The 72,089-nt window shown below is 39.2% G+C and overlaps 4 protein-coding genes and 1 long non-coding RNA gene across 5 annotated transcripts; 4 read left to right on the top strand and 1 right to left on the bottom strand.

The window, feature by feature from the left end:
- The first annotated feature begins 3,430 nt into the window (after positions 1–3,430).
- On the top strand, positions 3,431–8,317 carry atp5f1b (ATP synthase F1 subunit beta). Its single transcript, XM_053635267.1, has 10 exons — positions 3,431–3,572; positions 4,305–4,478; positions 5,973–6,147; positions 6,233–6,354; positions 6,645–6,829; positions 6,930–7,088; positions 7,162–7,284; positions 7,378–7,590; positions 7,737–7,938; positions 8,049–8,317. The coding sequence occupies exons 1-10, from the start codon at positions 3,467–3,469 to the stop codon at positions 8,144–8,146; spliced, it is 1,557 nt and encodes a 518-aa protein (XP_053491242.1). The 5' UTR covers positions 3,431–3,466; the 3' UTR covers positions 8,147–8,317.
- An 8,233-nt stretch (positions 8,318–16,550) lies between these two features.
- On the bottom strand, positions 16,551–21,967 carry LOC128613974 (retinol dehydrogenase 7). The gene is made up of 5 exons (XM_053635186.1): positions 21,816–21,967; positions 19,752–20,066; positions 18,726–18,984; positions 18,416–18,579; positions 16,551–16,924 (listed from the first exon to the last, which is right to left on the bottom strand). The coding sequence occupies exons 2-5, from the start codon at positions 20,062–20,064 to the stop codon at positions 16,701–16,703; spliced, it is 960 nt and encodes a 319-aa protein (XP_053491161.1). The 5' UTR covers positions 20,065–20,066; positions 21,816–21,967; the 3' UTR covers positions 16,551–16,700.
- A 357-nt stretch (positions 21,968–22,324) lies between these two features.
- Positions 22,325–36,516, top strand: rsph3 (radial spoke head 3). The gene is made up of 8 exons (XM_053635185.1): positions 22,325–22,626; positions 22,813–22,900; positions 24,920–25,049; positions 27,301–27,446; positions 30,267–30,470; positions 34,723–34,885; positions 35,797–35,883; positions 36,362–36,516. Exons 1-8 carry the CDS (start codon positions 22,514–22,516, stop codon positions 36,415–36,417), a joined length of 987 nt encoding a protein of 328 aa, XP_053491160.1. The 5' UTR covers positions 22,325–22,513; the 3' UTR covers positions 36,418–36,516.
- Positions 36,517–41,980: 5,464 nt separating this feature from the next.
- On the top strand, positions 41,981–66,433 carry abcb11b (ATP-binding cassette, sub-family B (MDR/TAP), member 11b). Its single transcript, XM_053634871.1, has 28 exons — positions 41,981–42,964; positions 43,100–43,118; positions 44,093–44,122; positions 44,211–44,268; positions 45,291–45,535; positions 45,640–45,727; positions 46,086–46,219; positions 46,308–46,479; positions 51,687–51,811; positions 52,904–53,078; positions 53,172–53,285; positions 53,756–53,866; positions 55,343–55,468; positions 55,647–55,850; positions 56,836–57,006; positions 57,147–57,348; positions 57,455–57,533; positions 59,100–59,226; positions 59,459–59,626; positions 59,736–59,840; positions 60,481–60,642; positions 60,752–60,955; positions 61,972–62,213; positions 62,387–62,543; positions 62,676–62,873; positions 63,052–63,258; positions 65,700–65,846; positions 65,946–66,433. The coding sequence occupies exons 1-28, from the start codon at positions 42,889–42,891 to the stop codon at positions 66,144–66,146; spliced, it is 4,047 nt and encodes a 1,348-aa protein (XP_053490846.1). The 5' UTR covers positions 41,981–42,888; the 3' UTR covers positions 66,147–66,433.
- On the top strand, positions 63,269–65,675 carry LOC128613779 (uncharacterized). Its single transcript, XR_008386941.1, has 3 exons — positions 63,269–64,137; positions 64,387–64,424; positions 64,638–65,675. It is a non-coding gene; the product is annotated as an uncharacterized LOC128613779 (long non-coding RNA).
- Positions 66,434–72,089: the final 5,656 nt, after the last annotated feature.

Raw genomic sequence — 72,089 nt, 5'->3', positions numbered from 1 at the left:
TGTTTTTATCTACAAGCCCATTTAACTGAGAAACTGAGAATGTAGTGAGGATATAGATTAATTTAAAAGTCTACATTGATATAAATCTCTATGTAAACAGTCAGTCTTTTAAATAGCCCTTAAAGGGCACCTATTATGCTTTTTCAGATATTACCTTTCACGTAGTGTGTTATCGAGCTGTTTGTGAATGTAAAAAGTCTGGAAAGTTTCAAAAATCAAAGCGCACGACAAACGGAGTTATCGACTCCCAAAAGAAGGAATCGATTCTGAACAACTGAAATGAGTCGTTAGTGATTCCAGACTCACTTCCTGTACTGACCTACGTAGGTTTGTAAAAAAAAAAAGCCCCGCCTCTGGTCTTCATCGGCCGCTCGCTGACAGCGGTAGACCGATCACAACAAACTGGGGCATCTGACCAATCAGAGCAGAGTATGCACTCTGAAAGGAGGAGTTTAGAGTGAATCATTTAGAACGGATCATTTAACGAGTTGTTTTAGACACTGGGGCGATAAGGTAATGCTGCAGTTTAAATTATGAGCACATTAAAGTGTTTTTCTAACCTTGGATGCGTGTAAATCTATTGTATGATAGATTGATGACCTTTAAAACAAAATTAGGCACATTTCAAAACCATGATAGGTGCGCTTTAAAACAGTCAGCAACAGTATTCTATTCAATTCTGTTCTGGTTGCTTGTCCTGTCTAGTTCTGTGTGTTTATTGTCCTGTTTATTGCCATATCATGGCTGACCCTGCGCTCTGACCGCAACCTCCTAACATGCTAGGTATGCAAAGAAAGGGATTTCACTGTGCTGTAATGTATATTTGACCAATAAAGAGTCATTATCATTATTTATTGTGTATTTTTGTCTTCATGTCACACTATCATGTATTTACACTTCATGTATTTTTTGTGAACTGTGATACTGCATTATTATGTGTTGTACCATGGCTCTGAAGAAACATTTCATTCCAGTATACACAAGTTAATATAGAGGAATGACAATTAAAACCCACCTGACTTGAACTTGAAAATAGAACTCGAATAGTTAATACTTCTAGCTTAACAGGGACTTGCTGTTTATGTTCCCCTGGCTTGTCTGTAATAAAGTAAAGTGTTGGAATAACATACCAAGGGTCTAATGTGTTTTTTCATACTTCTGAAATCATTGTTCTCGATGAGACAATAAGGCACATGTCACTACAGGTGAATGGAGTCACTGACACATGTGCAAAGCCTATTTTAAAATATTTTTGATCTGGGTTCTGCATGTACTAGGCTTTAGATGTGCATTTCATCCAAGTCACCTGGACTTTAATCTTCAGCATATCAATGAAAAATCATGTAAGGGCTCAGACATCAGGTATAAAAACAAAAAAGCCAAACAAATCATTTATTCTTCTTTAGTAACCTCTTTATGTTGGTCAGGGTTGCAGTGGACCCAGAGCCTATCCCTGTAACCGTGGGCATGAGGGGAAATAAACTCCATACCCTAGGCCACTATGAACACACATTCATACACTCGTTAACACCTAGGAGAAAATCAGAGTAGACTATTCACTGGCATGTTTTGGGAGGTAGGAGGAAACCAGAGATCGTGGAGGAAATCCACATGGACACGTGGAGCCATACGAAGGTGTAATTCAGAATAAGTTAACTCTAACTGATGAAGCAATGGTACAACCCTACTGACAAGTTAGATACAGCTGGTTATAGAACTAATTGATACAGTACAAGTCACTTAACTTGGTTTACTTCTCAACTATGCTATAAATGTATTATGATCATGTTATTATTATGCAATTTTGTCCAGTGCAAAATCAGTGCAACTTTTAAGGGTCAAACTTTACTACAGCATTAGTATTTACATGATAAACTTTAGAAACATTTATTTCCATTTGTACAGATTGTAGACAACTCCAAGTCAGATGTGTGTTCTAGTGGGTTAGATAATTACACACTTTAAAAAAAAATTTTTTTTAAACAATTCTCTTATTGTCTTGGGAGTAGATTCATATTTTAAGAACCACAGAAGTAGGGGTGGCAATTAGGGTGACAAATGCTATTCTCTGCCACCTGGTAAATTACAACAAGTTACATCCACAGAGAAATCACAAACCAGAACAATGTTGTTAACCAGGCAGTAGTCACAGTACTAGTATCATGTCAGAGGAGAATCTGAGCCTTGTTAACACAGGGAACTTACATAGAGCCCTAACCAATCAGGGAAATAAGAAACACATGAGTATGGATACACAGAAAATAAAGGGAGACAACAGAGGAAGAAGTTCTACACAGGGAACATTGGTGCCCTCTAGTGGTCTAAGATGCAACTACCCCTGGGAGGCCATGACGAGTAGACGTTCTCTAAAGATTTCATTTAACAGAGTAACCTTTCTGGCCCATTAAAGAACTATTGATTGCTCAACATCACAAAACATTTACTTATATGGTTAAAAGTACAGCAGTGAGCAGGCAAATAAGCCACAAGTACATTAAAAGAAATAAAAACGTCAGAACAAAGTCAGATAAAAACATTACAAATACTGAACATGAAATTAAAAAGTTATTCATGTTATTTTTGACCTCCTAGCATACAGCTTATAGACGGTTATATTACGGTCACAAACATATACTGGCTTAATTTATTGTCAATTAGTAGATGTAGATGCCTAGGATCTGTGCTGTATCCGCTTACATTAGTATCATTTTTTTCCACAAAGTCTTGTTATGTAGGGATGAATGGATGTATGGATGGACTGATTAATTGATGAATAATGAATCGATCAATACATGGTTGAAACGTTCCTTACTGTTGTATTATTATCTTTAAAATAACTTGTCTATTATGGATCATTCATCTTCAGTAACCGCTTTATCCTGGTCGCAGTGGATCAAGTCAAGGCCTTTACCCGGGAACAATCAGTGACACGTAGGGGCAATTTAGCATAGACAGTGCATCTACAAGCATGTTTTTGGAGGTAGGAGAAACTGGAAAACCGTGAGAAAATCCACACAAACATGGAAGAACATGCGTATCAGACTGATGGACAATTGCCATTCATATTTTCATACTTCCCTAACTATCATCCCCATGCTTTATGACATCTCTGTTCAAGGGAATCAGAGTATTAGGAGATACGTCTTCTTTCCATATTGTTTATACAGATAGAGAGTCTAAAAATCGGTGAGGATTACACTCTGTATCTCTAGTTAAATGTTTCCCGGTGATATGCCAGACTAATTGTACATGAAGCCACAAAGAAGTCAAGAGCACTGAGATTAAAATAGACACCAAGAATACATGTTCCCCCATCGACTCTTGTCTGCCATTGCTGTCCTTCAGAAAAGGACGCATGCGCATTGGGGACGCCGCCATGCTCCGCGCATGCGCAGTCTGGACACACCCCAGTTGTATATAAGCTGATCCGAGGCGCCGTCCCGTTCCACCTTCAGCCATTTTGAAGATGTTGGGAGCTGTGGGACGCTGCTGTACCGGGGCTTTGCAGGCTCTGAAGCCCGGGGTTACCCCCCTGAAGGCTTTCACCGGAGCTCCAGCGGCGCTGTTTTCTCGTAAGCTATGCGTTCATTTGACATCTTTTGAGAATTTTGTGTTGCTTTGCTTTTTTTATTTTTGTTTGCACGGTCTTCTTAAATCAATGACGCCGCCATAACGAGGCCGGCCAGACGGCAGCATGCGGGCAGGCCGCAAACTCTTACCGCCGACGTTTTATATTAGAATTGTTTAATATAAACGATATAGTAGTTCATTGGGCAAAAATGACGCGGCGTCTTATCACGAAACAAACTGGAGAAGTAGCAGTAATGGTGGTTGACTTGAAACCGTAATGACCTTTGTGTGTCATGGTGGAAGTGACATGAAGGCTAAGTCGGCTTAGCTAGTTCACGCGCTAGATGCTAATGTGGCAAGTTAAGCGTCGTGCACTAAAGAACGATGTGTTTTTATTTATTATTGGTTGTTTTTGTGTAGTTTAAGGCTTGTCTGCGTGTTTATTTGACCTCAACGGTAGTCGTTCACAATCTGTAAACTAACCTGTGTAATGTGCTAACCAGCACCAGAAGCTAACTAGCTCCGGTAGCTAATGTTTTGACCTCGAGCCGCAGACAACGCAGGACGGAAGTCGTGTCATAAACGTTTTAAGAAGAATAAAACGTCTAATTCTTTGTATGTCGAGAAATATTAAGTCGTTACCTTTTTCTGCTTTTATACCTGCTGCAGGAAGTGGTGATGAATGTATTTTCATTGACGTTGTGTATGTTTTGTTTCCTCTCTGTGTACCACAGGCAGGGATTATGTGGCCCCCGCTGCTGCAGCCGCCCCCGCCAGCGGTCGTATCGTGGCGGTCATCGGCGCCGTCGTGGACGTGCAGTTCGACGAAGGTCTGCCCCCCATCCTGAACGCCCTGGAGGTGGCTGGTCGTGATAGCAGGCTCGTCTTGGAGGTGGCACAGCACCTGGGTAAATGTTCCAGAGAGTCTCCTTAACCAGCAGTTTTTGTTCGGAGGTGGTATTTGATTAGCATCTAAATGGAGACAAATGATGCCGGGTGAAGTTGAACATCAGTCAGTACGTCTACATGGACAACAATAATCCGATATTAACCTGATTAAGAAACTAGCATGTAAACAGATTATTAATGACCATAATCTGACTAAAGTCATACTTGAAGTAAACACAAATCGTATTAAGACGTGTGGAGTATTCCTGTTTTAGTCGCATTGCAGACATGTACACACCTTAATCACACTATTAACGTCATGTGGGAGTTTTCACTGCATTGTCTGACAGGACGCGTACGTACACACACACACGGCAGTGCTCAACCGTTTGACGGCAAACGAGCATGGCTGCATCCGAACCACATACTTAATACACGTATCTCGGCTACTATACAGTAGGTAAGTATGTGGACGCAGCCCATGGTTTCGATCAGTTGTCTATTTGCACGTACAGCATGACAAATAACTAACTGCGCTTGAAACTCCCAAAATTGTATACGGTACCATAACAAAGACCAACTGTATGTAGATATGGGAAATTCTGGCAGAACGGCGTGGCGTGGGGACGTAATGACGTGTGCCGTTAATCGATCCATGTTCTCTAACATGTAAAACATGAAAGGAGTATTCTAAAAGTGACTCATGTAAATGCCTTAATCAGAATATTGTCTTATTCAGAATAATTTCAATATTTAGATTATTGCTGTCCATGTAAACATAGTCAGTGACTGAGATTCAATGAATGGAGTTTGTGTGAAGACAGAATCTGCAGATGAATGCTTCTTATAGTAGGGTTGTTTGACCAGATTAGTGATGTTGAAGCAAACATGATTTTGTGCCTGTACATCCCACAAAGAAATGCTTGCATGTGTTTGTTGCACAACTGAACAAATTGAGGTTATTTGGAGTATTTAGACAGGACCTTGGTTACGTTGGACTGTCCAGAAAATGTTCTGTTCATCTTAGTGTTCAACACGTACAGTAAATCTAGTTAGAGATGTAGTTGTGAGATGGTCTGAACCCATTGGTGAGTCCAGGGGTTGAGTAGTTAAGCCCTACCAATAGGTGGGCAAAATGCTTGACCGATATTTACAGTTGGTAAAATGTAATGCCCAAGTAGTTAATCATCCCAATTAGTTCACTGTCCACTCGAATGCCTTAAAGTAAAAGTTTACTGTTGTAAGAGTAAAGTACTCGCTGTTAACACAACTCTTAACAAATAGAATTGAAGTTATGCATGCTTTAGTATACTAAAATCCTTATGCCAGTAGTTGTATAGATGGGTGAAGGAGACAAATTGGTCATAATCACGTCATTCACTAGAAATGAAGTGGCTGTACTGTGCCTTGGGGAGACAGGGTTGGGTGTTTGTCAATGTCAAAGTTGGGGATTTGGTTTAGTATTGTTTGTATGTTTAAAAAAAAAATAATAATTTTTTTTCTTTCCCCAACAGGGGAGAGCACTGTACGCACCATCGCTATGGACGGTACTGAGGGTCTGGTGCGTGGTCAGAAGGTTTTGGATACTGGTGCCCCTATCAGAATCCCTGTGGGACCCGAGACACTGGGCAGGATCATGAATGTCATTGGCGAGCCCATTGACGAGCGAGGACCAATCACCACAAAAGCGTAAGACAGCTTGTTTATAGCGCAGCATTTCATGAAGTTTTGTCCCACAGTGTTATTGGTAGACATTAAAGTGTTTTGTCTTTAGGACTGCTCCCATCCATGCTGAGGCCCCAGAGTTTACAGACATGAGTGTGGAACAGGAGATTCTGGTCACAGGAATCAAGGTGGTCGACCTTCTGGCCCCCTATGCCAAGGGTGGAAAGATCGGTATGATTCAGACTTTTCCAGAACTTGATCTTTACATGTTGGTTGATCTTCCAGCTCCTGCAGTGCATTCACATGTTTTTCCTGCAACTAGTTCCTTTTGGGAGGAGTGTCTTAAGAGATGTACAGCTCAGTAGTTTATTAAAATGAAGCCATTATTCCATGTTTGTATAAACTGAGTTTCACATTTGTAAGTTGAGATTGTGGCTTTGATCATAAATTTTGACTTCAAATCTGAATCTACAAATGCATTTATTTTCTTCTTCTCCCCCCTCTATTCAACACTTGTGTAGGTTTGTTTGGTGGCGCTGGTGTCGGAAAGACTGTGTTAATTATGGAGCTGATCAACAATGTGGCTAAAGCCCATGGTGGTTATTCGGTGTTTGCTGGTGTCGGGGAGAGGACCCGTGAAGGAAACGATCTGTACCATGAGATGATTGAGTCTGGTGTCATCAACTTGAAGGATACCACCTCCAAGGTAATTCAGGATTATTCCGTCTTTGTCCGAGTTTATTTCAGGGCAGCTGTTGCCTTGGAGTAGAAATTGACCTGACACGAATGTGTTTTCTGCCCTGCAGGTCGCGCTGGTGTACGGACAGATGAACGAGCCCCCAGGCGCCCGTGCCCGTGTGGCTCTGACTGGTCTTACCGTTGCTGAATATTTCCGTGATCAGGAGGGACAGGACGTGCTGCTTTTCATTGACAACATTTTCCGCTTCACCCAGGCTGGATCAGAGGTCATTACTGATGGATGTCTGACTCTTCATAATGCATAATGTTAGCAGCCAGATTCACATTGTTCTTTTTCAGGTGTCTGCCCTGCTGGGTCGTATCCCCTCTGCTGTGGGGTATCAGCCAACCCTGGCTACTGACATGGGTACCATGCAAGAGAGAATCACCACCACAAAGAAAGGCTCAATCACATCTGTACAGGTTTGTACTTTGATTTAAAAATGACTTATTTAATTTTGAATACTTTCTTTTTTTTAATTGGATTTTAAAACTTTACTTTTTGATGTTCTTCAGGCCATCTATGTGCCTGCTGATGACTTGACTGACCCTGCCCCTGCCACCACCTTTGCTCACTTGGACGCCACCACTGTGTTGTCCCGTGCCATTGCTGAGTTGGGTATCTACCCTGCTGTGGACCCTCTGGATTCCACCTCCCGTATCATGGACCCCAACATTGTGGGAGCTGAGCACTACGATGTGGCCCGTGGTGTACAGAAGATCCTTCAGGTATGTGGCATGTAGTACAACTCCAGGCAGCTTGAATGTTCGTGCTAGTTAACTCTTCAGTGTTTTTTAGATGGAATCCATTTCACATTAGACTCCTAATAATGTAATGGTTAATGTTACATTCGTGATTATGTACGTCTCTGCAGGACTACAAGTCTCTGCAGGATATTATTGCTATCCTGGGTATGGATGAATTGTCTGAGGAGGATAAGCTGACTGTAGCTCGTGCCCGTAAGATCCAGAGATTCCTGTCCCAGCCCTTCCAGGTGGCTGAGGTCTTCACTGGCCACTTGGGCAAGTTGGTGCCCCTTAAGGAAACCATCAAAGGATTCCAGAGCATTCTTGCAGGTATGCATCTTCCCCTCTAGTTCCATTTAATTTTAACAGGTAATCTGAGCCCGTTGAAATATACAGGGCCTCTAGTGCAATCTTACTGAAGCACCTTTTATCTTGAACAGGAGAGTATGATGCATTGCCTGAGCAGGCATTCTACATGGTGGGTCCCATCGAGGAGGTTGTCCAGAAGGCAGAGAAACTGGCCGAAGAACATTCGTAAAAAAAAAAAAAATATATATTTGGGTGGGATTTAAAGAAAAATTGCAGTGGATGAGAGGAGCACTTGGTTTGTAAAGTCACATTCAACAATTGTACTTGTACTGTCAGTCATTCTGAAGTTATATTTAATGTTTCCAATAACAAAGATGGAAATAAATCTGTCTTACCATGATCTGTCCAGTTTCTTTTGTACCTGGAAATGTGCTTTGGTTAACTAAAAGCTTAGTGTTCTTGTTGGGTCACTGTCTGCAGTGATTTACAAGTAGCACTGATCTTGCTAGTGCTGAATGATATTGACTAAAATGCAATGTGATTGTTGGACATTATGATGCGGAATCCAATAAATTAAGAAAATATGCCTTGACTGGATGGAAAGGAAAAATGCAGAACAGTGTTTTTTTTTTCAGTTTATTGGATGGAATGGTTGCTTTTCTCTCCCAAACAATTTAATATAAATATTCATACTCAGACTTGAACAATAAGTGTAGAGCTGCAACAACTAATCGATAATAGATTATGAAAATCGTTGTCGACGAATCTCATTATCGATTAGTTCTGCGCGCGGTACATTTGCTCATTACGTTACTTCTATTCCGAAAACACGCTTCGGAGAGTAAGTTGTCCCGAATGACGTACAATACACTTCTACTATGCACTCCGCAGTGTTTCTGCGGACCCCTAGTGGTCAGTGGTGTAATTGCAGGCGGTCCGTTGGAAAGTTTTAAAATGTTTAAATTATATAAGTATGTACATGTTAAATGTATCAAACTATAATCAAATGAGCTGTTTTAAAATTAACCAATTTGATTATTTGCATGCAATCACAATCATTCATTGATGGATTTATTTTAAATTTATTTACAAATGAAATAATTTGCAAAAACCTATGAGTGGTGGACAAGTTCAAGTGTCGCAGTGATGGATAAACAAAAGATCATTCAGAGAATCAAATGTCACACCAACAATAAAATGTAATTTACTCTGGTATTTGAGCCAATGCTTGGGGAGTGACAGGTTCTACCAATCAACCAGGGATTGCTAGGACTGTAGAATTCAGTGCTTTTTGTGCATCCATAAAAAGTAATGCATAAACACATGTTACTTTTTATAGATGCAAACAAAAGTACAGAATTAAACTACAGTCCTAAATGAATAATATATATATATTGTGTGTATTTGGTTTTTTCCAGTCTTATATAATTGGACAAATAGTTGTATAAAGTTTTAGTCTTAAGTTAATATTTGTAACACTCAGTGTGTGGATTTTATTTTAAATAAAAAAATGGTACTGGAAGTTTGCCCCGCCCATCTGATTAATCGGAAAAAAAAAATCAGCCAACTAATCAATTATGAAAATAAGGGTTAGTTGCAGCCCTAAATATAAGTGATTAACCTTACACTAAATTTGCACTGTGTTAGTATTGAGGTGTTCATTCTGCTACGAGGCAGTTAGTACTTGGTAATATGAACACTTAAATATTAATGCACATCAGTTTTGTATTGCAAAGTTAATCCATTTATTGTTCACGTCTGAACATGAACTATAAACGTTGTATTTAATCTGGTTTCTCAAACATATTAGGCCCAGGAGACTGTATTTTGAAGATAATTTTGTAAAATCCAAAGAAGCTTTACAGATCTTTATTGGAAAGAGTTTAAACGATGTTTTTCATGCTTGTTCAGTGAACTATAAACAATTATTGCAAATGCACCTGTCAAACAGACCTTAAGACAATAACAGTTTACAGGTGCTAGGCAATTATGGTCAGTTACAATAACTTAGGACACTAAAGAGACCTTTCTACTGACTCTGAAAAACACCAGAAGAAGGAAGTCTAGGGTTCTTGCTCACCTGCGTGAACATGCAATAGACCTGCTGCAGGGAGGCATGAGGACTGCAGATGTGGCCAGAGCAATAAACTGTAATGTCTGTAATGTAAGACGCCTAAGACGGTGCTACAGGGAGACAGGAAGGACAGCTGATTGTCCTTGCAGTGGAAAATTACATGTAACCGTGTGTCCCCCCAAGACATGATTGAGAACTTGTAAATGCCTTGGTGGAAGAGTGGAGGAACATCTCACAGCAAGAACTGACCAATCTGGTGCAGTCCATGAGGATGAGATGCACTGTAGTACTTAAAGCAGCTGGAGGAGAGACCACATACTGATTGTTACTTTTAATATCGACCCCCCCTTTGTTCAAGGACTCATTATTCCATTTCTGTTCCTCAAACGTCTGTGAAAATTGTCCAGTTTATGTCTCAGTTGTTGAATGTTTTTATGTTAATACAAATATTTACACATGTTAAGAAATGTGCTGGAAATAAAAGCAGTGGAATGTGAGAGGAAGTTTCTTTTTTCGCTGAGTATATTAGTAATCAAGTGAACAGCTAGTTCACGAAGTTGATGCAAGAAAAATTGGCAAGTGTAAGAATCTGAGTAACTTTGATATGGACCAAATTATGATTGCTAGATGACTGGGTCTTGTGGGGAGCTACAGTATCTCACAAAAGTGAGTACACCCCTCACATTTTTGTAAATATTTGATTATATCTTTTCATGTGACAACACTGAAGAAATTACATTTAGCTACAATGTAAAGTAGTGAGTGTACAGCTTGTGTAACAGTGTAAATTTGCTGTCCCCTCAAAATAACTCAACACACAGCCATTAATGTCTAAACCGCTGGCAACAAAAGTGAGTACACCCCTAAGTGAAAATGTGCAAATTGGGCCCAATTAGCCATTTTCCCTCCCCGGTGTCATGTGACTTGTTAGTGTTACAAGGTCTCAGGTGTGAATGGGGAGCAGGTGTGTTAAATTTGGTGTCATCGCTCTCACACTCCCTCATACTGGTCACTGGAAGTTCAACATGGCACCTCATGGCAAAGAACTCTCTGAGGATCTGAAAAAAAGAATTGTTGCTCTACATAAAGATGGCCTAGGCTATAAGAAGATTGCCAAGACCCTGACCCTGAGCTGCAGAACGGTGGCCAAGACCATACAGCGGTTTAACAGGACAGGTTTCACTCAGAACAGGCCTCACCATGGTCGACCAAAGAAGTTGAGTGCACGTGCTCAGCGTCATATCCAGAGGTTGTCTTTGGGAAATAGATGTATGAGTGCTGCCAGCATTGCTGCAGAGGTTGAAGGGGTGGGGGGGTCAGCCCGTCAGTGCTCAGACCATACGCCGCACACTGCATCAAATTGGTCTGCATGGCTGTCGTCCCAGAAGGAAGCCTCTTCTAAAGATGAAGCACAAGAAAGCCCGCAAACAGTTTGCTGAAGACAAGCAGACTAAGGACATGGATTACTGGAACCATGTCCTGTGGTCTGATGAGACCAAGATAAACTTATTTGGTTCAGATGGTGTCAAGCGTGTGTGGTGACAACCAGGTGAGGAGTACAAAGACAAGTGTGTCTTGCCTACAGTCAAGCATGGTGGTGGGAGTGTCATGGTCTGGGGCTGCATGAGTGCTGCCGGCACTGGGGAGCTACAGTTCATTGAGGGAACCATGAATGCCAACATGTACTGTGACATACTGTAGCAGAGCATGGCCGCAGGGCAGTATTCCAGCATGATAACGACCTCAAACACACCTCCAAGACGACCACTGCCTTGCTAAAGAATCTGAGGGTGAAGGTGATGGACTGGCCAAGCATGTCTCCAGACCTAAACCCTATTGAGCATCTGTGGGGCATCCTCACACGGAAGGTGGAGGACCACAAGGTCTCTAATATCCACCAGCTCCGTGATGTCGTCATGGAGGAGTGGAAGAGGACTCCACTGGCAACCTGTGAAGCTCTGGTGAACTCCATGCCCAAGAGGGTTAAGGCAGCGCTGGAAAATAATGGTGGTCACACAAAATATTGACACTTTGGGCCCAATTTGGACATTTTCACTTAGGGGTGTACTCACTTTTGTTGCCAGTGGTTTAGACATTAATGGCTGTGTGTTGAGTTATTTTGAGGGGACAGCAGATTTACACTGTTACACAAGCTGTACACTCACTACTTTACATTGTAGCAAAGTGTCATTTCTTCAGTGTTGTCACATGAAAATATATAATCAAATATTTACAAAAATGTGAGGGGTGTACTCACTTTTGTGAGATACTGTACTGGCATGCAGTGGTTAGTTCCTACCATAAGTGGTCCAAGGAAGGACAACCTGTGACGGGGTCTTGGGTGCTCAAGGTTCATTGATGCGTGTAACTGTACCACATATGTTGCCTTAGTTATATAATTTACAGTAATGATGTAGATTGTTGTTTTAATTGAGAATCAAACAACAAATTATCATTTTACAATGAACATTTTAATAGGCCTTTAAAAATACATGGACAATGGTGAATTTTCCATTGTTTCTTGAGACCTCGTAATAATTCCACTCTGGTGATGACATGAGTGCTAAAGTTTAACGTCAACATGTGTTTTATGTCCTCACATGTTTTACGCCATCAAATTTTGATCGATTCATGAGATCTGCCAAATTTAGAGACTACCGATCGGGTCATAGAATGTGATTATTGGCCGATGCACATTGGCAGCATCCCTATTTTGTCACATTACAACCTGGAACTGAAAAGGAATTATACAGCCCATAATATTGAAGTGTGTGGGGAAACAAGCACTTAAGTTGTAATGGTATACATATTCACTCCTGTTGCAGTGAAAGCCCTAAATTAGTTGTGATGCAAACAGTTGACATCAGACGTAACATAATTAGTTGAATGGCAATCTCAATATAAATACACCTGTTCCTGTAAAGCCCAAGAGATTGGCGGAGAACATCATAATGATAATGAGTCTTTATTGATCACATATACAATATAGCACAATGAAATTCTTTTCTTTGCATACCCCAGCATGTCAGGAAGTTGGAGTCAGCCATGATACAGCGCCCCTGGAGCAGAGAGGGTTAAGGGCCTTGCTCAAGGGCCCAACAGTGGCAGCTTGACAGTGCTGGGGCTTGACCCAGTAACCCAGAACTTTAACCAAGCCAAGCCACCACTGCCCCTTACATACCTGAATAAACATCATGTAGTTTAGGCCCTACTCCTGACAAGTTCTAGAAAATTTCAGTCAGGGTTTGGCTGTAAATACATCTCAAACTTTGGACATCCTGTGGAGAAAACATAAACAACCACAAGCCTGTGTAAAGGAAGCCATCCAGCAAAACTCAGTGGCAGGGTAAGTGATTGATTAATCTGATTATGAATCTGTGGCACGATCTTAAAATCACTGTTCACCAGTGGTCTTTAGCCAATCTGACAGAACATGAGCAATTATGCCAAATTGGGCAAAAATATCAGGATTACAGATATGCAATGCTGATCGAGACACATCCAGAAGACCTGCAGCTAAATGTGGCTGTAGCAGGTGTTGGCGGGGGGTGAATGCTTATCCAACTAGCAAATGTCTGCTTGTTGTTTAATTAACCTTTTTTTTCACCTTCAAACCTTAAGCTATTGTTTAAATCAAATGGTAATCAAGTCCAGGTTGTAATGCTACAAAATGTGGAAATATTTAAGGGGTGAATATTTATGCAAACATGTTATGTTTGTCCACGAAGTGGCGCTCTTCTCTCGAGAATCTATGGTAGGCATGTTGATGACCTGGTTCCTCTCCTCTGCCTGTATAGCAATACCTGGTTAGTTTATGCAATATATATTTTGGTAGGATGCCAGCAGTAGAGATTTCAAAATGCTCTGTAGAACACAATGTTAGATGCTGGGTGATTTATTTTTTTATTTATTACAGAACATTCTGAGAGCAGAACCTGCTTTATTTATTTATTTATTTATTTATTTATTTTTGTGGTATTCCAGTGGAGAGAAACTTTGGGTCTTATAATATAGTAGGGCTGTATTTATAAACCCCTCATAACAAAGACGAATGCATTTAAGCATTTGAGATCAGACGAATTCATACAATGACAGTATTCTGACCGTTCACCTTTATCCTATGATGAAACTTTTCTGTCGTGATGGGAGGGGCCTCTTCCTGGATAACATTAAAAGGACACAAGGGTTCACTGAATGTTTTGATGAATGTGAAAATTATAAATTGCATGTTATGGCGTTCACAGTTGATAGATTTAATTGAACACATGGAAGGTTCTGGACCAATTGAGGGAATATCTTTTGGAAGAATGGTGTTTCATTTCTCCGATACAGTTCTAGAGACATTTAGAATCTGTGAAACCGTTTTGGATGCACGTTAGCCCAACACTTCACATAACACTTGTTTTTTTTTCCACATATGGATATTATATACATCTACCATTGTTATTGGTTTTCTGACTGTATTCTTCATATAGAGTCAAGAGTTTCTGGGGAAACTACCACATTCTCCTTTACATTCTTGACTCAAGACTGTAAAGGAGAATGTGGTAGTTTCCCCAGATTCAGAAAGCATTTAAATGGTCATAAATTGTGCATAAATTTTTTTTATCTGTGCCTACATTGCTGTAGATCTTAGTTCCAAAGTCAAAGGGAGCAATATTACACAATCTGTTAAAAAAAAAAAATACCAGTAAAACTACATTCCAACAATCCCTAATAAACGTCCTTCTCTTTTAGATAAGGGTTAAAAATGCTGTGCCTTACAAGAACTTTCATATCAACACGTCAAGGCCATTCGTGACTGAAACGTGATCTTGCTGGATAATCCAACCCATGCTGTTTTGACTGACTAAACTAAATGTAACCAAAAACATAGCTTATGGGACAGTATTATTATGCTGAAAGGATGTTCGATTATATTTCTACTCTTGTGCGATTATGGAATATACTTAATAGATTTGAAATGCAATCCACTAGTAGGCTTCATGACCGGAAACACCAAATGCATGTAAAAGGAATGTTAAGTTCTGTGAAAAAGGCTTATAGGCAGATGAAATCTAGAGAGCATGTACTAGATCAAAATCCCAGCACCCAACCTCCTCTGTGAAACATGGTCACGTGGGCAGTCCTGCCAGGTCCAGGGGCCAGATTCATGAACATTATTTAAGATAAATTCTTAAAAAGTTCACAAATATTTTCTTAGAAACATCTCATTTTTTTTTCTTCTTAAAATAAAATGACTAGTATAATAGCTACAACAAATTCAATGCTGCCAAATGTTAAATGTATCAATTCATTATCCTGGTTTAAAATAAATAAATAAAAAAATAAATAAAAATCACCTCCCGATCGTTTATTAAAATTTAAAGGGCATGAGATGTTTTTGTTTAACAACATTAACCCACATTAACCATCATAGGAGATTTACTTGCTGGAAAGTGGAAACCAGTAAATCAAGTATATGTTAGATTATGTACGTAAAATATTGTAGTAGCTATACAGTATTTATTATATGTTGCAAGTTTTATATTTGCAATGTTTAATATTTGAAACTCCTCAATAAATTCATTAAAAATCTTACCCTTTGCACATCTATTACAAGTTGACAGTTATCCTAACATTAAGACGTTATTTACGATGATTTTTAAGAGCATTTCATTTGAATTTTTCTTTTTTTCCCTTTTCATTTTGACTTAGGAATAATCTTAAGGGGGAAAAAAGAACACTAGTTTTCATTTCAAGAATTATTAGGCATAAAAAAATATTCTTAACTTTTTTTCTTAAAAGTTAGAAAATGTCAGTTAAGAATTTGATTCTTAAGAATGTTTAATGAATCCGGCCCTGAACACGAATGCTTGTGTTTATTGATGATATAACTGCAAACAGCACAAATGATAATTTCTGTAATATATACACAAGCATATCATTTAGTATAAAGTGGAATATATATCAGGGAGGACATCAAACACTGTGCAGGCTGTAGTTTGCTTAAGAAAGCAGTCAGTCAATCATAACTATAGAAATCTATCAGTTTTATTTATGATGTTCATGTGTGATATATTATGTCCATGTTCCCTGAAATAGTGGAACTATATATAAAATATCTGATTCCTACAGGTAGGGGTGGATAAATAATTTCATACCCAGAAACCAGACTAGGTATAAACATAACATAAAACATATGGTGAGCTAGCTAGCAACTGTAGCACATTAATAGAAGTGTGTATTTTTTATATATATATATATATATATATATACACACACACACACACACACACACACTATTATTTTTATGCTCCCCTAACAAAGTTAATAGTCTACCTAGCATCTTTATTTCCTCTCAATGTTTAACTGTGTGAAGAGAGGTTGTGGTGGCCGGAGAGATACAGAGATACCTGGTGAACCCTGCTCAGGTTCACCAGGGTTGCAGTCACCTAGTGAAAATCAGATCATTGGTCATGTTGTGCAACAGGCCATAAGATTCAGTACTGAGGTATGTTGCATTGCATCACTGCAAACATATCTACAGATCAAATGAAAACTCAATAGGAAGAAGGAATTATGTTTTCAACAGGAAGTATGTTTATTTATCTTTTTCTGGTTGTTAGACACACTTTCCCCCCAGATAATGACAAATAAAAAAAAACTAATAGTGATAAAGAAATATAGATTTTTCCAAACATCAGACTTTACAGTTCACTGCATCTGTTTAATCCACCATTTTGGCAGGTTTGATGATGTCTTTAAGTAGCAAGTAGTCAGAAATACAGGTTGGGGCATAAGAAAGTGGCAGCCAGAAAAATTTTGCATCCCAGCCAGGGGAGTAACGGGTGCGAGGGTGCACGGCTGAGACGGCATGCTCCATACAGCTCACAACCTTCATCAAGTCACCGTCGGACATCTTGCTCAACTTCTTATTCAACATTGTTTCCACTGGACAGCACAGAAAAACAAAACATACAGTTACACACACATGGTTTAAAATGGTCTCCTAGCAACAGAGGATATAAAAAGTCTACATATCCCTGCTAAAATGGCAGGTTTTTGTAATGTAATCTTTTTTTTTTTTACCTAAATCATAGCAGAACTTTTGCCACCTTCAATGTGAAGTTACAATGTATAAAATTAAGTGAAAAACATAAAAAAATAAGAAAAAGAGTTACAATAACCTGGTTGCATGAATGTGCACACCCTTTTATAATTGGAGATGTGGCTGTGTTCAGAATGAACACATCACATTCAATCTCATGTTCAACCGTAATTATCATACAGCTATCAGCAATGAAATTATTCTGATTAACCCCAAATAAAGACCAGCCCATCTGTTTCTGTAGGATTTTCTTTACATCTTCTTGGTTTCATCTGACCGCTGAAGCCATGGTCCACAAAGAGCTTACAAATCATGAATTATCTCGCTTGTTGAAAAGTATCAATCAGGAGAAGGGTATAAAAGAATTACCAAAACATTAGATGCACCATGGAACACCATAAAGGTAAATCAACCAGTGGAGAAAATTGGACAAGAAAAAAAAAAAAAAAAAAAAAAAAAAAAAAAAAAAACCCCCACCACACACAAAACAACCCAGGGAGGCTGCCAAGAGATCTACATGCATCTACAATGGGGTAGGGTGTCTCATCAGAAGCACTTTCTCACACCAAAATAAAAATTTTTTAAAAATATCCAAGCCCAACTAAACCACCCCAAACCACCAAAAAAATGTTATGGTCTGAGGAGATCAATTCCAAAAGTTTTGTTTGGTACAAAAAAGAAAAAAAAAAAAAAAAAAAAAAAAGGACATCACTAAAAGAACACCATACCCATGGTGAAGAACTTGGGCTTTTACCAAGGTGGAGGGAATCCCACAGCTACAAATCCCAGCTGTTTTTTAGTGCAAAACATTCAGGTGTCTGCTAATAAGCTGAAGATGAAAAGGAATTTCACCTTTCAACATGACAATGACCCAAAGCATACATCCAAATCAGAAGAATGAGTTTTCCAAAAGAAGATCAAAGTTTCAGAATGATCTAGCCAGAGCACAGACCTGAATCCAACTGTGGATCTGTGGAGTGTCCTGAAGAGGGCTGTACACAGGACATACCCTTACAATTTGAGGGAGGAATGTTTTTGCAAGAAAGAGTGGGAAAATATTGCCAAGTCAAGATAGACCCAAAAAGACTGAGTGGTGTAATAAAATCAAAAGGTGCTTTTTTTACCCCTAAAAAAAAAAAAAAAAAAAAAGTTAGTTTCCCCCTTAATTTTTAATACGTTGTAATAACGAAATTACGAGGTGGAAAAAGTTCTGAAGATTTATCTTTGTTGAATTTTTTTTACATCACAAAAACCTGCCATTTTAACAGGGGTGTATAGATTTTTTTTTTAATATCCATCGTATTTAATACTGAACTGGTCATATCCAAATATACCTTTGCTTAAGTAATCGTCTCCATAGTCGTCTTTTGTCTCCTTCGGCAATCTTTCCCAAAGCATTTTAACATTTCGGAGTATCAAATCGGCGTCCGTCACACTGGTCTTAAAGAAACCTGGCTCGATACACAGGACTTTTACACCGAATGGGTGCATAGATATCCTGAATCACAGAAAAATGATTTGCTTTCAGGAAAGAGGTCAGGGTATCTCTTTATAATAAATGTTATTCAAAGCTTGTTGTAACAAGAACTATTTTTCATACATTTGAAAAGGCTGAGAAAATTACCAATGTCACACTGTCACTACCTGAGGCTGTCATTAAATGATTCCACACCATGTTTGGACACACAATAGGGTCCTCCAACTGGACTGATCCTGCCAAACACACTGGCGACGTTAACCACACGTCCCCTGGCTTTCTTAATGAGCGGAATGACACTCAGGGTCACACCGATGACTCCATCCAGGTTGACAGTCAGCACGGACTTGTAGTCTTCCAGGGACAACCAGTCACAGGGAGCCGAGGGAAGGGAGACCCCCGCGTTATTGACCACAGCCCATAGACCTGCCAAACATGGGAAAGTTTTAGTATAGGCTTGCTGCGATAGTAGGTGAGTATGAAAAGAATAAAGTACGTGTCATAGCACTCACATGCAACAAACCATTCACGGGCAATGTTCACATCTGACTTCAAAACGGGGTGAAAAACAAAACTTTTTTTTTTTAAACTATTCGTGTAAACTCTAGTGTGTGAAAATCAGAAGTTTCTGAAATACTTAAACCAGCCCATCTGGCACCTACAACCATTTTATAGCTAAAGTCACAGATGAAACTTTCTTCATTCTGATGTTTGATGTGTACATAAACTGAAGCTCTTGACCAATATCTGCATGATTTTATGCATCATGCTGCTGCCACATGATTGGCTGATTGGATAACTGCATAAATGCACAGGTGTTCCCATTAAAGTGGACATAGAGTGTACACTGCGTGACAAAAGCTTTTTTGGTTCGAGTTAAATAGGTATAAGTGAACTGAGGAAAATGTAGGTCTTACTGGAAAACTGGAATAAATAAATTTAAACCCCCCCCCCCACACACACACACAAAAAAAAAAAAAAAAAAAAAAAAAAAATTATATATTATATATTATATATATATATATATATATATATATATATATATATATATATATATATATATATATATATATATATATATATATATATATATCTCTCTCTCTCTCTCTCACACATATCACTTAAGCACATAAAAATAGTACACAGTTTTATGCAAAGATAACTTCTCCATAGGTTGTGTGTTGTTTCCCCACCTTTCTGCCCCACTAGCTCCTTGATAAAGGCTGTAGCCTTGTCAATGCTTTCCTGCTTTCTGACATCCAGATGGATTGTAGACATTCTGCTTGAGCAGGATTTTCTCAGCTCCTCTTCCCCCTTCTCTGAAAAACATGCTGCCACCACACAGAATCCACACTTGTCCAGATGGCGCGCTAGAAGGTTCCCGAAGCCGGAGTCGCAGCCAGTGATGTACACGTACTTACTCCCTCTGTCTTGAACCCTCTCCAGCTCACGAAACCAGCGCACCACATAGTACAGGACCACCAAAGCCAATACGTACATCCACATGGCTGCACAGAACAGAGCAGTTAACACAGTTGTGTTATAAGAGATCACATAACATCCTGATAAGAGTTTCATAACACTGTGTGCAACTCTGTATGACCGTTACCTCCCAGCATTGCCTACAGATTCTCAAACACACCGTGTTCACAAGATTTGTATGCGACTTATCACAAATAAGTCTGTCATGATTATGAAATTTTGGCTTACGACCAATTCGGAATTGAATTTGTCCTCACATACACAGCCAATAGTGAACATGAAACAGATACAGGTATGTTATTACATTTCTCTTCGCATTTTTGACTGTACAAACACCAACCTGGGCATTACAGAAATCTACACAGAGATTACAAAACAATAATATGCTACATGTATCTAACGTAATGAATAGTAAAACCAGGCCAGAGCACTGTCCTCTACAAGTTTAATCAATTGCGCTTAAGTTTCAACTAAATATAACCGTCACCTGATAAAATATACTTCAAATTGTAAATGTATTTGACTGACACTAGTCACTGAAATATATAGTCATAGCGGTAATTAAATTTCATCATGATGTTGAACTTACCGAGAGTGCAGTGTGTATTAAGATAAGATAAGACTTCATTAAATCACCAGATGGAGATGGAAAATAAGGGAAAGTGTTGGCCAAAGTGTTCTGCTTGACTACATATTTTATGACTGTGAAATCAAACTAGTTAATCATAAATCAACACAAAATCACAAATTAGAACAATACGTAGTCAGCATAATCACTAAATGCATATGAGATTGTAAATGTTTCGCTCATTACAAGCAAATTATGTGGAAAATGATTTGTTTTGCCAGTTCATATCAGTCTGAATGATAATTGACTGAACTACATTAGATCAAGTTGAGTACACACACAAAAAAGCCCAGGGCCCAAAGCTCAACAGATGTGAACTCTTGAACCTTGGTTTAGAAACAAAAAACAAACAAAGAACCCCAACCCCCGGCACCACCAAAAGGTACATTTCAAACCAGTGCCAGAGGGACCACATAACTTGGCTAGATGTCAAATGTAAACTTATTTTCATCTGCTGTTGTTTATCCTGAAGGTGTATTTCATTGAGATGCTTGTTCTGTGCTGCACTTTTCAACATTATTAAAAAGGAACATCCAGATTGATTGAGTTTGTTAGTTTTAACAGCAGGTCAGCAACCAGGCTAGTCACAAGGCAAACAAATATCAAGAGATAAATAAATAAATAAGGAACATCCAGAAACAGATGTAAGCTGACACAATGGGGTCCTCTTAAAAAGCAGAAAACTCCAGCAGGTAAAGGCCAATATACAGGAACTTATCTAGGTGTGGACATTACAGGGCACAGTACAAAGCCTCTTGCTTTAGAAACTACAGAGAGCACTTTCAGGGAAGAAGAAAAAAAGAAAAAAAAGGAAGAAAAAAAAGGAAGAAAAAAAAAGCGTTTTACACTGAAACCCTGGTTCATGCATCTTGATTATGGGGATTATATGGATGGAGATGATCCACACAAAAACTAAGGGGTGAAGAAATACACCCATGACGCATTCCAACCTCATGCTGAACCAGTATAAATGCATCTTTCTATCATGGCACAAAACAACAACAACAACAGATCATTACAGAAACAGCCAACTTTTCTGTGCGTGACTTTAGTCACGTTCCGACTCACACAGTGCTGATTAAAATAATAATAATAATAATAATAATAATAATAATAATAATAATAATAATACAACTCAACCACGTACCTGCTTTATCTTCAGACACACAAGTGAAACCTTTCCTTTCACAGTGGGATATACATTCAAGTAGAGGAGCACTAAAGAGTTTGTCTGAACAGTAGGCGGAGTCGAATATCACACAGCCAATCAGCGTGGAGCTACTTGACACGTGATAGGGTGGTCGGCTAGTTTATATCAGCTGATTTATATTACCGATCAAATAAGCTATGGATGAGAGCTAAAGATATTTGTATAAATTAGTATGGGTCTCTCATTGAGTTCCTTCAACAAGACAGCTGTAATAGTTTAATAAAAACATTACACTTGTCTCTCTCTCTCTCTCTCTCTATATATATGCTTACGTAAGACTAATGGATTGGAATGTAAACTTAAAGAATAAGGATAAAGCTGGTTTGCAATGTGAAACCTTTTGTTTATGAATAAAAATGTAGCATATAAATAATAAAAAAAACAACATATTCTAGGCGCTGATTGACATCATTATTATAATATTAGAGTATATCTTTGAGATGGAAGGGTTAGTTAAGTCGCGCGAGCCGTGAACACGCGGAAACGTCATAGTTACGTCATACGTCATGCTTAGTTACTGTTGCTAGGGCAACGTTCATAAACAGTAACAGAGGTTACTCACGTTTTAGCACGCGGCAGCTTCTCGGTTTTACAGCATAGTTTTTTTTTTTTTAATTTTTTTTTATAAAATTATAATGTCTTCGGCGTTACAGTCTAAAAGAGGGCCTTCGAATGGATCTTATACATTTTCCAGTCGTCCACATGTCGCTTCCAACCGCCTCAGATACACGGATCCTGAGATGATGGAGTAAGCCCACCTGAGTTATCTATAGCTACATGTACTAAGTGTTTGTTTATGTCATTTGGCGCATCTGTATAGAGCTGTATAGCAGAACTGAGTTCGAATGCACATTTCTAAGTGATAGAGCATATTGTCTAATTGATGTATGTTTGTTTAAACTCATGGCTAGTGTTTATTTTTCACGTGATACAGAAACGATGGACGACCGGTCTATGGAAACATTATGTATGATCGACGTGTCGTTAGAGGAAACACCTATGCACAACACATCCTGCCAGTCGTGAGTATTTATACACACAGCAAGCTTACATAACACAAGTGCAAGAAATGTTTACTATAGAACCACATTACTACCATGCAAGAAAATAAATCCCCATCAGCATCTCCTTATCATGAGAAAAGCATCTTGTTACTCAGTGTTGTGGACTTGAGTCACATGACTTGGACTTGTGTTACATGACTTGGATTTGGGTCACATGTCATGGACTTGAGTTGGATTTGGGACACATGACATGGACTCGACTTGAATTTGGTTCACATGACTTGGATTTGGGTCACATGACTTGGACATGGGTCACATAACATGGACTCAACTTGAATTTTGGTCACATGACCCATCTTGTTACTCATTGTTGTGGACTTGAGTCACATGACTTGGACTCGACTTGGACTTGGGTTACATGACTTGGATTTGGGTCACATGAATTGGACTCTGCTTGGGTTTGGGTCACATGACATGGACTCGACTTGGATTTGGGTCACATGACTTGGATTTGGTCACATGACATGGACTCGACTTGGACTTGGGTTACATGACTTGGATTTGGGTCACATGACATGGACTTGATTTTGATTTGGGTCACATGACTTGTAATCGGCTTGAACTTGGGTCACAAATTTGCTGACTTTCGACTCGACTTGACATAATCCAAGAAGACTTTGACTTTGACATCAGTGACTTGTGACTTCACCCAGACTCGGGCCCTTTGATTGGAAGGACTTGATACAGTACATTATTAAAACCAAAGATTAAAAAATCAACTGTTCTTTTCCCCCAACAAACAATTCATTTTCAACCAATCAGCTTCAATATTCATTTCCAAGGTCAACATTCAACCAGTCAGACAGCCAATCACCTTGCACTAGACAATGACAAAGTTCAAAGAGCGCTCATTCCCAGACAGCAGATGCACTTTGCGGTAGCCATGCTCACAAAGATAGTAGCCTTCACCTACAAAGATTGTGTTGTTTTGCAACAACAATAGTGCTGAAACATGTCGGACCTCTTGTTCAAGAATATCAGTCGCAAAAGCAACAACTTCAAATTTTGTTCGGCATTTGAAGTTACATGAAGCAAATCCCAAAGCAAAGCCAAAGTGAACTGAGATAGGATACTAAGGGTATCCTAGTAAAAACAGTCCACACCTCATCTCATGTGAAACTGAACTGAAATATTCAGTATTTATAGTCAAAGTTGGGGGCGTGGTGGCTTAACGTGTTTGCCTCACACAAGTATTTCTCTTTCCCCCCTACCCTACTAAGTTTAAATGTTATAATTGTATTGTGGCAGTCATATACAGTGTTTTACTATAGCTTCAGTTGTGCTGTCTATTTATTTTTGCACCCATGTTATTGTGGAGAGGTGTGAATTGTTTGCCCCTAGCAGGGGGCTCACACCCCTCCCCCTTTCCCATCGCCCTGCTCACTAGCAGCTAAACCCACGATACGCTACACACAGAAACCCACAAGTGTCCTGAAAAATCTTATAACAGACTTAAATGAATTCATTTGTTTACACTGATTGAAAATGTCCACCGGTGGAATGGGACGACAGTGTACTGTGAGAAAGGGTTAAATGACTTCAGTCTGGGTATGTTGTTCTGAAAAATACTGTCAGGCTTTTATTTTAAAATGTTGGACTCGTGAAGTTGAGATAGAGGAATCACTCTTAACACAGGATGTACTTTATTACATATGTGGCTCTAGCAATCATAATCAACAAAAAAGGTGTCTGACCTTTTTTTAGCATTTGTATGAATGCTGGGATTTAGGAATACATCCTTTATTTATGTTGTTTTTTTATATCATATTTATCTCAAAATAAGGACATTTTCTAATAAAGATAAATATAGATAAATAAAGGTGTTTTCTTGTAGCAACAAGATGTTTCTCATAATAATGCAATGCTGATGGGTTTTTTGTTCTTGCATGGTAGCAATATGCTTCTGTAGTTTCCAGTCCGATGACAGCAGTTAACATGGTACTTACTATAATGTATTGTGCTGTATGTGATTAACAGACATCTCAGCCTGACCCAGTCGAGATCCAACAGCAGGAACAAGCAATGCGACGAGCCACAGCAAGAAAGAGGGCAAAAGACAGAAGTCCAAGGACACTTGAGAACAGAAAGCACGTAGATGTTCAGACAGGTAGCTATTCATGAATAATTTTAGAAACCTTTCCAATGGTTTTATGCTTGTAAATATTAATTTTAAGCAAAGTATGTCAATCTAACACAGTGATAGTACGTTAATTCTGCTTTATAATCATTCAGTCTCTTCATCACCACTGTCTCTTGTCTTCTCCTTTGCACTAGTTCCTTTCTGGATGCTTTCTTTATCACTGCACACTACATTCCCTGTTTGGCATTGTAAGCAATGATGGAAACAAACTTCTGGTTCATTGGAAGCCCTCTCTGCCATTGCTTCCACGAGCTAAAGCAATAAATCCACTGTAGTCTTAAGAGTTTCTCTTATTCCTTCAAGCTAGTACTCAATGGTCTCAAACATTTTGCACTACCATGACCAGTCAATTAAGCTAATAGCTATAAAAACCTCACTAAAAATATCAACTTAATATAATAGTGGGGTGTGGTTTCCACCAGTGTAACAAAATTAAAACATGCAGAACGCCTAGCTATCCTTTATGAACCCCACACCGTGTGCTTCTGTGTGTGATTCTGTAAAACATAATATGTTTATGTCAGACATGCTTGTATTGTGCATCCAATTAGGAATGACACCTACTGTATTCACAAGACATATCTGTTTACACAGTGATTCATGCAGTTTTTAATTCTGTTCATCTACTGTGTACTTGGAGTTTAAATTTGGCAGCCTCATATGTTTGCCCCTAGGGTGTTGGACATGGATATAAGTGTAATTTGAGATGCAAATAATAATATGAAGTCTTTATTTGAATGAAAATGACAGAATGTTAAAATGGCAGTGTTTTGTAATTTAGCGTGACTGGGAGCCATTGTCTGAAGGATGTAGTTGTATTGTAGCGTGCGCTGTAGTTTTTCATCTATAGATTCTGTTCATTATATTCTTGTCACTTGTGTCAAGTAGTGAGAGTAAATTCAGGGACGGTTTTACGATATACAGGAAAGTCTTAACAGAATCGTCCCGATCGTTTTCAGTAGCAGGCTTATCTTATGCAGGAAGTGACAGCATTAGTGAAAGCTATTTTATTGTGAAGTTGATTGAAACTTTTACACTGGCCAAAGTATAAATAGTGTATTATGCATGTGACGTCTAGAGAGAAATACTATACATTACAACATTCATGCTAAATTGTGCAGTGTAGGTCAATAAACTAAACAGTACACACTTGCAGCGATACACATTCACACATTGTTAAAACCATGGATCGTGGCAGTGAAAATCTTGTTAGATTAACAAACTTTATTGACTCATGTTCAGTGGTAACGTACAGTCCTCATTCAAGGAATTCAGGCCACCAAATATGGCAGAATGATAACATCTGGACCAAGTGCTTAACAGTGTCTATTCTGACTTTATTCTGGATTTTTGTTTTTCAAAGATTCACTGCAAAAACTAATATTTTACTATTATTAAAAAAACAAGTTTTTTCAATAACATTTCAATAGCAATAATTTTGTTTAGGTCCACAGGCAACTCAAAAACAAACTAATATACAACAAACAATATATGCAGCTCTTTCACTTTGAGTTTTCACCTGATACAGCATGAAACCTCTTCAACATCCAAGATTCAAGTAGCTTTATTGGCATGGTAAAAGGCTTTACATTGCCAAAGCATTGGTAACATTAAATTACAGACATACATGTTTACGCACATTCACGTGCACTTGGCGAGCCACATGCTTTTTGTCAAAGAGCCAATGTATAGCTGATCCAGATTACACTCCATGGTTTGTAGCGCATATGTGGGTTCGCATGGAGTTAGGGCTGAACAAAATAAACCTCTAATATGTGTTGGTCAAAAATCAGAAAAAGTTGATTTGTTGAGCGGACATGGGGTCACATGGGGTCACATGGGGTGACCTTTAAGGTATGTTTGTCAAAATGTAGAGAAATTCTGAAATAAAGCAAACATTTCTGAAGATTCTGAATTCTAGAAGCTGCCATAAATGTCTCATTTTAGGCTGCTTATACAACAATACAGCAGAAGCTAATCAATCCTCTGGACAGTATTTTGAAACTGTAGGGAGAACTACTCTTACTCTACTCTGTTTCTGTGCAAATATTGAAAATATATTAAGTTTGACATGGCTAAGTTCCAGCCACATTTGTCAATCAGTAGGCATAAATTGTAGGTTAGCATTCTCAGGGATCAAACCAGTTTCTTAGATCAGGTGTTTTTCAATAAGCATATGCTAATCCATGCACAAGGCTAAGTATGTTTTGTATGCTAGAGTTATACTTGGAGGAGCTGAGTGATCATATTGAGGATTCCAGTGTGGAATGCCAGACAGATGCATTTCTGGACAAGCCAGCCACACCTCTCTTTATCCCTGCCAAATCTGGCAAAGATGCAACAACACAGATAGAAGAAGGAGAGGTAACTTTTTTTATTCATCAGCATGGTTTATGGTTTTCAGCTTAATAGGTATGGCAACTTTTAAACAGTTTTGTGTATCGCCACATTCATTCTAAGAAGAGAATTAAAAGCTGTGCTGTTATCTACAAAGACTCATTACCAGGGTCTGATTATGAGCGGGTGGATGTGGATATGGTAGTCAAGCGGACCTAAAATTCTGAATAAAACAGCATATACAGTGTGGAAGTATTTTACAGTAGTTACAGTGGTGCTTGAAATTTTGTGAACCCTTCAGAAGTTTCTATATTCCTGCATAAATATGACTTAAGACATCATCAGATTTTCGCAAGTCCTAAAAGAAGTCCTAAAAGTAGTTAAAGAGAAGCCAATTAAACAAGCGAGACAAAAATATTACACTTGGCCATTTATTTATTGAGGAAAATAATCCAATATTACACATGTGTGAGTGGCAAAAGTATGTGAATGTTTGCTTTCAGTATCTGGTGTGACCCCCTTCTGTAGTAATAACTGCAAATAAACGTTTGGGGTAACTGTTGATCAGTCCTGCACATCAGCTTGGAGGAATTTTAGCCCATTCCTCGGTGCAGAACAGCTTCAACTCTGGGATGTTAGTGGGTTTCCTCACATGAACTGCTTGCTTCAGGTCCTTCCACAACATTTCTATTGGAGTAAGGTCAGGACTTTGGCTTGGCCATTCCAAAACATTGGACAAGGATATGAACAAGGATATGAACTACAGTGAGGGAAAGAAGTATTTGATCCCCTGCTGATTTTGTACGTTTGCCCACTGACAAAGAAATGATCAGTCTATAATTTTAATGGTAGGTTTATTTGAACAGTGAGAGACAGAATAACAACAAGAAAATCCAGAAAAACGCATGTCAAAAATGTTATAAATTGATTTGCATTTTAATGAGGGAAATAAGTATTTGACCCCCTCTCAATCAGAAAGATTTCTGGCTCCCAGGTGTCTTTTATACAGGTAACGTGCTCAGATTAGGAGCACTCTCTTAAAGGGAGTGCTCCTAATCTCAGCTTGTTACCTGTATAAAAGACATCTGTCCACAGAAGCAATCAATCAATCAGATTCCAAATTCTCCACCATGGCCAAGACCAAAGAGCTCTCCAAGGATGTCAGGGACAAGATTGTAAACCTACACAAGTCTGGAATGGGCTACAAGACCATTGCCAAGCAGCTTGGTGAGAAGGTGACAACAGTTGGTGCGATTATTCGCAAATGGAAGAAACACAAAAGAACTGTCAATCTCCCTCAGCCTGGGGCTCCATGCAAGATCTCACCTCGTGGAGTTGCAATGATCATGAGAACAGTGAGGAATCAGCCCAGAACTGCATGGGAGGATCTTGTCAATGATCTCAAGGCAGCTGGGACCATAGTCACCAAGTAAACAATTGGTAACACACTACGCCGTGAAGGACTGAAATCCTGCAGCGCCCGCAAGGTCCCCCTGCTCAAGAAAGCACATATACATGCCCGTCTGAAGTTTGCCAATGAACATCTGAATGATTCAGAGGACAACTGGGTGAAAGTGTTGTGGTCAGATGAGACCAAAATGGAGCTCTTTGGCATCAACTCAACTCGCCGTGTTTGGAGGAGGAGGAATGCTGCCTATGACCCCAAGAACACCATCCCCACCGTCAAACATGGAGGTGGAAACATTATGCTTTCGGGGTGTTTTTCTGCTAAGGGGACAGGACAACTTCACCGCATCAAAGGGACAATGGATGGGGCCATGTACCGTCAAATCTTGGGTGAGAACCTCCTTCCCTCAGCCAGGGCATTGAAAATGGGTCGTGGATGGGTATTCCAGCATGACAATGACCCAAAACACACGGCCAAGGCAACAAAGGAGTGGCTCAAGAAGAAGCACATTAAGGTCCTGGAGTGGCCTAGCCAGTCTCCAGACCTTAATCCCATGCAAAATCTGTGGAGGGAGCTGAAGGTTCGAGTTGCCAAACATCAGCCTCGAAACCTTAATGACTTGGAGATCTGCAAAGAGGAGTGGGACAAAATCCCTCCTGAGATGTGTGCAAACCTGGTGGCCAACTACAAGAAACGTCTGACCTCTGTGATTGCCAACAAGGGTTTTGCCACCGAGTACTAAATCATGTTTTGCAGAGGGGTCAAATACATATTTCCCTCATTAAAATGCAAATCAATTTATAACATTTTTGACTTGCGTTTTTCTGGATTTTTTTGTTGTTATTCTGTCTCTCACTGTTCAGATAAATCTACCATTAAAATTATAGACTGATCATTTCTTTGTCAGTGGGCAAACGTACAAAATCAGCAGGGGATCAAATACTATTTTCCCTCACTGTATATATACACAAAACAATTAACATTATAATTAATACATTCTTAGTTGTGTATGTCTAAATGTGACACACCTAATACTGGACAAGGCTTTGAGTGCAACATGAGTGAAAAACAAATAAAAAGTGCAGGGTAACTTACAAAAATGCTTCAGAAATGCGTATGGTTTGAATTGTCCTTAACACTCATAGGAAAATCTGTTCCTAGTCATTTGTCCACCACAGGGAAGTCTTCAGGACAGACGACTTTGTACTTTGTGATTTCTTAGATAGATACTCAATAGATACAATTAAATAATAATAAAAAAACAACACCACAAAATACAGTCATTACAAGTGTCCCTGCAACATGTAGGTATTTGCATTCAAATTGTGAGAATATCAGTCTAATTATGGACTGTTTTAAGCCCATTTTTGTAGTGATTCACAACAAATTCAACTTAATTATTGTTAGTCTAATAAAGTTGTTGTCTTTTTTGGTTACAGCTGTTTAACTTTGATCTGGAGGTGCAGCCAGTGTTGCAGGTGTTGGTGGGAAAGACCATGGAGCAAGCTTTGCTAGAAGTACTGGAGGAGGAAGAGCTGGCTGGGTTGATGGCTCAACAATGTGCTTTCCAGGAGTTGCGTAATGCTGAATTGGTGGAAGTTCAACGACTGGAGGAGGAGGAGAGGCGCCACCGTGAGGAGAAGGTATTGCGTCATGTTCAGCTACAATTCTCATTTTGTCCATTTCCTGTTCCTAGAAATTATACGATTGATCTTCAGTAGTTTTAGATAGATAATAATTAACAATCTGAATTTACATCAATTAATTTATCTAGTACCCTCCATTGGCTCATACACTCCATTGGATCAAAACCTTGTAATGGTGGAAGGGCTTGTGTGATCCTGTGAACCTTCTAAAGGTTCTGTGAATCATCCTGTGAATGATCCACCTAAAGACCCCCATGATCTTCACTATTAAGACCAAGAGAACCTCGCTTGTAACAGGGATACCCAGACCCACCCCTGGAGCCAGACCTGGGGGTGGTGTTTGTCGGCAAGCACCTGGTGGCCAGGTAACCTATGTAATCCGGTCGGGCTCAGCCTGAAATGGCTGCATAGAGCCGCCTTGTGGGCCCAAGGTGAAGGGTGTGGGTCGAGTGCGATGCCAGATTGGCAGCAGAAGGGATAGAACTAGACGGACTGGACCTTGGCGATGGAGACCGGCTTGTGGGACGTGGAATGTTGCATCACTGGTGGAGAAAGAGTCGGAGCTTGTGGAGGAGGTGGAAAGGTACCGACTAGATATAGTCGGTCTCACCTCCACTCATAGCATTGGCTCTGGAACCAAACTTCTCGATCAGGAGTGGTCTCTCTCCTACTCCAGAGTGGAACTATGTGAGTGGCCCCAGGCAAGTATGGGGATACTCACAAGTCCCAAGCTGGGTGCCGCACAGTTGGAGTTTGTCCCTGTAGACAAGAGGGTCACCTCAATGAGGCTTCATGTCTCAGAGATTGTTATCTGTGCGTATGTGCTGAACAGCAGTTCAGAGTATCCGGCCTTCATGGAGAAGGTGGGTATGGTGCTCGATAGGGTGCAGCCTACTGACTCTGTAGTCTTATTAGGAGACTTCAACGTGCACGTAGGGAACGATGGAGATACTTGGAGGGGGTGATTGGGAGGAACAGCCTCTCTGATCTGAACCTGAGTGTTATTGGACTTCTGTGCTAGTCATGGATTGTCCATAATAAACACCATGTTCAAGCATAAGGATGCTCATAAGTGTACTTGGTTCCAGAGCACCTTGGGCCAAAGGTCGATGATTGACTTTGTAGCTGTATCATCGGACCTAAGGCCGTATGTTTTGGACACTCGAGTGAAGAGGGGGGCAGAGCTGTCAACTGATCACCACTTGTTGAGCTGGTGAGTTGGACCAGATGAATGGCACACCGGCCAGATAGACCTGGGAGACGCAAACGAGCATTGAAGGTCTGCTGGGAATGTCTAATGATGCTGAGAGGACTAACTCCCACCTCCGGACTAATTTATCCTGTATCCCGAGTGAGGCCAAGGACATTGAGTCTGACTGGACCTTGTTCAAGACCTCAATTGTGGAGGCAGCCTCAACAAGCTGTGGCATGAAGGTGGTTGGTGCCTGTCAAGGTGGCAACCCCAGGACCCACTGATGGACACCGGTGGTGAAGGAAGCTGTCAAGTCGAAGAAGGTGCCTTCCGGGCGATGCTCACGTATAGGTCTCTGGAGTCGATTGAAGGGTACTGGCTGGACAAGAGGGCTGCAGCATGGGAAGTCACCAAAGCAAAAGCTTGGGTATGGGAGGAGTTTAGAGAGGCCATGTAGAATTACTATTGGATGGCTTCCAATTTGTTCTGGCAAACCATTTGGTGCCTTAGGAGGGGACAGCAGGACGGCACTCAAGATGTTTTCAACAAGGGTGGGGAAACACTGTCCACTACTGGGGAGATTGTTAAGAGGTGGAAGGAACACTTTGAGGAACTCCTCAATCCAGTGGACACGCCCTCCGTGCAGGAGGCAGTGCTGGATAGCTCCGGCGAGATTGGATCTATAGCTGTAGCGTGTGCTGCGGGCACAGGAAATACAGGACCAGTAGGGGGCAGTCATGTTTCTTTTGAATAGACACGGCTTGCTAGAAGATACAATAGTTCTGCCTGGACATATACTGTATACACATACATTCTTTTACCAACCAAATGGTGCTGTTTCTTGTACTGAAGTCCATGATCTGCTTGTGCTTGGCCTGTGGATCTGTGAACCTCTCTCAGAACTGTTTTGAAACAAGCAGCAGAACACATTAAATGTTGTCGAGCCTCAAAAAAATGGAATGTGTGGTTGGTTAGGTTTAAGAAAAATTATTACGTGTGGTTACGTAGTATAGGTAAGTATATTAATGTATGTATTAAGGTATGTGTGTTTGTGTAGCGTAGTGCTAACATGCAGGTTTAGCATACCTGAGATTGGGGCTCGAGTCACAGCTCAGTGTTTTTAAATGAGTGGGGTGTTTTTCACTGTAGAAAGTTCCTGAAGGTAACGCTCAATGAATTCCATCTTCTCCTTTATAGTCAATGGAAACTTTTGTTCTTTTCTAGATGAAAAGTTATTTAAAAACTTGTTTAAAGTGAACACAGAAGTCCACACACTGGAAAAAAAAAGCTCATCGGTTCCACATGATTGAATTGAGCTAACTTGTACTGTACTGTGTGAAGACTTACAGATGTAGATCAAATGTTTTGAAATAAAAACATACTGGATTTTGCAAGTATATTTATTTTGCAAACTTATTTTTAAGTATGTATATTCAAATTTTGGCATGCATACTTAAAATTCTAGTATGCATACTTAAAAAAATAAGTATGCATACTAGAATTTAATATATTTAAATAAATATACGTCTCAGCAGCACTTCTCTGTGAGTAAAATGCTTTTGCCTCTACTGCGATGTCATAGACTGTAAATACGTACAAATTACTTGACCTGGATAGAATTTATATGACTCTCAAAGTTTTATGCTTCTGCTCATCCCCTTCAATTTGATGAGCAAAATATAACATGATGATTGCTTATTAATTGTCCAGTACATTAGCATGTGAAGCCAAAGCTATTGAAGCTACAGCATATGCATTTTACTCCCTGCATTGCCCAATTAAACAAACGGCATTCCTTTTCTTAAAAAAGATTTTAAAAAGTTAGTGGTACTTTCACAAACTTAAAAAAAAAAATTCTTGGTCACAACTGTAACTGGTGGGACAGTGAAACAGGTCAGTAAGAAATGATCAGGTGCTCAATAAGACTCATTATAAAATTGCAAACAATATAGAAACATATTTTTCCCCAAGCATGAACAATATTCATTCAAAAGCAGAATAGGCATTGTATTGTCATGTCATTGTAATGTATGTGTCATTGTAAAATAATGTTACAAAGCATACCTTTATTTTTTGATCTACAGTTAAAAAGAAGTTAAACTGGAAAATTAAATGGTAGGCTATAAAAATGCACCTATTTCTGGACAGTGCTTGATCTAAATATTCTACATAACGAATAAAAATCACAAACATGACAGTTGTGAATAAAACTATTTTATGTATTAAATTAAAAAATATATATAATATAGTTGTCTTGAATATCTCTGCAGCTCATCAAAAATATAAATGGGGCGTCCATCAACTGAAAGCACGCTGTCGGAGTTAGTGTCAGTGTTGTTCACGTGGAATTCATTCAGTGTTACCTCGATGAACTTTCTACAGTGATAAACCCCGCTCATTTAAAAAACAATTAGATGAGCTGAGGCTCAAACCCTGGTCACTGGTATAGTAAATCTACATGTTACCACTGCACTGTCCTAGCACACATATAAAACCTCCTTAACTTAAATACTATAGTTAATGTACCTGTAGTACGAGACTCGATCACGCAAGCGGCAGAAATGAGGTTTCTCCACAGGGTTGCTGAACTCACCCTTAGGGATAGGGTGAGGAGTTCAGTAATCCGGGAAAGCCTCGGAGTAGAGTCGCTACTTCTCCAGATCGAGAGGAGCCAGTTGAGGTGGTTCGAGCATCTAGTAAGGATGCCTACCAAGCTCTACCAGGCATGCCCCACTGGGCGGAGACCCTGAGGCCGACCCAGGATACGCTGGAGGGACTATATCTCCTGGGTGGCCTGGGAATGCCTTGGAGTCCCCCAGGAGGTGTTGAACTCAGTTGCTGCAGAAAGGGAGGTCTGGTCTGCCCTACTTAGTATGCTGCCACCGTGACCCTCACCAGGACAAGCGGTGTACAAAATGGATGGATGGAAAAAATATGGATGGATAATTTATCTAGTATATCTGACCAATTTTCAGTATGTTTAGATAGATAGATAGGTATACTGTATGTCGTTCAGAACAAGATTGATATAACAGCTGACCTGTATTCCAAATTCAGGACCAGAGGATTAAGCAGCAACGGTTGGTCTTGAAGAAGGAAAGAGAAACAGCAGAGAAAATCGCTGCTAGAACATTCACTCAACATTATCTTGCTGACCTGCTTCCCTCAGTCTATGCAAATCTGAGAGACCATGGATATTTCTATGACCCAGTGGAGAGAGGTATGTTTCTAGTTCATTGTAATGCAAGTATTTAAAGGGTTTTAATTAAGACTGTATTAAATCTGTGATGAATCAGCATCTGCAACAAAATGCTTTGTTTTGTACCCAATATATAAAACCTCTTGTCTTCAGATCAGTCAGCAGAGATAGACAAGATGTGAGCCACTTAGTTCTCGCAATTTCTCAGTATATATTATATAAATAATATATATATAATATATATTATATAAATATATAAATAAATATTAACAAATAAATCATACAGTATCTTCCATAAAACGACATATTGCCTATCTATACTGCAAAGTTCATGAGAAGAAATCGGCAATCTAACATAGCATATTTATTAATGTAAGGCTAGTACAATATAAGTATGCTACTTCACCAAACCTTTAAGTAGATATAACCGATTTAATGGTTTAATTTAATAACAAATTAAACTAACAAATTAAATGTGGCTACTAAATGCGAATCAGATAGTTAATATGTCCAAATATAGTGCCATAATGAGGAACCAGCCAATATGAACACTATGTCCTAGGGTGCTTATACATTTGACTGAAATGTGCACAAGGAAACAGAAAACTGGTTATACAAAAAATATGTAAAATATCAGTACAAAATTAATGTGTCAGAGAAGACAGAAAACACATTTGTTTTGTCAGTTATTCAGTTATTTCTACCACTAAAATATTGACATCTGTAAATGAACTCTAATCTTTTAATAATATGTTCATTCACACACACACACACACACACACACACATATATATATAATATATATATTCTAACCAAAATACAATACAAAAAATATTGTGCCAGTGCTGCCATCTCATGAGTCATGCATCTCATTTTCCATCTAGAAACTGTGTTTTCTTTAATGTGATCTATACTAATTTTCAATACAACAGATATAGAGACTGGATTCCTTCCCTGGCTGATGGCAGAAGTCAACAATGCTTTGGAAAATCAGCATGTTGCTCGAACAGTGCTTGACAGTGAGTATGCATTTACCATTGTAGTCTACTCTACATCAAATGTGAGGTTTCCTTTAGATAGGTTACTGCGTTTCTCTAAAATGGATTGGATTTTTTTTTCTCATCAATCTGCAAAAAAATCTCCATAAACATTCATTTAATTAATATGAAAACAAAAACACCCAATCACATTTACACAAATCAGACTCTTCAGATCATTTGGTGTGACAGTTGAACTTGAGTTTAGGTATAGCCAGTTTCTTCAGACTTTAGGTATTGGTATTACCTAAACATTACTTTGCTATTTTTTTCTATACTTGTATGATGGTTGAAGATGTTGCTTTGAATGGTTTCTACGTACTTGTGCTTTAAAAGTTCCAATCTAAATGACCTTACTTTAATATATCCTGGGTATTGGACAGAATGTAACTAAGCAACAGTGTGTGAACTTTTGCCAAATACGTGTTGTCACATCCCACTCTTTTCTTTTCTTTTATAGCTCTCATCCAAGAAGTGTCCAATCGCAGACAGGAAGACTTTCAGATGTTCAGCTGATGTTTTTTCGTCTCTTGGTAAAATCTCATTGTACTCATAGTTTCCTAAATATGATAATATTTAAGGTTAAAATAAAAGCCCCACTATATTAAACAGGTATTTTATCACTTTTTTTGAGTCTTTATTGTTACACCTAATGAAAGCAAATGCACAAATCTCTAAAAAAAAAAAATTATAATATAATTAAAATATATATATATATATATATTAATAGAAACACATTATGTGGTTCACTGCAACATTATACACATGTAGTGGTACTTATCCCAGAAAACATTGGTCCTCACACTTTAATAAGATAAAGTTGTGATACAACCACATGGTTCTGTGGAAAGAAATACTGGTGTGTGTGTGTGTGTGTGCGTGTGTGCGTGTGTGTGTGTGTATATATATATATATATATATATATATATATATATATATATATATATAGTGATTATAGTGTCTATGTACAAGATTGGTTTCTTGTACATATCTCATATCTTCATGACCAGTGGCATGGATAAAGAGCAGGACAAAGTGTAGAGAAAAGACTGACAGATTTATATGTCAGAGTTTAGAAAGAACCAGCTGTCAAACACCTGAACTGAAAAATGTAAAAAAAAAAAAAAGTAACAATTAAGAACTCTTAACTCGTCTTTTAAATTACTATTAAGTGCTCGTCCAGTTTTGAATTTCAACAAAAATTTCAACATTTAAAAAAACAAAACAAAAAAAACAACAAAAAAACAACCTCAAACTCAAAACATCTTATTGTATTAAAAAAAATCATTACTTAACTTTTTAAAAATCAGAAAGTCTGGACATGATGTCTACTAAAAAGCTTTATGGCTGCAATAAATAGGCAAAATATTGTTTCTGGTAGGACTGGAGAACATGGAGGAAACTGTTTGCAGACACAGGGAGAACATATGTAACTCAGCAAGCACAGGCAGACAGGGTTTCGAACCCGGACTCTGGAGTTTTAAAACATTAAGAACCGTTTGAGTGTGTGTATACCAAGCATAATATAATGGTATAATTTATTCTTGATGATGGCAGCAATAATTTAGTTGCATTTCATGTGTTTTTATGCCTAATACGTTTTGTTTCTCTGAACATCTGCCAGTGTTTGTCACATACAACCTATTCTCTGTATTTCAAAAACAAGAAATAACATCAATGCAGTTAATGCATTCATTAAAATACATGAATCTACTGCAGTCTATCTATCTATCCATCTAAAAGTGTTTCACACTAAGCTGACTTTCATACAGTTAGGTCTTCAAGGGCACATTGTTTAACTCCAACCAAGAATAAACTCCACCACTCCAGCCTGACATTGTGTCCATGTGCAGGGCTCTACGGTAACAATTTCTTTTAGGAGTTGTGCTCCTAATTACAAAAATTTAGGAGTACAGTCAAAAATTTTGGAGCACGGTTGAAGTTTAGGTTGTTTTTTTAATTTATTTTAGTTTTTTAGTGATGGTAACATCTCTGTGCTACAATATGACACACAAGTAGGCATGAGAAAACTTGAGCTTGTCAATTATGACAGAATTTAGGAACATAGTGTGAGCCATGACAAATTAATTTACCTTCTAATAAACTAAATTTAATATTTTCAGTTAATATTACAGACTGTATGCAAAAAACAAAAAACAAAAACTAAACAACTGTTAACCTGTTCCACCTTCTAAACAAATACAATAAACCTCAATGTTCAGTGTCTGAAGTCTGCTCCTCTTAAATATATTAAATCTACACTATTAGACATTTTCCACTGTCATGGTTCTGGGCTGGAGTCAGTTCTCTAACCGCTCTGTGTATATTGTGTATATATCTGAATAATCTCATATAGGATGTGATTGGGGGAGTTCATTTACCTGTCAGATGCACAGCGCTTTAGTTTAATGGTGTTCATTACGGATGCTCCGATCAGGATTTTTACAGCCGATACCAATCCAGATACCAATCTTTTTTTGTTTAAGCTTTAATCAGGAGGTCTATCATAAACAGTTAAATGTAAGCTCTCTGCTCATGGTCACTGTTAATTTAGTTAAAATAATAGCTATGAGAAATACTGTTGATTAATTGATAAATAAACAAGCATAAAATATTTATTTTTTAAATATCTTAAACAATAAAGAGTCCTAATTAAAAGTAGATTAACACAAGCATGATCCATATTAGGAAAAAGGCTTATAGCCTTCTGAGGAGATAGCCTACTAAGCCTAATGTCAAACTATTAAATGCAACCCATAGTAATTACACATTATTTCATTTCTCATTTTATTTATATTTTATGACGTTATTATACTATCTATTTTTATATTACATGATTTATTTTCTTAAATAAATCCTTTATTTTCATTTTTTTATTTTAAAACGTGTGCATCATGACACCTAGATGAACACTATACAGTTGGTTGTGGGACTGTAAGTCATTCCTTTCAAATGCTATTGAGCTTTAAATTATGGTATATTTTGTGTATGAGCCCATGCAGTAATAGAATACATGGCAATTTTTATATATGATTTAATAGTTTATTTTATTAAATATCAAACATCTAAAAGGTGTGCATTATAGCCGACACCTACATGAACACTTTAAAGTTGGTTATATGACTGTAAGTCATTCCCTTCAAATGCTATTGAAGTTAGAATCATGTATAACAATGTCGTATGTAACTTTAGAGATGGTCCCTTAATTTCCGCATATCTGCGAATATCGAACGTCCAACCAACTTTATGACAGTGCAGGACATTTTGCGGGCTCAATAAAAGATGGCGGTTATGAGATCGACAAGTTGAAGCAGATGATGTAGAGTTACTCTTGTCATCATAATGGCTTCTTTGCAGTAATTACACCCTTGTTCGGTTGACTGAGGAGATGAAAAGCAGTGTGAAAGTAATTGTTGAGCAGTGTAGATGCATTTTGGAGTTTCAGTTTTTATTCTGATTGTATTATACAACTCCGAACAGGTCACTCGCACCGGTGCAAATAAATATTTAACACAGTCGCACAAATAACTTTTCAGTCGCAAATGCGAGTGAAATGGTCGCACTGTAAAGCCCTGATGTGGTGTAAGCCTACACTATACTTATGGCCTTGCCTGTGTTATCTGAAAAGGAATTTGGTCTGATATGAGTTACTATAGACCACACACATTATAGTATCTAATGTTTAATCTACACAACCTACACAGACTAAAGACAAGAACCCTAGTCTCCAAACATGTAAAATCTCAGCAGATCAAGTGTTTTCACAGCAAATGATTTGGATATGACATGGAGAGAGTGTCAAAATCCGATTGGGAACATTTACTACAGGAGTGATGCTAGGGTCAGTGGACATCAGGTGCTTAAACTCTGTCCCCATGGGCTGCCCATGCTCAAAAAGTTACCCTTTAAAGAGGACTTTGCTGTCTAGTTACACACACTGTCACGTCACGGTAAACAAACTATTCGTTGCATTTCAGCTTTTCTTTATTCCTTTCTTTATCCCTTATATAATATTTATGTAATATAATTTAATGTACCATTCCCCTGATTTATTTTTCCACATTTCATTTACACCACTGTAAAACACATTACACTTGTCCACCATGTTTGCAGGTTGAATTCGGTGACGCGCAAGCAGTTATGGGCAATATTAGCTGAAAAAATGTCCACGGATGCACACTTGAAAATCTACCGGAAATAGTAGACCATCAGGGTAGCTTTGTGAAACTCATTTTCAACATACTATGATTTGGGACACACTCATTCTGATCTCAGCTACTATTTAGGATGGATAGTGTGCCAATTGGGACATAGCAACTGTGTGGGGTAATGAATAAATGAACACATCTGACCACTCAGGGGTTAAGTGGAGTGGGAGCTTAGTGGAAAGTGAACTATGGTATTATAATTTGGTGGAAATATAATATAAATCATAACATAACATGGCATAATGGTGATAATATTGATGTAATATAGTTTCACACTGTTTTGTAGAGAAATACGTTCACTGTAAAATGTACAAATTTTCAAATTTGTAAAAAAAAAAATTTTTCAGGGTTTATACATTCGATAATAAAGCTGGTTGATTTTGTTACATTAAAGGCTTTACTTTATTATGTACCATTTAGAACGGACTCATATTTTGGCATCATTTACAAAAACAGCCAAAAAGAGGAAAATTGAAAACATTAGGTCTTGCCAGCTTTCAAAACCTATCAAACCTACAAAAATATACTTAAAGTGAGACTCATAGTTCTTTCAGTAATTTTAGCGTGCGTCAATGTATGACATGATCAGAAAAAGTTGGATTTATTATAAAACTTGCCTCGGGTGTTATTACTGTTTGTAGGATTACCAGACCGATAAAATATAAAACTTTTCTAACTAGGCTAGTTTGGTGTCGCTAGCTAAGAGGAGGCAGAGCTAAGCTATCACTGTATGGGTTTAGCTGCTACAGTCCATGCAAAATACATTATCCTTCCTTATGCTCTGCTCATATCATATTCACATAAACTGGAACTCATATAGACATTTACACACCTTGTTTTTCTGCTCAGAATGAGAGCATGTTACTGTTTCAGTTTCAACCCCTTTACTGGTTTAAATAAATAAATAAATAAATAAATCGGGGTATATCCGTTTTCCTGACATTGACTGTGTGAGCTAGCATTTGGCAGAATTGAGAGGCGTCAGCCAATAAGACATGAGTGTTTCCACGTTTTTTCCTGTAAACCTGTCTGATTGGTCTCGTCTCCATTCACTGAAGATATAAAATACAACACCGCCTCTTCTTTTTCTGACGTTCAGTTATGTAGTGACGAACCGCTCCAAGTGGAGAATTATTCAGGGCTGAAGAAAAATTCTTCGTGGCTACAGCCCCCAGTGTCCAGGCCAGGTTACGCCCCTGGCAGTCGCGCAAGATGTGATTTTTTTTACTTAATATTGTTTTCTTAACAATAAACTTGTAACGCAAGTAATGTCATTTTATTGACATCAGTAACTATAATCAAATTACATCAATTTAAAATGTAACGTGTTACATTACTGTGTTATCAGAATAGAGTAATTAGAATACAGTAACTCGTTACACTAAATTCTGCATATAGTAAATTAAGTATGAACATTTTTGGAAGGCATTTTGCTAAAAAGTGTTAATTCCCTCCTATGTATAGAGACTTTTGGTACACTCAACTAGAGAGACTGACAGGACACACCATAGTAGTAGTTACTCATATTGTCTTTATTTATTTTTTAATTGGGCATAAATGCACAATAATGATTGAACGTGTTTTTTTATTTACTTATTAACATTAAAGTATGTTGCATATTTAGGCTCCTTGCTTAGGAAAATGGTACTCAGTGTAGTAATCACACTCAGAGAGCCCGGAACTGTGAGCAGACTATTCTCTTTGTTGCACCTCCATAAAATCAGATTTTAATCTTTTTTGGCTTCAATTCTCTGTAAGAGTGAAGCGTGTTACTCACATTTAATGCTGGATTACAAATCTTTTATGTTCTGTGAAAATAGTCATGCTACGTGAGAATAATGTGCTTATGTTCAAGGTCCCCTGACAGGTCAATGCACTGGACACCCTACCTCATATGATTCACATTTCCCTGGAAAGATTTTGTTCGTTAAGACACCTTAGTCCCTTGGAATAAACCCCAGCTTGCCTCACATTAGTATTATCCTGCATAAAGTATAAGACAGCAGAGCAGGGCAGTATTTTACATAAAAGCACCCTGGGCTGTGTGTTTGTGAGGCCAGAAACACAGGGTGGTGCAATGACCTAATGAACATTCACCTTCACTTTAAAGTACAATGTGTCAGGGCAGCAGTTCTCTGAACTTTATCAGGATGTGAACAGACATACCAGCCCTAGTAAAGTGTTATAACGTGGGTAGAATCTAGTATAAAAATATTTTTATATTGAAAAATCAAATTACAGTGCGATAGGGATTGGGTAAATTGATGCACAGGCTGTCAGTGATAATTGTCACAGATTCTGATAATTGTAAAAAAAAAAAAAAAAAAAAATTCTCAAAAAGGATTCATTATGTGTGACTCACAAATATTATCTGTATGCAATATATGCAGAGCATATCTTTTTCCAGTTAGTAATATTATTATATTTCTGACAGATAACTGACAGATTTAATCATGTGAATATACCCCTGAAAATGCCTATTGTGAAACTGATTTCCTGATACTTTCCTTCGCACTATTTACCTATGATGGTCATTCACCCCTTTAAAGCACAACCTGCTGGACACTTACCTTAGCGTAGTACAGCCAATGACATGCTCAAACACCACACATATACAATACACCTTCCACGTTAATCTGCCTTGTGTCACTCTGACATCAGTAAACCGATTTCATCAAACGCTGAAGAGATGATTAAACCATAGGCACATCTTTGGCAAATTGGAACTGATATCTGAAGTCTTCTCGTTTTCTGAAAACAAGCTGGAATAGGAAGCACAATGCCAGGATCTGTAAAGCTGCGCAGCATTAAAAGGTTTGGACAGGAGAACGATGGCTATGAGTTTTCCGCAGAAGGTGAGGAGTGTGGTATATTACGTTTTAAGTATACAGTAGTACTCAAACTCATATACAGAGTATACAGTAGTGCTCATTTTACTCTGTCTGCATGGTCAATCTGTAATGATATGAACATATTGATTCCAATTTTAGAGCGAGATGCAGAATACATGTAAGTACATGTTTTTAGCTGACCTTTTTTGGCCGGTGGGGATCTATTAGACATGAAGTTAAGCAGTCAATGATCAATTATTCATCAGACCCTGAATTTGTATTGCAAATCAGACTTAAAGTCCAATTAGAATGCAATCTTAATGAGACTTTTGGGCACCGATGAAACATTCCTGAGATAGCATTTAAACATTTAAGAGGACTTGCAGTATGCTGTGGCAGATTCTCTAAAATATGTTTGTTCTATCTGCCATTGCACAAAGACGACCCAAGACAAAATTCCACTGCGGTGGAATATAATCTAAATTAACTGCACACTGATTGATAAATCTTGAGGTCATCACTTTATATATATATATATATATATATATATATATATATATATATATATATATATATATATATACCCCCCCACACACACATTTTAATAATAATAATAGTATAATAGTAAAGTCATCGAAGGTTTGGAAGAACACAGATGTAACTATGGGAATTATGTTGTGATAAAAAAAAAATTCAAAATAAATACAATAATTTTGTATTTTAGCATCTTCAACATAGAGGCCCTTTTTGACTAGAAATTTCCAGAAATGTATTCTTGGTGTTTTCTAGACTGATTCCTTGAGGAATTTCCCTGAGATGCTTTTAAACAGTATTAAAGGAGTTCACAACTATCCTGGACACTTATCGGCTGCTTTTCGGAATATTTCGCTCCGAGTCGTCCGTTTAAAAATTGTAAATAAAATGTTAGTTTTCTAAATTAAAGAAATGAATACGTCGGCACAATGATATTTTTGTCTACAACACCGATATCAAACATTTAATCATAGACCTTCAGATCAAAAGGTTTTTAAGATCATGAAAATCATTTCAGTCGTGTGTCCACAAACTTTTGACCTAGCAGTGTATATATGTACACGACCAGTGTGTATATATATGACTTTTGATTATATATGACTTTTGATTCCATCACAGGACAATGGCATCTTCGAAGAACCATAAAAAGTAAGTTATAAATGTCCTATTTCATTTATTTATTTGGCTGAAATAGCACGTCAGTTTGTTTTTGATATGAAATTTTTCCTCTTCACAGGTTCAAACCAGGCCAGAAGAAGGAAGAAGCAGCCATCCGCGTTGGGTTCTTTCAACTGGTAATGTTAACCATTTCAAGATGAATGGATTTTGAATTTAGTTACAGTTCACAGTTACAGTGTGATATCTGTGCAAACCTATATCACTGCATTTTTTTTGGTATGACATTATTATTAATATTTTTTCATATAAAATGTTTGCATTAGTTATATATTAAAGAATCATGTGCTTAAACTTTATTAACAAATACGAATTTCCCTGATTTTAATTGTTAAGTTATCTGTAGTGGCATACCGTATACACTTTATAGCCAAAGCATCCCATTCCAAAGTTGGTCCCACTTTACTGTTATAATAACCCCCACTCTTCTCGGAAGGCTTTCCACTACATTTTGTATCGTGGCTGTGGGAATTTGTGCTCATTCAGCCATAAGAGCATTAGTGAGGTCAGGTACTGATGTCAGGTGAAGATGTCTGGGGCGCAGTTGCCGTTCCAATTCATCCCAAAGGTGTTCAGTGGGGTCGAGACCCTGATGGCTCTGTACAGGACACTCAAGTTCTTCTGCTACAACCTTCTCAAACCGTGTCTTCATGGAGCTCACATTGTGCACAGGGAGTATTGTAATGCTGGAACATGTTTGGACCTCTTGCTTCCAGTGCTGTGAAATTCTAGACATTGTACATAAAATATGGCTCTGATAGTCAGGTGTCCACATGCACTATATGGCCAAAAGTATGTGGACGCCTGACCATCACACCCATATTTTTCTGTCTAGAATGTTGTTGTATTTTGTAGCATTAAGATGTTCCTTCACTAGAACTAAGGGGTCTAGCCCATGGGATGGGATGTGCAAAAAGCACATATGGCTGTGATTAGTCATATACTTTTGGTCTTTAGTTTACCCATATCTGGTATATTGCCACACAGTGAGATTAACAGCTGGTAGATTTGCTAAAATGTGGTCTGTTCTAATGATGTTTGTGAGCCCAAATATAAAAGAAAACCCATGACATGAAATAAATGTAATTATTTAATTCATGTAACTAAAGCCTCGTTGTCTATAATGTTTTCTTCATCCCAGTTCTGCTTTTCCACATGCCGTGAAATCCTGATGATGATTTTTGGGAGTTTGTGCGCTATAATACACGGCTCTGCCCAGCCACTCATGCTGCTCGTGTTTGGGTTGCTGACTGACACATTCATTGACTATGACATTGAGCTGAACGAGCTGCGAGATCCAGCCAAACACTGTCTCAATAACACCATTCAGTGGCGGAACCTCACAGCTGAGGACAACTTGGAGCTCAATATGACCAGAGCCTGCGGGTGAGAAATCACATTGTTTTTGAAAACTTTGAAAACGAATACTCACAATATCTATCACTGATATACAAACTCTTCACTAATAATCACCTCTCTATCTCCGTTAGGCTATTAGATATAGAGTATGAGATGACTAACTTTGCTTACTACTACGTTGGTATTGGGTGTTCTGTCTTCGTGCTCGGATACGTACAAGTAAGTCATGTTTGCAGTAATAGAGAATGATCCCAGTGAGCAATGAATGACCCGGGACACTCTACTGTCCTAGTCTTCCTGGATGTAACCCCTATAAATCTTTTTTTGGGGTCCATATTGACACTGTGTATATTTCCAAGATGGTCTTTGTTATATCTTCAAAAAGAAGTCTGACTGTCAGACTATTAACTATTAACATTAATGGCTAGCCATGCCATTAATGTTTGACTTTTCTTTGGATTACACTGGGATCATATGCAATTTTTACTTTAATGGCCAGACCACTCTGATGAACACAATGTGGAAATCAAAAGTCAAATGATAATAAACAAAAGAGCTGGAATTTTGCTACATCCAGATCTCTCTGTGGGTGACAAGCGCTGCCCGACAGATCAAGATCATCCGGAAGCTCTACTTCAGCAAAATCATGAGAATGGAAATCGGCTGGTTCGACTGCAACTCTGCGGGTGAACTTAACACACGCATGTCCGAGTAAGACAAACAAATGTGCTCACACGTACATATGCGTCAGTGTGTTGATGTTCTATTATAGTTCTGTGTGATCTATTCATTTTGACAGTGATATCAATAAGATAAACGACGCCATTGGGGATCAGGTGGGAATCTTTATTCAGCGCTTCACCACCTTTGTCTGTGGCTTCCTCATGGGATTTGTAAGGGGCTGGAAGTTGACACTGGTCATCATCTCTGTGTCTCCACTCATTGGACTGGGAGCTGGGTTTATGGCTTTGGTGAGGATCGTTTTAGAGCACGAGCTGTCAAACTGTCTGTCAAACCTTACAGTCAAACATTACAGTTACACTATACTATAAGGTCTACAATTAAGCATACAGTATATTGATACTTTATTAATGTTTTCATCATTAATTAATTAATAAATACCAGTGGTGGGACCAAATCATTGTTTTGTCATAAGTCATACATAATAAGTCTCAAATCTTGGCACTGAAGTCATAAGTCAAGTCAGAATGTGCTCTTTACAAAATTTAAAGGCAGAGTAATAATTACTACAGCAAATTTACACAAATCTTTAAAAATTGGTGTTCATCACTTTCTAGACAAAACTTTATACCCAAAATACAGCATATATGTATTTGAAAAATGCATAACTTTGACTTCACTAGGGTACCCATCTATCTCAGTTCACTTTGACTTTGCTTTGGGATTTATTTTGTTCAACTTCAAATGTCAAACAAAATTTGTCTGATATTCTTGAACCACAAGTTCGACATGCTTCAGCCCTTTTCTTGTTGCAAAACAACATAATCTTTGTACGTGAAAGCTACTATCTTTGTGAGCATGGCTACTGCAAAGTGCCTCTGTTGTCTGGTAAAGAGCGCTCTTTCAACTTTGTTATTGTCTAGTGCAAGGTGATTGGTTGACTGACTGGTTGAACGTTCACCTCGGAAATGAAGATTGAAGCTGAAAATTAATTGTTTGTTGGGAAAAAGAAGTGTCATGGCCCCCAGGGCAATTCCACCTTTGGCCATTAGAGGGCGCCCTGGCTGTCCTTGTAGAACTTCTTCCTCTGTGGTCTCCTTCCATTTCCTGTCTCAACCACACTCATGTGATTTTCATTTTCCCTGATTGATTAGTGCCCTATATAAGTTGCCTAGTTTTCTTTCTTAGTTGTTGGAGCATTACTGCACATCAGGTCGTGGTTGTGGTGCTTGTTTATGCACTCTGTTTTAATAATAATTTAGTACTCCCATCAGGAAATTTGGTGGGATTGCACATCAGATGATTAACAAGCAATCTTGAGGCGAGCACTGACCATGGATCAGTACAAACACTATGGAATCATTTCTGTTTTATAAACCTACATCATAAAACTACGGTGGCCAAGAAGTGCAAAACAAAACACAAATATGAAAACAATACAACAAATCCGAAAACACGTTAACAAATCCGAAAACAAAACAACCAATCCGAAAACAGCATTTATACAATACAATTTCTAACTTGTATAACCTGTATATCTTGATTGACAGATGTGTTGGCCAATCAGTGATAAGGAATCTATTTGCAAAATGTACCTACCTTTTCCGTTTTGTTGGATTTGTTAATTTGTTTTCAGACTTGTTATTTTGTTTTCATATTTGTGTTTTGTTAGGCATTTCTCGACCACCGTATAAAACTGACCGGAGAACAGTTCAAATGATATATTAAACACTGGTTCATTGGTCCACCTGGAGATAAATGCCCCCTATTTGCGAACCATCAACATTTAGAAACAGTAATGACGTATGAAGACTCGTTTGCTGAAATCACGTGACTTGCCCATGTGCCGAACCACTGATTCGAAACAAAAGATTTGCAAAGGTTTCGAAGCTTCATGAAGCAGTGTTTTGAAAGCATCATCACTAGTTCCTAGTGTGTCTTTGATAGTGCTTGTTTCCCTGAGCCTGTTCCCCTCAGCCTGTTCCCCTGAGCCTGTATCCCTACGCCTGTATCCCCGAGCCTGTATCCCCGAGCCTGTATCCCTGAGCCTGTATCCCTGAGCCTGTTTCCTGAGATTGTTTCCCTGAGCCTGTTTCCCTGAGCCTGTATCCCTGAGCCTGTATCCCTGAACCTGTTTCCCTCAGCCTGTATCCCTCAGCCTGTATCCCTCAGCCTGTATCCCTGAGCCTGTTTCCCTCAGCCTGTATCCCTGAGCCTGTATCCCTCAGCCTGTTCCCCTGAGCCTGTATCCCTCAGCCTGTTTCCCTGAGCCTGTATCTCTGAGCCTGTTTCCCTGAGCCTGCATCCCTGAGCCTGTTTCCTTGAGCCTGCATCCCTGAGCCTGTTCCCCTGACCCTGTTTCCCTGAGCCTATATCCCTGAGCCTGTTTCCCTGAGCCTGCATCCCTGAGCCTGCTTCCTTGAGCCTGCATCCCTGAGCCTGTTCCCCTGACCCTGTTTCCCTGAGCCTGTATCCCTGAGCCTGTTTCCCTGAGCCTGTATCCCTGAGCCTGTATCCCTGAGCCTGTTTCCTGAGATTGTTTCCCTGAGCCTGTTTCCCTGAGCCTGTATCCCTGAGCCTGTATCCCTGAACCTGTTTCCCTCAGCCTGTATCCCTCAGCCTGTATCCCTCAGCCTGTTTCCCTGAGCCTGTATCCCTGAGCCTGTATCCCTCAGCCTGTTCCCCTGAGCCTGTATCCCTCAGCCTGTTTCCCTGAGCCTGTATCTCTGAGCCTGTTTATTTTATTTTATTTATTTATTTTATTTGTATAGCGCTTTTTACAATAGACATTGTCTCAAAGCAGCTTTACAGAAATATCAACATGGTATACAGATATTAAAGGTGCAAATTTATCCCAACTGTATCCCCGAGCCTGTATCCCTGAGCCTGTATCCCTGAGCCTGTTTCCTGAGATTGTTTCCCTGAGCCTGTTTCCCTGAGCCTGTATCCCTGAGCCTGTATCCCTGAACCTGTTTCCCTCAGCCTGTATCCCTCAGCCTGTATCCCTCAGCCTGTATCCCTGAGCCTGTTTCCCTCAGCCTGTATCCCTGAGCCTGTATCCCTCAGCCTGTTCCCCTGAGCCTGTATCCCTCAGCCTGTATCCCTCAGCCTGTATCCCTGAGCCTGTTTCCCTCAGCCTGTATCCCTGAGCCTGTATCCCTCAGCCTGTTCCCCTGAGCCTGTATCCCTCAGCCTGTTTCCCTGAGCCTGTATCTCTGAGCCTGTTTCCCTGAGCCTGCATCCCTGAGCCTGTTTCCTTGAGCCTGCATCCCTGAGCCTGTTCCCCTGACCCTGTTTCCCTGAGCCTATATCCCTGAGCCTGTTTCCCTGAGCCTGCATCCCTGAGCCTGCTTCCTTGAGCCTGCATCCCTGAGCCTGTTCCCCTGACCCTGTTTCCCTGAGCCTGTATCCCTGAGCCTGTTTCCCTGAGCCTGTATCCCTGAGCCTGTATCCCTGAGCCTGTTTCCTGAGATTGTTTCCCTGAGCCTGTTTCCCTGAGCCTGTATCCCTGAGCCTGTATCCCTGAACCTGTTTCCCTCAGCCTGTATCCCTCAGCCTGTATCCCTCAGCCTGTTTCCCTGAGCCTGTATCCCTCAGCCTGTTCCCCTGAGCCTGTATCCCTCAGCCTGTTTCCCTGAGCCTGTATCTCTGAGCCTGTTTATTTTATTTTATTTATTTATTTTATTTGTATAGCGCTTTTTACAATAGACATTGTCTCAAAGCAGCTTTACAGAAATATCAACATGGTATACAGATATTAAAGGTGCAAATTTATCCCAACTGTATCCCCGAGCCTGTATCCCTGAGCCTGTATCCCTGAGCCTGTTTCCTGAGATTGTTTCCCTGAGCCTGTTTCCCTGAGCCTGTATCCCTGAGCCTGTATCCCTGAACCTGTTTCCCTCAGCCTGTATCCCTCAGCCTGTATCCCTCAGCCTGTATCCCTGAGCCTGTTTCCCTCAGCCTGTATCCCTGAGCCTGTATCCCTCAGCCTGTTCCCCTGAGCCTGTATCCCTCAGCCTGTTTCCCTGAGCCTGTATCTCTGAGCCTGTTTCCCTGAGCCTGCATCCCTGAGCCTGTTTCCTTGAGCCTGCATCCCTGAGCCTGTTCCCCTGACCCTGTTTCCCTGAGCCTATATCCCTGAGCCTGTTTCCCTGAGCCTGCATCCCTGAGCCTGTTTCCTTGAGCCTGCATCCCTGAGCCTGTTCCCCTGACCCTGTTTCCCTGAGCCTGTATCCCTGAGCCTGTTTCCCTGAGCCTGCATCCCTGAGCCTGCTTCCTTGAGCCTGCATCCCTGAGCCTGTTCCCCTGACCCTGTTTCCCTGAGCCTGTATCCCTGAGCCTGTTTCCCTGAGCCTGCATCCCTGAGCCTGCTTCCTTGAGCCTGCATCCCTGAGCCTGTTCCCCTGAGCCTGTATTCCCTGAGCCTGTATCCCTGAGCCTGTTTCCTGAGATTGTTTCCCTGAGCCTGTTTCCCTGAGCCTGTATCCCTGAGCCTATATCCCTCAGCCTGTTCCCCTGAGCCTGTTCCCCTGAGCCTGTTCCCCTGAGCCTGTATCCCTACGCCTGTATCCCCGAGCCTGTATTCCCTGAGCCTGTTTCCCTGAACTTGTTTCCCTGAGCCTGTATCCCTGAGCCTGTTTCCCTGAGCCTGTATCCCTGAGCCTGTATCCCTGAACCTGTATCCCTCAGCCTGTATCCCTCAGTCTGTTCCCCTGAGCCTGCATCCCTCAGCCTGTTTCCCAGAGCCTGTATCCCTGAGCCTGTTTCCCTGAGCCTGCTTCCCTGAGCCTGTTTCCTTGAACCTGTATCCCTGAGCCTGTTCCCCCAAGCCTGTTTCCCCTGAGCCTGTATCCCTGAGCCTGTATCCCTGAGCCTGTTTCCCTGAGCCTGTATCCCTGAGCCTGTATCCCTGAGCCTGTTTTCTGAGATTGTTTCCCTGAGCCCGTATCTCTGAGCCTGTATCCCTGAACCTGTATTCCTGAGCCTGTTCCCCCGAGCCTGTATCCCCGAGCCTGTATCCCCGAGCCTGTATCTCTGTGGCTGTCTGCACTAAAAGAAGTTTTGCATTTGTATCTGCCCCCATGGACTCACATCATGACAAGAACAGTTGATTCACTGCATACTTTTAAATGTATAATTTTTTATCTTTGGTTTTGAGAATGTATTAAGTCTTTCCAAATCAAAAGTTTCGAGACAGAGCGAAGTCACAAGTCAATGATGGCAAAGTAAAAAAAAAAGTCCAGTCAAAAGTCAAGTCAAGTCATGTGACTTGAGTCCACAACACTGATTAATATAATGCATTGATTCCTGGTGTGCTCAGGATTCGTCCAGGTGTTTATTCATCATTATGAAAGAACTAGTTAAGTATTAATATATTCTTACTTGTGGGCCTTACAGTAAGTAAGCAAGTTGTTTTCTTTACAAGTAGCCTGCTAGAAAATGTATTCAAATATGTTTAAAAAAAAAAGTTATAGTGTTGGTTGTGCTTGATTTCCAGTTTGTGGCAAAGCTAACTGGTTGGGAGCTGCAGGCCTATGCTAAAGCAGGTGCTGTTGCAGACGAGGTCCTGTCCTCCATCCGTACCGTGGCAGCATTCGGTGGAGAGAAGAAAGAAGTGGAAAGGTTAGCTTTAAATCCTCTTTAGAGCTGTTTCTCCACAAATTGGATACTCATCCAACCAACGTAATAACAGAAACATTTACATTTGGAACATACTTTAAGTAATTGTACCTTGTTACTATATATTGTCAGGAAAGATTTGGTGGTTTGATGGTTTCTACTTGGTACCATCTCTTAGATATTTACATTATTCAGACGACCTTTAAAGGCTCTCCAGAGGGATCTAGAACACTTACTTTTTCTCCAATCGAGTATTAGTACTTTACCTTTAAACTCTTACCCAATTACATTTCAATGAAAAAAACAAACATAATTTTAATTTGCATTTTAATTTCAGAGATCCCAAATGTCATGAACCAAATAGTTTCTGTACATTTTAACATTTATAATAAATTACATTTTAAAATATCCTATAAAATCCACATCAATTTGTATGGATACCAGTCTTTTTTGTTTAATTTAAATTTTTTTTTATTTTATAAAGATTACTGATTATTTTTACTTTCTTTTCTTCTGTCAAAAATATGTACAAATTTAAAAAAAAAAATTGGTTGGATTGGGGATTTTGTTTGATATCATATGAACACTAACACTGCCCTTGACCATAACTGTCGTTTTTTTTTTTAATACAAATTCTTCATTAACTAATATCATTTATTTTTAAATTAAATACATATATATATTTTTTATTTTAACTAAACATACTTAACATTCAGACATATGGACACTTTTCATTTTTAATAAACTATTTTACTAATTAATTTGAAACTAATTTTAATGAGGCACATCCACTTATAATTTAATACGATTCTGACACAATGTTGTACTTTTTAACCCTGATCTAATCAATAGTAAATAATAAATGTGAAAAACTAAATAAGTGAAAAAAGTGGTGGGAAAAAATAAAAGCATGAGAGGGAAAATGTAAACACATTAATATTAGATTTTTTAAATATATTTTTTCTCTCTCTCTTTAAGAGAGAATTGTATTTTGCTATGGAGTTAAATAGTTACAATGCATCCATATTATAATCTCTTTTCTTCGTTCCCTCCCACTTGTTTTCCTTACTTTCCTTCTGCTCACCCTTCTTTAAGGTATGATCGTAACCTTGTCTCAGCTCAGCGCTGGGGCATTAGAAAAGGCCTGATCATGGGATTCTTCACTGGCTACATGTGGTTCATTATATTCCTTTGTTATGCGCTGGCATTTTGGTATGGCTCCAGTTTAGTGGTGGACACACAAGAATACAGCCCTGGAACCCTACTTCAGGTTTCACACACACACACACACACACACACACACACAGAGCCACTTCTTTATAAATGCCACTACAACCACCCCTGCTGTGTGTCCTAATTGCAGGTGTTTTTTGGGGTGCTTATTGCCGCATTGAACCTGGGACAAGCATCTCCTTGTCTGGAGGCATTTGCTGCAGGCAGAGGAGCTGCTACTATCATCTTTGAGACTATTGCCCGTGTGAGAACCTCTTTCATAGGAGTGCTTAAGTGCTTAGTTCTTAAGTATTTGAAGAGTTACACTAAAGACCTACCTCTTCCTGAAGTGCTTAAATAAGCAATTTAATATGAAAAAAATTGTGTTGTCTGTGTGCTTTTCTTAGTATATTACCTCATCAGCAGAGTCTTTTAGTCTGAAAGTATACTTAGTCCAATCAACCTTGTGAACTAGTATCAGGATGTATTTATTGATAGAGACTTCAAAGCACTTCTGGATAAGGGCATCTGCCAAAAGCAAGAAATGTAAATATAAATGTAAATCTTTTTTCTACAGCATTTAATTTGAAGTGAAACATTGAGGTTACCATAACAAATGCATCACTAAATATATATTATATATATGAACAACTATGAACATTTAGTATTTAACATAGTAAACATGCAAAGAGAGTTGTTCAATACCATCTGAAGAAAGATGTGTCTCATTTCCAGGAACCAGAGATCGACTGCCTGTCTGAAGCTGGCTACAAGCTGGACAAGGTGAAAGGAGATCTGGAATTTCACAATGTGACCTTCTACTATCCTTCGAGACCAGAAGTGAAGGTGAAAATCTAAAAAGATTGCCAGTAGTTGTAGTTATTGAATTGGCTCATGTTAGTATGTTATGCAAACTAGATGTGTAATACAATTTTGACATTTTGCCACTCGTCCAACAGGCTTATTCGGTCTACTCTGAAGTGGGAACTGCAATAACATTCAAATGTATTTGTAAATGATTAGTTTTGCTTTGTAATGCCATCCTTCCCAGCCAGAGGGTAGGGGCAATTATGCTGTCTTGGACAGAATTTAAACTTCAGACACTCAATGAGAAGACCCCTGCTTAGCTAAACTCAAAATTCAAACAAATACATTGACTCTGTATTCTAGATTCTGGTCCATGTTGACATGATTGCATCACACAATTCCTGTAGATTTTTCAGGTGCACATATATGCTGCAAACCACATCTCAAAAGTGATCTACTGGATTCAGATCTGGTGACTGGGAAGGTCACTCACTGAAGAACACTGAACTCATTGTCATGTTCATGGAACCAGTTTGAGATGACTTTTGCTTTGTGACATGGTGCATTATCATGCTGGAAGTAGCCTTTAGAAGATGATTTTTGCCATGAAGGGATGCACATGGTCAGCAACAATACTCAAATAGTCTGTGGAATTCAAGCGATGATTGATTGGTATTAATGGTTCAAAGTGGGCCAAAGAAACATTCCCCACACCATTACACCACCTGCACCAGCCTGGAATGTTGACACAAGGCAGATTGGGTTCATGGATTCATGCTGTTGGTGGTAAATTCTGACCCTACCATCTGTGTGACTCAGCAGAAATTAAGATTCATCAGACCAGTCTTCAACTGTCCAGTTTTGGTGATCCCTTGCCCACTGCAGTCTCAGCTTTCTGTTCTTGGCCGACAGAAGTGGAACCTGATGTGGCCTTCTTCTGTTGTAGCTCCTCCATCTCAAGGTTTGACGTGCTGAGCATTCTGAGATGCACAATTGTACAGAGTGGGTATCTGAGTTACTGTAGCTTTTCTGTCAGCTCAAATCAGTCTGGCCGTTCTCCTTTGACCTCATCAAGGTGTTTCCATCCACAGAACAGAAAAAAATGGTTGTTTTTCTTTATTGCACCATTCTGAGTAAACTCTAGACACTGTTGACAATCCTAGTGAAAATACCAGGAGATCAGCAGTTATAGAAATATTCAACCATTTGGCACCAACCATTTGACCACGCTACGGTCAAATCACAGAGGTCACATATTCCCCCCATTCTGATGGTTGATGTGAAAATTACCTAAAGCTGCTGGCTCATTGGATAACTGCATGAATACGTAGGTGTACAGGTGTTCCTAATAAAGTGTTCAGTGAGTGTATATTTATACTACAAGATCACATGAGCTGACAATTGGAGTCAGGGTACCTGAGTGTCCTCATCAAATCTCTGTCTCTACAGTGAGGTCAAATGCTATGACTTAAGCCTTATGAAGGTTTTCTGAGTTATGAATGTTTCCTAACACAGATCCTGGATCAGATGAATCTACAGGTGAAGTCTGGGGAGACTACAGCTTTCGTGGGGCCAAGTGGGGCAGGAAAAAGCACAACTGTACAGCTCATCCAGCGCTTTTATGACCCCAAAGAGGGCATGGTAAGAATCTTTACATAGATCAATTTTGAGTTTTCTAGGAAAGCCATATGCAATGTTTCCACTGCCTGGTGTGTTAAAAAAAAAGTCTTTCTGAACTACTGAAAAGATTTAATTTGTGTCATTCTTTAATTATTTGGTGTTTTAAAAAAAACATTTCTCTCCGTGTTTTTGTTTCCAGGTCACTCTGGATGGTCATGATATTCGTGGTCTGAATATCCAGTGGCTCCGCACACTCATCGGCATTGTAGAGCAGGAGCCAGTTTTATTCGCCACAACCATTGCTGAGAATATTCGCTACGGAAAACCTGGTGTATCTGACAGCGACATCATCAAAGCTGCCAAAGATGCAAACGCCTACAACTTTATAATGGACTTACCACAGGTTGACTATTCTATGATTCAGCTATAAATCCTAACCCTCAGCATTGTCAAACACCATCAGAAGCTTACAGATTTTCCCATTAATTCTACACCAACAAGGCACTACAAAAAGTGTTTTTTTTGGGCAGATAGAACATTATATTTCAAAATAAAGTTGTGAAACGTTGCTAATGTCTCCAAACGTGAGAAAGTTTCTGTAATCATACTGTAAATGATTACCTTTAGCCATAGCCATGCAGATCATAGACACTCTTAAGATGGCTGTGGATGTTCTTTCAGCAATTGCTAAGAACACTCAAGTCTCACATCACTGAACAGTTAATACAAGAAACCTAGTTAAAAATCGAATGATGCTTATACACAAGTTCCTTTTTACACGATTAGCACTGCTTGACTTCATACTATACAGTTATAGAAGAGAAATGATTTATAATTGCACTATCCTGTGTCACCCAGATGAGGATGGGTTCCCTTTTGAGTCTGGTTCCTCTCATAGTGTCTTCCTCTTGTCCTCTCAGGAAGTTTTTCCTTGCTACCACTGCATCTGGCTTGCTAATTAGGGATAAATTGTAATCAAAAACTTGTATCCGGTTTTCTGTGAAACCACTTTGTGACAATGTCCATTATTTAAAGTGTTATGTAAATACACTTTGAATTGAATATATTGCACTAATTAATGGCTTTTGCACCCTTCAAATCAGGAGCTATTTCGGATTAACCACAGTAGCTACAGGACCTTTAAACATTTTCATCCGATGATATGCTGCACCCATGTCACTGTCCATTATTACATCTACACTAAAAATAATAATCTCTTGAGGTGAACGTCATCACTTTTTATCATAGAATTTGAGGTTGACTTAAAACTAGGAAATTTCACAGTCCTGTTTGCACATCTGATAATAAAAGATTAGACAAATGTGCACATAATTGTGGATGAACTTAAGTCCATTCGTAATGAGATTTCTATCTTGACATTGTTTCAGAAATTTGACACGCTGGTTGGTGAGGGTGGTGGACAGATGAGTGGTGGCCAGAAACAGCGAATTGCAATCGCTCGAGCCCTGGTGCGAAATCCCAGAATCCTTCTGCTGGACATGGCAACTTCTGCACTTGACAATGAGAGCGAAGCTATTGTACAGGAAGCTCTTGACAAGGTCAGCAACACCTTTAGCACATATACACAACAAAACATGCAAAAACAATTAATAAATGAATAATATACTGGAGATCCTCAAAAATGTTTTGTTGCTTTCCTGTTTATCTATCTCTCGCTCTCTGTGTGTGTCTGTTCAAGGTCCAAATTGGTCGTACCACCATTTCCATTGCCCACCGTTTATCGACAATAAAGAATGCTGATGTGATTGTGGGGTTCGAGCATGGGCGAGCTGTAGAGAGAGGCAAACATGATGAGTTGATGGACAGAAAGGGTGTTTACTTCACTCTAGTCACTCTACAGACCCAGGGAGACAAAGCTCTCAACCAGAAAGCCAAACAGAGTAGGTCTCGCTCACATGTTTACATATAAAAAATACACAAATGCTTGCCTATGCACCAGTTAATATTGAAAACAAATAATATTCATCGCATTTTTATCCTCTTTAGTGGAAGCGGAGGCTGCTGGAGAGCCTGAAGCAGAGAGCATAAATCTTTCTCGGGCAGGAAGTTATCGGACAAGTCTAAGGTGCGCTAGCTGTATGTGTGAAACAGATCAGTCTGATTGCCAAAACATGACGAGTAGATTTGGAAGAAGTTTCACTACTCACCTGAGAGGCTTCATTAGATCTCTTTCAGTAAGAGTGACAAAACATCTTTAAGATTATAACACTAGTCCACAGACTTATTACTGCTAGACATTGAAAATGACCTGGAGGACTGAAAGTCTGACCGTTGAGCATTCATGTAAAGTATCTGACTGCAGCAGGGCCAGGAAAGCTACTTGTGTATTAAATAATGGTGTTGTAAAGTGTGAATTTGACAACAATCTCTATTATGCATTAAAGAAAACTCTGTAAATTGTAATTATCTGTAGGTAGCTGCTGAGGTGTAGCTGGGGAGGTGTCCCTTGAAATATTTTATGACAGTTTCAAATGATTATTTGACTGATTTATATCCAAATAAGGTGCCAAATAACATGGTTTTCCCCAGTAAGTGAGTTATACCAATGTTCAAAAATGGTCAATGAAGTCATCATTATGATTACTCCATATTTAACAGCCCTAGACATCACACGAATGCGTCCCTAATCACATCGTATTGGCTACTGTGGGGAGATCAATCAGGATCATGCATCTTCCTATGTCTGTTTAAAAGCTAATAACCAGCTAGCTAAACTAGTAAAGTACCTAAGGTTTACTACAGGTGGAGAATTAATGGGGTAGATCTGGTGTTATGCCATTTTCATCCTATTAGCATGTTATTTTAATAATTTTCTGTGTTAGTTACATTTATATAGTTACAGTTACATTATACAGTGCTTTTCTAGACATTCAAAGTGCTTTACACAGTATGGTGGGGTGGGAGGGGGGATCTCCTGAACTACCACTAGTGTACAGCTTCCACCTGGATGATGCAACGACAGCCATAGTGCACCAGAACACCACACACTAGCTATTAGTGGAGAGGAGAGTGATTTAGCCAATTCAGAGATGGAGATTATTAGGAGGCCGTGATAGAGAAGGGCCAATGAGGGAATTTCGCCAGGACACCGGGGTTACACCCCTAATCTTTTACGGGAAGTGTCCTGGGATTTTTAATGAGCACAGAGAGTCAGGACCTCGGTTTAACGTCTCATCCGTAAGACAGTACTGTTTTTACAGCATAGTGTCCCCGTCACTATACTGGGGCATTAGAACCCACACAGACCATATGGTGAGCGCCCCCTTCTGGCTTCACTAATACCACTTCCAGCACCAACCTTATTTTCCCCAGGAGGTCTCCCATCCATGTACTGGCCAGCTCAACTTCAGTGGGAAACCAGGTGAGATCTGCAGGGGGATATGGCTCTGACAAACTGTAGCAAGTTCCTACACCTATTAATGTTGTTAATCTGGCAAGGGTGCCTTAAATGACGCACTCTGAATACGCTTCTGCCACTGTCTGGCATCCACCCAAAGAAAATAATTTGCTGGCTACGCCACTGGGTAGCTGATTGGAGTTAAAATGATTATTTGGTATTGGAGTTTATATATGAATATTTGCTCTCTTTAGTTGGTTATGCATTGTAACATCTCTGTTTGTGTCTCTGCAGGGCCTCCATTCGTCGCGGGACTAAATCCCGTTTGTCCAACATCATTCCAGAATCCTCAGTAGCAATTGCTGGGGAACTCGGTCCACAGTCCTACTCTGAATCCTATGTTTCCCAGTTCAGTAAAAAGGTATCACAAAAAAGTTTGTGCATAAAAGGAATGTTTTTCCCCCTTATCTTTTAAAATGCATGTAAGGGTCTCTCAGGGGTTATTTGGGTAAATCCGCTCCTACAGTGGGCCCATAACTGAAAGGAATCCCCATAAGAATGCTAAGAATGTATTTTAAGAGTGTTTCAATGGTGCAGTCGGATAAGACTGAAGTTTCCTTTCCTGTATGCGAATGTGTTTGTGGTGTGTATAGGGTGTCATTCCTGAAGATGAGGAAGAGGAAGTAGAACCAGCTCCTGTGACTCGAATTCTGAAGTACAACGCCCCAGAATGGCCTTACATGGTTTTTGGAACTTTTGGAGCCGCTGTGAATGGAGGAGTCAATCCAGTGTACTCGCTGCTTTTCAGCCAGATCCTGGCGGTAAGGGTTCACTAAATCACTGGCTCCTGTCAGACTGGAAATTTGTATTTTCTCCTCAGATATTAGTGTGGGATTTTGAATAATGTCGCTTGTGTCTTCTTCCACACAGACATTCTCGATGCCTGACCCTGCTGCCCAGAGAAGAGAGATTGATGGAATCTGTTTGTTCTTCGTGTTAGTCGGTGTGACCACCTTTTTCACACAAATGCTGCAGGTAAGCACTAATACCTGAACTATACTACAAAAGTAACCTACATTACACAAGTCAATTTCATTTACATTGCAATTCTAAGCTAGATAGATCTTTCACAACAACTTTTTGTCTAGATTAGTACTTTCACTTTTCACTGTGAATGGATATGTACAGTATAACGAGGTAGTCAAGCTTGAGTCAATAGACCAGTGTAGTGGTGTTTGAAAGTGCTCATGTTTTTCTGACATGATGGAAAAGCATTCTTTAATCTTACTTATTAAAATTGTGGCATCATTTTTAAGGACCTCCTCTCCCAACCATTATTTAGGAAGCCACTCTCATCTTCCTTTAGTGTGTATGCAGCCAAGTTTTCAGACTTTCAGACTATTGAGAAGCTCATTAATCCTCAACTATCACTGAATGTTCATGTTTAGTCTAGCATCTGGCCACAGCTGGCATAAGGTGCAGACTGAACTCTGTTTCCGTCTAGGGCTTTTTTGTTGTAGAGTTTCAGATAGACACAGAAACACAAGTAAAAGTATGTAGAAAAGGTAGATTATTACAACTCACAATTACTAATAATTATTGAAGAGTTATTCAGCTTTATAATTTGAGTTTGATCTGTATTTAAATCACTCTTCCATGCTCCTTTATCTCTCAGGGTTATGCGTTTTCTAAATCTGGGGAGTTGCTGACACGTCGATTGAGGCGCCTGGGTTTCCACGCCATGTTAGGCCAAGAGATCGGCTGGTTTGATGACCACAGGAATAGCCCGGGTGCTTTGACCACTAGACTGGCCACAGATGCTTCACAAGTCCAAGGAGTAAGTGTAAAGGACCTAACCTATACACCAACCATTAAAACCTGACTCCCCTCCAAGGTTAATTTAACTGCTTCTCCCATCGAGGTTAACTTGCAGTTATTTCTCGCAGGCCACTGGCGCACAGATCGGAATGATTTTGAACTCTCTGACCAACATTGGCGTAGCCATCATTATCTCCTTCTACTTCAGCTGGAAGCTCAGTTTGGTCATCATGTGCTTTCTGCCTTTCCTCGCACTTTCCGGAGGCTTCCAGGCCAAGATGCTTACTGGTTTCGCAAAGCAGGACAAGGAAGCAATGGAAGCAGCTGGTCAGGTATTCTAAACATGCAATTTAACCTCCATACTCTGTTCACTTCACTCTCGGAAAAACGGTTCCTTAAGACTTCCTTGGATGGTTAATGGTTTTAGCTTACTAAAATGGTATTGTTTCTGAAAAGGAAACCCTTTGTTGTATGGTTTTGCATAAAACACTAAGCAGTAAGGAATCTCCCCTGATGGACAAGCTGAAGAACCTCTGAAGTGTACTTAACAATGGATGCCACATTGTCCAAGGAATTTTATATATATATATATATATATATATATATATATATATATATATATATATATATAACAACAAACATACATATAAAATACCAAATGCATCCAATGTCATCTCACTGATCAGCAGCACAAATAAAATGTATGAAATTAGTCGTCTGAAATCTCTTCGCCAGCTTGCTTTCAGCAGATAAGACATGGGGAAATGTGACCGTAAAATTAAATCCCTTTTTCTGTTTATATTTACAAAGATTTCCAATTTCAGCACATTTATTATACTATCTTGTCAAAACAACAGCAACAATATCTATAATATCTGTAATCTATAATAACGCTGTTCATGTCCAGATTAATAAATAATAAGAAGAATAGAAAGTTTTATTTTGGAAAAATAACAATTTTTTTTATACCTTAATACACAATGTTAACTGAGTACATAGTTTATGAGATTATGTTTCTAATACCTTATTCATACTGAAATAAGTAATAGATTAATACTAAACTAATGCTTTCATAATGACAAATTTATAGATCCATAATTTACACAGAATTTATGAGAGCTTTTATATTGTTGTTTTCCCTAGTATAAATAGCCTAGTATGGGTTAACCTACAGTATGTTATGTACATAAAGAAAATTAATAACATTAGATGTGCTAAGGGTTAGTGCATGCTTTAATTCATCATTATGAAAGCATTATAGTCCTTATTTGTGGACTATACAGTAAAAATAATAACCAAAAAATATTTTTTCAAACTACTGATGCAGTTGCCCTCGATCTTTCTCTAGATATCTGGTGAGGCGCTGAACAATATCCGCACCATCGCTGGTCTCGGTAAAGAGCGTAGTTTTGTGGAAGTGTACGAAGCTCAGCTTGAGGCACCGTACCAGGCTGCACTGAAGAAGGCTAATGTATATGGTGCATGCTATGGATTTGCCCAGTGTGTCGTCTTCCTGGCAAACTCAGCATCTTATCGTTTTGGTGGATACTTGGTGCGCCATGAGGACCTTCATTTCAGTTTGGTTTTTAGGTGAGAGTTCCTGCGAGCTCGATGTTGAAAATGCACAGTAATAGAGTTTGAGCATATATGATTGGCAAATGTCTGAATTTGGGTATCTATTAATGGTTTGGCAATGGTAATACCTACATATTGTAATAACACAGTAATGTAGTGACAGTAGAGACTCCTGTCTCTCATGGTAGGGTCATCTCTGCCATCGTAACCAGTGGAACAGCTTTGGGCAGAGCCTCCTCATACACACCTGATTATGCCAAAGCGAAGATTTCTGCAGCTCGCTTCTTCCAGCTGCTTGACCGTGATCCCAAAATCAATGTCTACAGTGACAAAGGCGACAAATGGGTGATTAAACTAAAACATAAAAAAAAAAAAAAACTCAATCAATACATGGAAAACATCAAAAGAAAATGAAATATTATGTTCAGTAGCATACAACTGGTCAATATTCTAAAAGCTGTATTTCTCTGAATTTAGGCTGATTTCAGAGGAGATATCGAGTTTATAGATTGTAAGTTCACCTACCCGAGCCGGCCAGATATCCAGGTTTTGAACGGCCTTACTGTAAGTGTGAAGCCTGGTCAGACTCTTGCTTTTGTGGGCAGCAGTGGCTGTGGCAAGAGCACTAGCGTCCAGCTGCTTGAGAGATTTTACGACCCAGACTTAGGACGAGTGGTGAGAATGCTTTAACATACAGTAAACACACACTAATAACTTACTGAACTATATGAGTTATAACAAAGAAGAGCCTTTACGTACTGTCCTTAGTTTGTTATTGCATTCCTGTTCTTGTTTGAGACTTGAGAAGGAATTGATGCGAAATGACACATCTGGGTTTTCTACTGTTATCCAGCTAATCGACGGACATGATTCCACTCGAATCAACGTCCCGTTCCTACGCTCTAAGATTGGGATCGTTTCCCAGGAGCCGATTCTGTTCGACTGCAGCATTGAGGAGAACATTCGCTATGGGGATAACCAGAGGGAGCTCAGCATGGATGATGTCATCTCTGCAGCCAAGAAGGCCCAGCTCCATGACTTTGTCATGTCACTTCCTGAGGTAATAAAAATAATAATAATAATTTAAAAAATGGTTTCCTTTCTAAGTCACTAAGTCCTGCTCTTAGAATTAATAAGCCACTAACAATAGAGATGTGAAAACGTTTAACGCTTAGTTCCTGAACGCATTCATAATTGCTAAATGTATGTGCGAGTTTAAGTGTTAAACAGCGCCTAGTGTTCTGTCCTACTAACCAGAACGTTGTGAGTTTCCCGGACTATCTGGATTACAATTGGGGCTTTTAACAAGGCTCTAAGCCCTCAATTGCTCAGCTATGTGCTTGGAAAGTATTCTGCCTCACTAATACAAGGATTGTTATGTTTGTAACAAAATAGGCTGAAAAGAGAATCGAATGGGGCTTCTGGATGGCAACAGAAAAGAGTTCATTCTATCATTTGGAAGTTCCAATCCCAACGATACAACAACCATTTGTGACTGGGAACAATGGGAGCAAAACTGACCATGATCTCTGGGTGGGAGGGATGGCATACAATCGCTCCCCTGTTAATCACAGCAACACTAGCCAATCATGCGCCTCTGTGAGATAATGTACACAGAAAAGTACACATAGCGCGTTACTTTTCTCCAAGTGTATTACGCCGCCCTGTGATGCAGCATGAGTAGCAGGTTGAAAAGATGTGGTGGCTGGCTTCTTGTGTCTCAGAGAGGTCATGAAATTGGAGACAGATGCAAGTACAGGCTCTTCTTTATTAAAGAAAAACAAGCAAAGTTAAGACAAGGGTCCAAAAGTGAGCAAAACAAAAACACGGCAGGAAGAATTCAACAAACAACAGTCTAACAAATCCAACAGATGCTAAGTAACTAAAGGGAGAATAAAAAGTCATAGTGAGACTAACCACGAGGAACACAAAACATGAAGTGAGTGGAACCACAGAAGAAGTAGTTTAAAATAGGTGGGAGGGTGCCCTCTGGTGGCTTGGCAGTTAATTGTCTTTGGTTGTACCTTAGACATCATCATAGCTAGTACAATCCCAATGTCTGATCCTTCTATTTGAAGTCCAAAATGATGACTACTCTTGCCAGATGCATTGTAGTTTTGGCAAAATAACACCATACAATACATATTTTAATGAATCTATATTAAAACTACACATTTTCCCTTAATAGTTCTTTCACCACGGTCCTTGGATTTCAAATTATTCCAGGTATTGTTATAAATAACCCACAAGAATAAACTAGTATACCAGGTCACTGATGCACAGTAAGCACATTCAAACAGTACAAGTAGCCTATTTGTGTTTTATATGTATTTACTTGACCTTATTTCTATTGATGCACCATTTGACCTGTTAATGGCCTACTTTTTAATTAGGACCACAACCCACATTTACGCATAATGGTTTTATGTTTTTGGGAAGTGCGAGGAAACCAGAGAACCCAGAAGAGAGAACATGCAAAACTCGACACGGACAGTAACCCGAGTTCAGGATCAAACTGGGGCTCTGGCGCAGTGAGGCAGCAACATGACCCACTGCACTGCTGTGCTACCCTCATGCAAAAGGTGTTTTATAATTAAATAGTTTTAGAGTTGCAATTCTCTGACATCCTGATCCATTACAATACTCCCAACATTATGTTTTTGGAAGTGCTTTAAACAAATCGTAAGCCTGACTTTATAATGCACAGTACACACCTGGACAGATGAAGACTGGAAAAACGTAGCCTGGTCTGATGAATCTCAATTTCTGCTGAGGCACGCAAATGGTAGGGTCAGAATTTGGCACCAACAGGATAAATACATGAACCCAATCTGCCTTGTGTCAACTGTTGAGGCTGGTGGAGGTGGTGTAATGCTGTGGGGAATGTTTTCTTGAAATTTTGGCCCAGTTAAAACCAATCAATCATCGCTTGAATAACACAGCCTATTTGAGTATTGTTGTTGACCATGTGCATCCCTTCATGCCCACAATTTTACCATCTTCTAATGGCTACTTCCAGCATGATAATGCACCATGTCACAAAGCAAAAGTCATCTCAAACTGGTTTCATAAACATGACAATGAGTTCAGTGTTCTTCAGTGGCCTTCCCAGTCACCAGATCTGAATCCAGTAGATCACCTTTGGGATGTGGGAGAACGGGAGATTTGCAGGATGAAAGATGCACCTGAAAAATCTGCAGTAATTGCTTGATGCAAAATTATGTCAACATGAACCAGAATCTCAAAGCAATGTTTCCAACATCTTGTGGAATCCATGCCACGAAGAACTGAGGCTGTTTTGAGATCAAAGGGAGGTCCTACCCAGTATTAGTATAGTGTTCCTAATAAAGTGTTCAGGGAGTGTAATTTGCAAAAAAAAAAAAACTAAGCAGGTTACATCTTTAAATTTGATACAATTAGATTGTGCTCTCTACTGCTCTAGGTATAATACTATTTATTCATGATCGTAACCAGTCTCTTCTCTTGTTCTGGTCCCTATAGAAATATGACACTAATGTGGGCTCCCAAGGGTCACAACTCTCACGTGGTCAAAAGCAGCGCATTGCCATCGCCAGGGCAATCATACGAGATCCGAAAATCCTCCTGCTGGATGAGGCTACATCAGCCTTAGACACAGAGAGTGAGAAGGTGGGAAAAAAAAGGACAAGACAGACAGAAGAGTTATACTGTACAGCTACATTCTCCAAAATAATCATGCGTTGTTTTTATCTTTCTTTTATCGAACAGACAGTACAAGAGGCTTTGGATAAAGCGCGAGAGGGCCGCACGTGCATCGTCATCGCCCATCGTCTCTCCACCATCCAGAACTCTGACATCATAGCAGTGATGTCACGTGGGTTTGTGATCGAGTGCGGCACGCACGATCAGCTCATGTCCTTAAATGGAGCTTATTACAAGCTGGTCACGACTGGAGCACCAATCAGCTAGTTGTTTGCTATGGTGCCAACTCATGTTAAATGATTTCCAAATAGTTATGCTAATGTATAAATAAAGTGTATTATTTATATTCGTGAGATTGAGGAAATAGAGTCATGGCTTTATGACCTGTTCTTTCACAAAGATTTCACTGATCCAAAGACTAAGTCAAAGATTTGAAAGAAATTCATGTCTAATTTGATATAGAACCATGAATGATGAATGATGAATGTGCCTTATTGACTCATTGTTGTTGCTCTGTTGTTGTTTGTACAGAATTAAAGAATTGTAACATTTGATTGCACTCGAGTATTACTAACTAACAATAGGTGTAAACTAATAACTAATTAATTATTACATTCATGATATTCACTTATATATAATGTATATACAGTGGGGGAAGTAAGTATTGGACATGTCAACATTTTTTTCAGTAAATATATTTCCAATGAGACTATTCACATGAAATTTTCACCAGACATCAGTATTAACTCAAGAAATCCACACATATAAAGAATTCACAACATTAAAGTCCATAAATGAAGTTATGTGTGATAAAGTGGAATGACACAGGAAAAAAGTATTGAACACGCTAACTGAAATGTATTTAATACTTAGTGGAGAAGTTTTTGTTTGTAATGAGAGCTTCAAGACACTTCCTGTATGAAGAAATTAATGGGCCGCAGTATTCAGGTGTGATTTTGGCCCGTTCTTCTAAACATATTGTCTTTAAATCTTGTTCAGTTGGATTCGAGTCAGGTGATTGACTGGACCATTCTAAGACCTTGATTTTTTTTTCTCTGAAAGCAATTGAGAGTTTCCTTTGCTGTATGTTTTGGATCGTTGTCCTGCTGGAAGCTCCACCCACATCTCATCTTCATCATCCTGGTGGATGGCAGCAGATTCTTCTCAAGAATCTCCCGGTAAAGGGCTCCATTCATTGTTCCTTCATTTATATGAAATCTGCCAGTACCATGTGATGAAAAACAGCCCCACACCATGATGCTTCCACCTCCACACTTCAGTGTTGGTATAGTGTTTTTAGGGTGATGTGCAGTGCCATTTCTTCTCCAGACATGGTGTGTAGTATGACAGCCAAAAAATTAAATTTTGCTCCCGTCTGACCAGACTACACTCTCCCAGTATTTCATAGGCTTGTCCAAATGAGTTGTAACAAACTTTAAACGAGCTTCGACATGCCTTTTCTTTAGTAATGGAGTCTTGTGGGATGAGCGTGAGCAGTGGAGCGCATTGCCTATTGTTTTCTCTGTGACGATGGCACCTGCTGCCTCCAAGTGTTTCTGGAGCTCTTTCCGAGTGGTCCTTGGCTCTTGCGCTACTCTTCTGACTATTCTTCTGACTCCCTGGTCAGAAATAGGAATTGGAAATATATTTACTGAAAAAAAAATCTTGACGTGTCCAATACTTATTTTCCCCCACTGTATACATATAAGATCTGTAGAAGTCTTAAAATTGTGACAACAATAATCACTTCACCAGGCTATTGCTTTTAAAGCTAAAGTTCTAAGAGCAAAATGTTCAGCTGCTTTTGTTTAGAAATCCTTTAGCAGTTATTTCACTGCACTGGGTTAACCTTATTTAAGCAAATATTTATTAATAAAGGCCAAAAAGAGTGTGAAACTGAAAGGTCTGAAGTAAATATTATTGCATTATCATGCCAATCATTATATGATCATATGAATCCAATTTAAGGGATCAGTGGAGGGCGAAGATACTACATTTATGAGCCTATGGTTATATTTAGTATCCTGCAGAGATTTTCCTCTTAAACCATCAATGCGAAACAAAATAAAGTGTGACTTAGACAATTGTGATTTTATAATCGTTAACAGAAAGGCAAGGTAATGTATGAAATCTGAGCAAACAGAATGCAGTTTGACACGTAGGAGAGAACATCATCCTATTCGGATAACACTGGTAAAACTGCAGTATTGCTAGGATTACATAGGATTAAATATTTAAAGGAAAGGATCTAGAGAACTTGTACACTGTCAATAGAAGGACGAGCAGCTTTGCTACTGCTTATGTATAATTTTTCATAATTTAATTGTCTACTGGAACATAATAAAAAAAAGCTGGGACAATGTGTTCATTTGATTATGTTTATTAATGTTTATTAGTACATTTGCCCATTGTCCCATTTAGATGCCCATGGGACAATGTGTTCATTTGATTATGTTTATTATGTTTATTAGTACTAGTAATTTTAGATGCCCATTGACTCATCATGTCCACTGCAACCTTGCGACAGCTTCCCGATCCAGCCATGATCCAGCCCCCCCCCCCCCCCCCCCAACGTATAAGACTTTTTGGGGCACCCTGTATTACAGAGAGACTTGTATCCAAATGGTAGAAATGATTTCCATTCCATTTATGTAAAATAGCTCACATTTCCAGTGGGCAGTTCAAAGTATTCCTCCTGTTGGATCAGCTTGTCTATGTTTCTACCTGCTATCTCAAAAAAGGTTTCGGTTGCTCTAATATTTTGGACTTTTAGGATTCGCGATACAATTGCACTGATGATGCCTTGTGACTGGCAGGGGCTGTGGACCACCCGGTGCCTGACTTTTCTGTTCGGTTCTGTGATTAAAAAGCCGGCTTTTAAAGGAGGGTCCTGGGTAGGGCCCCTCTCCTTCACATTATGTCGTAAGTATGTGGCATAAAGATGGACAAGTCGCCCCAGTCCTGTTCTGTAGGAGAGGCGGAGAGATTCAGCGGATCCTCTGGGAACTGATAACAAACGGATCCCGTGGATCCTCATGTGCAGGTGAATGGCTGCTCCATTGATCCACTGTTTAACTGCAGCTGTGCTCATACGGTGCTCAACAGTCATGCTCTCATAGAGTTTTATAAGTGCATGCTTCAGCTTCTGGTCATAGATATCAGTTATTTCTGCCATCATGTCACTATTATTTACCATCCAAGGAACTAGCGTCAGATACTCACGCGTAATGCTCGAGATCTCTGAAGAGTTATCAGGTCCAAAAATCCTCAGATATGGGCCCATCGAGTCCCCATCAGTTTGTCCAAGCACATTAGCAACAAGACTTTCCAAGAGGAAAGACATAGCAAGAGCCACAACCCCAACACCTCCATAAGACACCTTGGTCCTCTTGCTGAAAATGGAGGTCAGGTTGTTATCCAGTACAGCAAGCTGGTCCTTTGAAAGGCGCTCCTGGATGGAGCCATATTGAAGGTTGAGGGCAAAGCTGGAATTCAGAGAGAGGTAATTAGACACCTCCCTATCAAGGGTAATGTCGGGAATGATTCCGCCAGCCTGGCCAACCAAGAAAATGCCATCAATGATTTCAGGAGATGGACTGCAAGCATTGTTCCCCATGCTGAGGATGCTAAACAACATCCACCTCAGTCTCACTAGCGTGCATCAACCATTTCATTCAGTTGGGACGAGCTCATTATGTGATTCAGTTTGAGGTTTAAAAACTGTACACTGGACACAAGTCTGGCTTGTTTGAGCTGTGTCAAAGTACACGTCTCAACCCATCCAAAAACAAATAACAGCCCAAAGTTCATGTTAAATATTAGCCTTTATTAAAGTGACACTGCTTGGAAAAGTTGGGAAATCGATCACTCATTTTTTTGTAAGATAGAAGAGATACAGGCCTTGGATTCTTAGAAATTATGAAAACAAACAAAAAACAAATTACCTACAAATGTTTTCTAATGTACTCTTTGTCATTTTTTATGAAATAATCCTATATTCTAACATTCGAAAAGGAACGTTTTTACTATTTCAAAAGTACGTTCATATAGAATTATGTAGGTAAGTATTACAAGTAATCACTGGCAAATACTTTGCACTGGATACTATATCTATATCTATCTATCTATCTGTCTATCTCTAATAGATTATATATATATATATATATATATATATATATATATATATATATAAATAAAACAATGTTACTTACTTAATCATTAACATTAACTTAGGTGTTAATAAAGTACTACTCATTCATTCCTGCTTAGTCCCTAGAGAGTTTTGACTACGAGTTATTGAACAGTACTGTAAGGTGTTACAGAAAAATTAAACATTTACTCATCAGTTTAGACAAGCGTTTTGGAAGCTAAAAGATAACTTCCCAGCTGGCAAAGACGGCCTACCGGCTTGATCAGCTCAGCCTGTGTAGCTGGTCAACCCAGTTTCTCAACAGAGTCATGGATGATTCATATAGAGAGATTTAGTTGTGCATTTGCCACCTGCCTCTCATTAAAATTGTTACTTTGTGTAAAGGTCATATGCATAAGGTAGTGAATGACAGCAGTGCATCTGCCCATATGACATCATTTTGACCACGTGGACCCTCAAGATGCATGAAAAAAACCATGGCAGAACGTGCTGTGTTGACTGAATGGACCTCCATCTTGTTAGAATATAAAATTGACCATTAAGGTCTGAATAACTGCACTGTAACACCAAGTACTGCCGGATATACCTAGTAGCACGTACCCTACTTTCATTTCTAACTTGCAAGGAATGTACTAGACATTCAATATTTACCCATTATACCCCACGTTGTTACTGGTCTATAAAATACAATGCCACCAAAAAGTGTCAGCTTTTAAATCTTCTTCTGGATAATATTTTTCAGTTCTAAATATACAGACAGCTAGTGAGGATGAACATTCTCGTCCACTCTATTTATCTCATTGACAAATATTTATCTAATCAATCAGGCAATCATGTGGCAGCAGCGCAATGCAAAACATCATGCAGATACAGGTGAAGAGCTTCAGGTAATTTTCACAGAATGAAGTGTCACAGGATGTTTTTTTTGTTTGTTTGTTTTCCCACATCATTCGGTGTAAACCCTAGACGGTTGTGTGTGAAAATCCCAGGAGATCTGCAGTTTCTGAAATACTCAGATCTGGCAATAATACCCATGCCATGGTTAAAGTCCAGACCATGCTCAAACGGTGAAAGTTACTATTAATGTTCAGGTTCCACTTATTAACTTTATTCAATAACATGATGATCTTTCTCTATCTGAATCAGGCAGAGAAACCTCTCCACAAAGCTACTGAACTCATATAACTTTCTTTAAAAGAAAGAAAGAAACAGGATTTTAAAAAGCAGAAGAAACAGGATTTCAGCTCAAATCAGCATTTAATCATTATTAGGAGTAAATTAAACATACGGGTTAATTACTGGTTTGGATGAGTGGGTTTGGTTACATTTCTAAATGCATATTATTGATCAACCTGGCCAACAGTTAATAGTAAAACATTTGTGCTGTGATTTTCAGTGTTTAGTTTTGTGTAGGCCAGGGGTGCAAAACATCACTGCCTGATGATTCCATGCCGAGTAACGGAAATGTAAAGCAGTAATGTAACGGAAATGTAAAGCAATAATGTAATGGAAATGTAAAGCAGTAATGTAACTGAAATGTACAGCGGTAATGTAATGGAAATGTAAAGAATTATCCACACACAGATGCAGTTACTTGTATATATCCACTAGAGGTCCTCTTGTCTGAGTCCTTATAGGCTATACCTCCCTAATGTTGCTAATGGCTAAATTGTAATCTTTAGATATTTCCAAACTGAAAACGTGGGTATGTGAAAAATGTCTCGGAAGGTGGATTTTAAATTCCAAGAAAAATGGACAGCAGAATATTATTTCTGGGAAATAAATGAAAAAAAAACACAATTTTTTTTATTTGCTCCCAGCAATTGGCGGTCCTCAAAGAATTTAATATTCGACAGCATTACGATACAAATCATGTGAAGAAGTACAGTATTTTGGCCAGGCATGGACAGACATGGTAAATGAGCTGGTTGAAGCACTTAAAAAGCAACAGTCAGTTTTTACTCATAGTCAGGAGATTAACGATGCTGCTGTGAAAGCCATTATGTGCGATGTGGTGAAATGATAGGTCTGGTCTTGTTTTATCCTTCATGTTGTGTGTT

The sequence above is a fragment of the Ictalurus furcatus genome, chromosome 10 (genome assembly GCF_023375685.1).
Source record: "Ictalurus furcatus strain D&B chromosome 10, Billie_1.0, whole genome shotgun sequence".
Lineage (NCBI taxonomy): Eukaryota > Metazoa > Chordata > Actinopteri > Siluriformes > Ictaluridae > Ictalurus > Ictalurus furcatus.
The sequence above is the reverse complement of the archived record's forward strand: the minus strand, read 5'-3'. Positions and strand labels throughout refer to the sequence as shown.

Excerpts from the sequence above, each read along its gene's own strand:
- atp5f1b (XM_053635267.1), top strand. The coding sequence starts at position 3,467 with ATGTTGGGAGCTGTGGGACGCTGCTGTACCGGGGCTTTGCAGGCTCTG. Across the intron at positions 6,355-6,644 it reads TGCCAAGGGTGGAAAGATCG|GTTTGTTTGGTGGCGCTGGT; the intron begins GTATGATTCAGA and ends ACACTTGTGTAG. Across the intron at positions 7,089-7,161 it reads TCACCCAGGCTGGATCAGAG|GTGTCTGCCCTGCTGGGTCG; the intron begins GTCATTACTGAT and ends GTTCTTTTTCAG.
- LOC128613974 (XM_053635186.1), bottom strand. The coding sequence starts at position 20,064 with ATGTGGATGTACGTATTGGCTTTGGTGGTCCTGTACTATGTGGTGCGC. Across the intron at positions 18,985-19,751 it reads GGAGCTAGTGGGGCAGAAAG|GTCTATGGGCTGTGGTCAAT; the intron begins GTGGGGAAACAA and ends CATGTTTGGCAG. Across the intron at positions 18,580-18,725 it reads TCATTTAATGACAGCCTCAG|GATATCTATGCACCCATTCG; the intron begins GTAGTGACAGTG and ends TCTGTGATTCAG.
- rsph3 (XM_053635185.1), top strand. The coding sequence starts at position 22,514 with ATGTCTTCGGCGTTACAGTCTAAAAGAGGGCCTTCGAATGGATCTTAT. Across the intron at positions 25,050-27,300 it reads GCACGTAGATGTTCAGACAG|AGTTATACTTGGAGGAGCTG; the intron begins GTAGCTATTCAT and ends TTTGTATGCTAG. Across the intron at positions 27,447-30,266 it reads CACAGATAGAAGAAGGAGAG|CTGTTTAACTTTGATCTGGA; the intron begins GTAACTTTTTTT and ends TTTTGGTTACAG.
- abcb11b (XM_053634871.1), top strand. The coding sequence starts at position 42,889 with ATGCCAGGATCTGTAAAGCTGCGCAGCATTAAAAGGTTTGGACAGGAG. Across the intron at positions 45,728-46,085 it reads TCGTGCTCGGATACGTACAA|ATCTCTCTGTGGGTGACAAG; the intron begins GTAAGTCATGTT and ends TGCTACATCCAG. Across the intron at positions 55,469-55,646 it reads ATGACCCCAAAGAGGGCATG|GTCACTCTGGATGGTCATGA; the intron begins GTAAGAATCTTT and ends TTTTGTTTCCAG.